This window comes from Cyphomyrmex costatus, unplaced genomic scaffold, assembly GCF_001594065.2.
Source record: "Cyphomyrmex costatus isolate MS0001 unplaced genomic scaffold, Ccosl1.0 scaffold498, whole genome shotgun sequence".
In the NCBI taxonomy this organism is placed as follows: domain Eukaryota; kingdom Metazoa; phylum Arthropoda; class Insecta; order Hymenoptera; family Formicidae; genus Cyphomyrmex; species Cyphomyrmex costatus.
In genome coordinates, this window is record NW_017279252.1 from 680,119 (window position 1) to 752,207 (window position 72,089).

At 34.8% G+C, this 72,089-nt stretch overlaps 3 protein-coding genes across 6 annotated transcripts in view; 2 read left to right on the top strand and 1 right to left on the bottom strand.

Annotated features, from left to right (window-relative positions):
• Lar (tyrosine-protein phosphatase Lar) overlaps positions 1-3,022 on the top strand; it is a 44,401-nt gene extending 41,379 nt beyond the window's left edge. Inside the window, exons 13-16 of the mRNA XM_018545347.1 lie at positions 1-32; positions 119-345; positions 437-2,243; positions 2,332-3,022. The exon at positions 1-32 is cut by the window's left edge and continues 1,329 nt beyond it. Coding sequence (XP_018400849.1) covers positions 1-32; positions 119-345; positions 437-2,243; positions 2,332-2,400 — 2,135 coding nt within the window. The 3' untranslated portion in view covers positions 2,401-3,022. The remainder of the gene's footprint in view (positions 33-118; positions 346-436; positions 2,244-2,331) is intronic.
• A 4,348-nt stretch (positions 3,023-7,370) lies between these two features.
• LOC108778223 (uncharacterized Golgi apparatus membrane protein-like protein CG5021) lies at positions 7,371-9,896 on the bottom strand. Of its 4 annotated transcripts, XM_018545345.1 has the most exons (6): positions 9,563-9,896; positions 9,351-9,494; positions 8,769-8,839; positions 8,451-8,685; positions 7,676-7,930; positions 7,371-7,584 (listed from the first exon to the last, which is right to left on the bottom strand). In XM_018545345.1, the coding sequence occupies exons 3-6, from the start codon at positions 8,825-8,827 to the stop codon at positions 7,519-7,521; spliced, it is 615 nt and encodes a 204-aa protein (XP_018400847.1). In that variant the 5' UTR covers positions 8,828-8,839; positions 9,351-9,494; positions 9,563-9,896; the 3' UTR covers positions 7,371-7,518. The 4 variants fall into 4 exon arrangements, with proteins under 4 accessions (XP_018400847.1, XP_018400845.1, XP_018400844.1 ...); XM_018545343.1 differs by lacking the exon at positions 9,351-9,494 and having other exon boundaries at positions 7,676-7,918; XM_018545342.1 differs by lacking the exon at positions 9,351-9,494.
• Positions 9,897-12,208: 2,312 nt separating this feature from the next.
• Positions 12,209-54,083, top strand: Zip48C (Zinc/iron regulated transporter-related protein 48C). The gene is made up of 6 exons (XM_018545346.1): positions 12,209-12,476; positions 20,367-20,754; positions 25,809-25,960; positions 26,080-26,165; positions 48,972-49,229; positions 54,005-54,083. Exons 1-6 carry the CDS (start codon positions 12,369-12,371, stop codon positions 54,081-54,083), a joined length of 1,071 nt encoding a protein of 356 aa, XP_018400848.1. The 5' UTR covers positions 12,209-12,368.
• Positions 54,084-72,089: the final 18,006 nt, after the last annotated feature.

Here is a 72,089-nt window from a genome sequence, read left to right on the forward strand (position 1 = left end):
TCGTACGGGCCGTAGTCGATACTCCGCGAAAGGTAAGTTACAAGAAATGACTCGAGTAACTCTTATACAAGCGACTTGTGAATATAAGTTAGCAATTATGAAAAAATATTCATTTCAGCATTTATACACGTCGTCACCGTTTTCTGAATATTTATCTCTGGACATGAGGGAAGTACCTCCTGGCGAGCCACCACGTCGGCCGAATCCCAACACGCCTTCGGACGGAAATCCGGAAGTTTCTGTAAAAACTAGTGGTCAAGAACCAGGGATGGTATGGGTAGTTGGTCCTATAATTGCGGCATTGATGGTTAGCGTTTGCCTTGTGCTTCTATTCGTCATTAAAAAGTAAGTTGCATTTTTTTTAGTAAAAAATAAATAAAATAAAGTTTATAAAAAAAATTGAACGCACATCAAATCTATCTTTTAATTATTTCAGACGAAGACAGCCATGTAAAGCGCCGGATCAAGCAGCCGTTACACGACCACTCATGGCAGCAGATATAAGTTCCAATCATGCACCGTCAGACCCGGTGGAAATGCGACGATTAAATTTCCAAACACCTGGCATGATCTCACACCCACCGATTCCTATTAGCGAACTAGGCAATCACATTGAACGCCTGAAAGCGAATGACAATCTGAAGTTCAGTCAAGAATACGAGTCGATAGAACCTGGCCAACAATTCACGTGGGACCATTCCAATATGGAAATCAATGCATCGAAGAATCGTTACGCCAATGTAATTGCATACGATCACTCGCGAGTTATTCTTCAAACGGTTGACGGTATGCCAGGCTCCGATTACATCAACGCCAATTACTGCGACGGTTATAGAAAACAGAATGCATACGTGGCTACCCAAGGACCATTGCAAGAAACATTCGGGGACTTTTGGCGTATGTGTTGGGAATTACGTACCAGCACGATCGTGATGATGACAAAGTTGGAAGAGAGAACAAGGATAAAATGCGATCAATATTGGCCTACCAGGGGATCGGAGACTTATGGACAGATGACCGTGACCATCAGCGATATTCAAGAACTGGCGACTTACTGTATTCGTACATTCCAGGTTTGTCGAGCGGGCTATTCCGAACGACGAGAGATAAAGCAGCTGCAATTCACAGCATGGCCCGATCATGGCGTACCAGAACACCCTGCACCGTTCTTGCAATTCCTGCGCAGAGTCAGATCCCTCAATGTACCCGATAGTGGACCATTGGTGGTACATTGTAGCGCGGGGGTAGGAAGAACTGGCTGTTTCATCGTTATAGACTCGATGTTGGAAAGGATCAAACACGAGAAGATGATCGACATTTATGGTCACGTCACGTGTCTACGTGCTCAAAGGAATTACATGGTACAGACAGAAGATCAATACATCTTCATTCATGACGCTTTGTTAGAAGCCGTGATTTGCGGCAATACGGAAGTACCGGCCAGAAATCTGCATTCTCACATTCAGAAGCTCATGCAACCGGAGATCGATAATATAACTGGAATGGAATTGGAATTCAAGAAGCTTTCCAACATCAAGGCTGACTCAACTAGATTTATATCCGCGAATTTACCGTGTAACAAACATAAAAACCGCCTGGTCCACATTTTGCCTTATGAGTGCACCAGAGTATGCCTACAACCGCAGCGTAATATCGAGGGATCTGATTACATAAATGCGAGTCTGATTGATGGATATCGCTATCGGGGTGCCTACATAGCTACGCAAGGTCCTCTATGCGACACTACTGACGATTTTTGGCGTATGCTTTGGGAGCATAATTCTACAATCGTCGTTATGTTGACAAAACTGAAAGAAATGGGCAGAGAGAAATGCCATCAGTATTGGCCGTCCGATCGATCTATTCGTTATCAATGCTTTGTCGTGGATCCGATCGCAGAGTACAATATGCCGCAGTATATTTTACGAGAGTTCAAGGTGACGGATGCGCGCGACGGGGCGAGTCGCACAGTCAGGCAATTCCAGTTCATCGACTGGCCGGAACAGGGTGTGCCGAAATCCGGCGACGGTTTCATCGACTTTATTGGACAGGTGCACAAAACGAAGGAACAATTTGGTCAAGACGGACCGATCACCGTACATTGTAGCGCCGGTGTAGGAAGAACAGGTGTCTTTATAACACTTAGCATCGTTTTGGAGCGAATGCAGTACGAAGGTGTGGTCGACATATTCCAGACTGTGAGAATATTACGCACGCAACGTCCAGCTATGGTTCAAACTGAGGTTTGTAAATTCTAATTTCAATGCTTTGCAAGTATAATATGTTTATGTATATGTAATCGTGATATCATTTGCAATATTCTTGCCACAGGATCAATATCAGTTCTGCTATCGGGCCAGTTTGGAATATTTAGGCTCCTTCGATCATTACGCCAACTGACAAGCCGACACTCGCGAGCAGAGGGATCTGTCGAGGGATAAACGAGACCGGCAAAGAGGCGAGAGAGATATCGAGAGAGCAAAAATACGACGTGTCTAGTACAATAAAGTCGTATGACATACTCGTACCTTCCAAGGACAAATACAGTAGTAACGCGATTACTAGTGTCGTGGGCAGTTAATATAGAGATAAAATGTTTAGTCAATGGTGTTGCAGCAAATGCGCCGGAAATTTTCACTTCTGATATAGCAAATGCGCGAAATCGTGCTGAAAAGCACTCGGTTTAGTCTAATCTCTTTTTAGAAATTAGATTTGAAAGTTCCCTTGCGATGACGCGAGTTAAAAACTGCCGTTTAGAAATACGTACAATACACATGATTACACAGGCTATCATGTTGTATGATGTCACGTAGATACATTCTCTTTTTATGCTTCTTAATTTCCAAGCATTTACGTCAAAAAATCAATCAGCCAAGTATGATGATATAATCAAAATTATATACCGTCATCGCGTAGGATCATATTCGCGAATTAGTGAATTGGAACATATCTCATTATTAAGTCAATCATTCGCAAAAGCATTTTTTAAGGTCTAGATCTAATTTTAAGATAGACTGAAGATATCGACCATATCTCTCTCTCCTACTCGAAACATAGTGCATCTTCTGTGCATAGTATCTCTTACAAACTGAGACAGAATGAAGATCAAAATCTTTCCTATTTATTGAGGATAAGAGTGCTTCCTTCAATAACGAATTACATAGAGGAACGAGATGATCTCGATATCGACATTCATGTTTGTGAGAGAAACAGAGTATCGAAATGCACGATCAATTGTATGTGCGAAACGCACATTGTAAAAATCAAGAACTTACTTTACGTGGCATATTCCACGAGTACTTACTAAATGTAGAAAGAAAAATGGATCGAAAAAGCAGTGAAGTAACTTTCTTTAGATACAATAAAATAAAGAAAGAGAGAGATGAAAATTTCCGCTCACAAGAAACAAAAAATTGCCATACTGCCAAATTGACAATTATTAATGCTGTACTCACTATGAACAGTAGGGATCTTCTCATTATGATAATGTTAGATAGATTATGAGAAATTGTTTTAAGGATAGATTAAGTGACGCCATTAGGGAAATGAGAATGAAAGAAGGACCCGAGTGAAAGAAGGATGAAAGGAAACGGTGCCTATTCAATGAAAGGTGCGCAAGTAAATTTGCGCATGTTTCTGTAAAAGAAGGAAAAACTAATTTAAATAGAAGCACTGTATGTTGAATTCGTAATACTGTTCTCCCGAACCCTCGATACCCTTATGTACAAAGTTCCAACATAGCTTCTACCTCGAATATATCTAATTGCCTCTCGAATATATTTAAATGGATAATTACAAATTTAATTATCAGTTAAATGTTTTTTTAGCTTACAAGTATCTTATTAAAATTAAATTTACGCTGAGTATTATACTATGTATTAAATTGCACTATGTATTAAATCATCGACATTTGTATTGTATAATATAAAGTTTTTCTTTTTCAAATGCCAGATCAATGCCAAGAACACATAATGAAGACATCGCTACATGATATATTTGTTACGATAAAAATATTTAATTCGGTAATTTTATAAAATTTTTGATAACTACAGAATTATTGGTTGTATCAAGGAATAATACAATCGAATATTTTTTTCTTAAGTAATCAATTGATTTGATCAAAATAAACACATTAATTACCTTAATTTTATATAATCACATGTTTTTTCTTAGTAATCAATTATAATTTAATTAAAATAGACATATTTAATTAAAAGACTTTAATTTTATCGCTAATAAATATTTAATTAATATATTAATGAATGTAACCAATAATTCTATTGAATTATAGATGATTTTATAAAAACGCCAATTAATCACTTTTATCGTGACATTTTATCCATTTTGTATAGTAATAACGACTTCGGATGAATGTATTGCAATTTAAAGTTGCAAGATCTCCAGTTTATGAGGACAATAATCGCTCGATTACATCTTCAAAACCTATACAATACTGTTCGGTATAGTAAATATCTTGTAGCTAACATTTTAGAATAATTTTTAAAAAAGTATATATTCTATATAATAGCGAACATAACATCATCTAAATAAAGTAATTTATTGATCATAAATCTTCTTTGGGGTTTTTGGCATTTTTTTGGCTATAACGATTCTACATTTATTACGAAATACTCTTAATTAAAGTTGAAACGACACAAATAATATTACACGGAATGCTATTTCACAATTTTATACGATTTTGCTCGAATACTCCTTTTACCATTAGTTATTATGGTTCGAGGGTCAGGAATTGTGACTAAATGTACATAAATTCACCGTCTGTCATTAGCAACATTATATAAATATATAAATATATATATATATACATATAAAATGATAAGTAATATATACATAGATATATATATATATATATATATATAAATATCATAAGAGATACAAGTGTGCATAAGGACATGAAGATGTTTAAAAAGATATCGGCATTTTCCAGAGTACCGTGTTAAGTTTTAACACAAAAAATGTGTATCCTACTTAGTACGTTGTATCCACTTGTAATTTTCTCGATATCTGTTATTTCCAATTTTAAATTTGTTTAAATACTTTTTTTACGTAGAATATTTTAAATGTATTTATCACATTGTTTTAACAAATGTACTTCTACAATGGCTTTCAAGCAGTGTTTCTTTACAGATTGGATTATCAAAAAAATTACTTATTCGCTTTAATGTGATATTTTTTTTTAACAAACTGAGGGCCATTATATAATATTTACTATGATAAATTCTTTGTGCTTGAAAAAGTACTTAAAATATTTTATTAATATAATTAAAATATACGTAGTTATATAATACATCAAATTTTTCACTGCCTGTTAAACCATTTACAACCATGGCATTTTTCATAATTTATAATGTAATGGTAATAATTATAATACTACTTGTAATAATAATATGTAATGATAATGCTAGTTGTAAAAATAATTCTATACGAATTTGCCTTACGTCAAAGTTCATTACATAAGTAATACTTTAAATTAACAGCACATTTTAAGTTATCATGTTAAGTATTTCTACAATGTGGCAGCAGATCCTTTATTACGACTTACTATTTGGCCTTCAGAATGTAATCATAAGCAACTATTTAACATGCAGCATTTTATTTTAAAGAAAATATATATTTATACAATATTTTTATAATTACTTTTCTTATAATTTTAATTTTTATCAGAAACATTGCTTTAGCAAAATTTCTTTATATAATGTTCTTCTACTAAACATTTTCAAGCAAATTAAATTACGAATAGCGAATTAAATTAGGATTTTTGATAGCTTTGAATGGCAGAAAATGATTTTGTAATATTTTTATTTCTTTGTGTGCATAATTTCAAAAATTATAATTGGTATTTAAAGACTCACACTTTTTAAGATATTGTTAATGGAATGTTATACATGGTGTATGACTGAATAACGTTTATTAGCTTTCTTACAAACGATTGAAAATGTTAAACACAAAATTGAAAACAACATGTTTTAAGATATTAAGCTATAAAAATGGATATTTGAACAATTTTCATCTGTAAATAACATTAATTTATTTTCGTATTGAAATATTTTTTCTCATTAGTGTATAATTAATCGTTCATCAAAGTTTACAAAGTTAAATTATTTTAACTACTAATTTTGGTAAAGTAGTTCTTGATATGGGAACATTTCTCTCAAGAAAACTAATAGCTCTTAAACTTTAAAAGTCAAACGCCCTGTACACACTGTGGTTTTTATTATAATGTTCTTAAAAAGAGAAAAAGACTTTTGCTAAGAATAACTTTCAAATCATTATGATAAGTATATTCATCTGTAACAAATCATTAAGCGTTTCATCCCATTAAACATTCTTCTGAGAATACTGTAAAGCGTATTAAGTTTTAATAGCATTAAACTTGGCAGAACTTTCGTGAGAAATTTATGAAATTTGAAACTTATAAGTTATAAATTTATGTGATTACATTTCAATGTAATTATTATCAACATATGTACTTTGGTAACTTTCTTAATGGCTTTACGTTTAAAGTCCCGAGCTAAAATTTGTTATCAAAAACAAAATTAAATTATTGTATAAATATACTACTAGGTTATAAGTTGATATATATATCATTAATCTATACTCACTAAAATTTACTGCTACAAGGAAGTCCACAAAATATTCATACATTTATATTATAACATAATTATAATGTTACACTAAGTTTTTTGTATCATTCCCTGAAACTTTCGTGTATGTTGTATTTTAGTACAGTAACCCTTAGTCTTTATAATTTTTTAATGATCTAAAGTGTATAGCAAAACGATATGTGGTTTGTTGTATTCTTCTTCTTAAAAACTTACGACTCGCGCGTGTTTTCGGAGCAGTTTTGATAATATAATAAAATACAATCGGCTACTATAGCTCCGTGCAATATAGCGAGTTTGTTATTGTGTGTAAGATCGCCTCAAATTCATCTGTAGATGAATCAGTAAAGTGACTGCGGTCGCAGATCCGAAGAAGAATATGAATTTAAATGCAAAGAATAAGTCAAATACTAAATATCGTTGAAAGAATGGGAAATTATTTTGTGATACTTTCTTGCCAGAAAGAATACAACAGGCTGAAGTAAAAAACAATGATAAATGCAATGTTACTAATTAACAACTATACAAAATAAATATTGTGTAATAGGAAGAGTCTGTTGACGAGAAAAAAAAAATACCGTGTACATTATGTATTGCCTTGCGGCATTAATAAACTAGTACTAACATATAAAAGATGTTTCCTTTTTTTTTAATATCAATATTCGTTTTAACCTTTCCACAACAGACTAGATAACAAATAAACAAGCATCTCATCAAGTAATAATAATAATAATAATGTAGCACCTGAAGATTGATAACGATTTATTATATGGTACATATAATACTTAAAAGATACTGTCTAACATTACTTGTATATACAAACATTTGCAAATATTAAATTATTATCATGAATATAAATTTTAAATGACACACGCACACATTAATGTTTGATAATTTATATAACATTAGTTCGTTGATTGGAATTATTCGTTGGAGGACTCCTGTTCATCATTGATGTAACCTGTGGTAAAATAAATTTAAATAAGAATGATATCTGAGTATATAAAAGAAAAATATATTATTTGTGGTATATATATTTCGTAAAAATATACGTTTTGAAGCACTTGTTTTCTGAAGAAATCACTTGTGGCAGTTGAAATATTTTGATCATTTCCCATTTTACATTTGATATAGCCATACAGATTTGCACCGTTTAAAACTATGGCAATGCAAACGAGCAGAAGCCATTTGAATTTCAAACCAAATAATGCTGCAATGAATAACATTGACCAAAAAAATGGGCATAAAATCAGGGCTAACCAAAAGATTCGCGCCTCGGCAGCATTAATGCGGTTCTGTTGTGCACCCTGAAACACAGGGCACATAATAGACATTGGACTTACACATGTACAAGAAAATGACATTTAAATAATCTAAATCATTCAAGCTACATATTTTATAAATAACCACAATAATGAGCAGCTGGAATGGAACATAAATTTAGATAACTGCCTACTTTTAATCTGAATAATATATATGTAGTTTTAGAAAGTGCCAAGGGCATATAAAAATATAACAGCTGGTAAACCTTGAATAACCAATCCAATTAAATCAATGCTTGCTGGAACATGACAAATAAAAAAATATATATGCTAATTGAAAGCTATATTTTAATATAATCTCTGTAAATGGAACATGTGATATAAATTATAAAGCAACAACACTGATACAAGCTTCATACTCCAAGTACAGAATCAAATGATTTCCTTGCTACATTGTTAAGCTAAAGGATATATAAAAGAGGCACTTCCTCATTAGAGACTTTTATCGTTATATTGCATGGTGACATAAATATAATATACATACAAATTTATATAATAAGCGAACCTTTTTAGATTCAAAAATCCAATGGCTTTTGCCATCGTCATCCACATAATTCCACCATCTAAGGCCAACCATTAATCTTCCCGTAATATTTTTAACAGTCCAAAAATCCATCGATAAAAGTAGTACCACTGTTACAAAGCTTGCTATAAAACTATTTGAAAACAAACCGCAAAGCAAATAAACTATTATAGCCGCTATTCGGAAGGCCAAGTGAAACAGCGTAACATATGGGTGTCTAAAATACAGAAGACAATATTTTATCTTACAAAAGAATGGCCTACTCGAATTCAAAAGATATATGATCTTCATTATTTGTACTTAAACTTGTTGGAATTCTGGGCATCCTCCTCTCCAAAAGCAATCGTGTCGTCATCCATCAGTAAGGGTACCTATAAATGAGATCATGGAACATATTCAATAAAAGGAGTATCAAGCATACATTTATCTTCATGCAATTTATCATGTATTTATCAACCTTCGAATATTATTATGGGTAGTGTAGGTGAATTTTCACCCATGCACTTTTTAAGTATCGTACAGTTTCAGTTATTGAAATTTTGACAGCTTGAAAATTAATAAGATTATTTAAAGTTCATTCTTTTACATCAAGAAATAATATTCTAACATAGGCTTAGAAAAGTGTAAACAAATCTTAACTATATGGATGAATTTTCACTCAAGTAGAATTAACTTAAGAATAATATGAGTGATATTTCAGTACTAAATCTATTAGGACGTGGATAAACTAGCTCAGACTGTAATCTGCATTTCTCGAGTGAAATAAGAAAAAGAAAGAACGAGACACGAAACTGAACCCCGAGAAATCCCGCATTCGCTTCCGCAAAGGGCGTGATTATCCATGTTACGAACCCTTCATCAGTGTACGCTAGGAATACGTACGGAAATGCGCAAGCGAATGTCAGAGTGACGACCTTCCACCGACTATCGGCGACTAGAATTATTACTCCCAGTCCCCTCCGTAATGAAACGACACTTATTTTCGCTTTACGAGACAATCAGATACCTCGTGGTTAGGCACTACGACTAAAAAAACATTACGTGGCATCAGTATGCGATCGATCGCGCGGAAGAATCGCGGCGTATACACCTACCGTTGCAGACGCCATGTTTGCACGTTCACAGCTCAACGGTGCGATGGATCGTGCGTCGTCTGCTGGACGGCTGGGCCTGCCCGGGCCGGAAAGATGGTGGCCTCGCGATCGATAGCCAGCCAGCAGTCTCGTGAAGTATCGTCCCGTTGTGAAAAAAATTGCGCCTCAAAATGCGTCACGACAATGCTCGCGTTCTGCAGTTTCACCGTCGAACATTGTTAATCAAGGTAAGCACTAAGCACCTTGACATCGTTAATAACCGGTGCAGACGAAACCTTGAGACGTGGCGTCGACACAGACGAAAGTCGCGCCAATCGTACGACTAATTGAACGCGGCGATGACTGGCCGAACGCGGCAGGCGCGGACGCGTTCATTGGCCGCGCATATTCTCTCGCGCATGCGCATTGCGACTCCTTATTGACCAACTCCAATTCATTTAATCAGTAATTATTTTAAGTAATACGAATAAAACTATTAAATTAATCAATAGAATTATGTAATAACGTATTGAAATGGATTAAAAACAACGGACTGTATATTAGAGACTTTAAACAATTCTGCCGGTCAAGTTATCCGCTGATTAAATTAATCGAAGTTTAATCAAAGTCGTCCTTAAGTTACTTGTCGATTGAAACTCAATTTACACATTAAAAATTGATTCCGAATTAGTTATTAAGTTCGTAAATTATTTTATAAATTATTAATTAAAGTTATTTTTTTCAATCAATATCATTATGTATCATAACTTATATAATAATAATAATAATATGATATATATATATATATATATATATATATGTTATAATAAATTAAGCGTGGCGTTTGCAGAATTGAAATATTAAGATATTTTTATTGGTTTATATGTTGTTACAGGCCGCCGGTCTAGATCTTAAAGAAAATTTGGGCGCTGGTGCTGCAGCAGCATGGCCTTATCCCTCGATGTACCATCCTTACGATGCTGCTTTTGCGAATTATCCCTTCAATGGGTAAAATTATGTATCATAACTTATATAATAATAATAATAATATGATATATATATATATATATATATATATATGTTATAATTTCTTACTCAATGGAAAGACTATAATCTACAATGTGTGCTCTTCGCTTTTTCTCTTTCTTGTTTTTGCCTTTTCCTTCTTTGCGCCCATAATTTTATCATGATTCTTATCACTTTTTTTTTTCCTTATTTCTTATTAAGTTCACCAATTTTTATTTCGCATGATAGAAACAGAATAAAAGAAGACAAAAGCCAAGAGATATAAAATAATAAAAAGCAAAAAAATGGAAATTGTAACGGATGATACAAAAAGAGCATACCAAGTAGGTCTAATTGTTAAGATGCGCGATGGAGTGCTTCCTAGTATTTAAGTAACACACAACGTCGCAACACAACTTATCTTTCGTGGAATTCCATGAAAAACAAAATAATACTTATATCACAAAAACGGGAAATATTCATATACACAAGGACATATGGAGTGCCTAGACATGTGTCTTTTCATGCTTTTTCAATCCTTCTCTCCTTCTCATTTCTTCTTATGCATTCTTCGATACGCATACAACTTCAAACGGCTGGACATTTATGTGTCCCAATTACATACAACGTATTTTATATTATATTTATATTGAGTAACAAATTATATTGATGTAATGTTATTATATTTATTGAGAAAATTGATGTGTGAAAAATATTTAGAGACACAGTGAGCATTTCTTTTTATTAAATATTGACAAACAACAAGGATATAATAATTTACTATATTACACTCTGAATCGTCTGTGTCTCTGGCTGGAAAGCATCCATTAATTTGTGTTTAACGGTCAATAATCAGTTACGCAAACATAGACACGATGTGGGCGTTTTGAACACACTTAAAACCGATACGACACACGTGATGATACGGTAAAACCCATATTAGACTAGAGATTGAGAATGCGATCCATTTCATGCTGCAAATACTTCAAAGCTCTCTTTTGTTGATTGGTCAATTCATAAAATTCTTTCTCCTGATTAAGTTAATGAAGCATTTACTCTATCAGTGCGACCCACTTGGTGTTTCGAAGCGTTTGACCGACCAACCAGAAGAAAGAATTCTACTAACTGACCAATAAAAGAGCGCTTTAGTATACTTGTAGCATGAAATGAATCGTAGCCTGAGATTTAATTGAAATTTAAATATTGACCAATCAAAATAAAGTTTATTAAATTTCGTATTGATTTTCTTTCTATTCTAATCTTAGGCCGGTATTCATAGTCGAGTTTATATTTAAGATTGTCTTAAGTACAGTCTGAAAATGTCACAAGCCAATCAGAGGGCTGTATCGGTATCTTAAGACATCACTTAAGACAGGACGGTCTTCAAATTGTATGATACGAGCTTTAGATATGACGTAAAGAAAACGCGTGCGTGTACGCAATGTACGTAATACGCGACATATCATGCGGCCCGCACGCGCCTACGATATTCGGAAGTCGCGATTGACGGCAGGGACGACGCAGAGATGGCATCGTCGCAACACACGCGCATCTCGCACGTCGGCGGTAGTGTAGGCACGGGTAGCGGTGACGTAGTAGTGGTTCCTCGTGCGTCGGTGGTGCGCGCGGTGGTTGAGATAAGCAGCGCGGGGGACTGAAGTGCCGCAAGACCGGGAGATCTCGCGCCGCGCCGTTCGGCTCTCGCGTTCGTTTACGCCCGCTCGCTCCGTTTCATTCGGCCGGCACACACACGGCATTCCGCCACGGTCGACCGATTGTATAGGATCTTGGTCTCTCCCGCCTGATGTGACGGAGGCTCGCGATGCTCAAGGATCACACAGCAATCACCCAGGCGCTCCTCGGAACCCTGCTCACGTGGGCCCTCACCGCGGCCGGTGCCGCGCTCGTCGTCATCATTCGGGGAAAACAAGTGAGTATCGCCGAGCGGAGAATTCCCTTCCGGGACCTTCTCCGTGCCCTGCGCCAGTTCCCTACTTCCCGAACGCCTGTTTGCATGGAATTCGGTCCGGGGAGTCCGTGGGAGAAACTTAACCTTACCGGCGCATCCGCCCGTGCGCGAAACTCACTACGGAGCGCGACATTGGCATGTTTACACTTTTCTGTAACTGACGCGCGTCTCTCAGATGCACTATTTACACCCTTTTCTTCTCTTTGTACACAATACTCGTTTTATAAAGATAGAAGGTACAAAGGGAAATGTGAAAAATAATGACTATACTTACTTAATTTATCTTTTCTAGATTTTTTAGTTAGTCGGATTTTAATTTTGTCATAAACGCAGGAAAATATTGTTTACTCCAACTTAATAATTTTTATTGCTACGATAAACGTGTGTGCTACCGATATTTTTCATTTCTCCTTTTGTAAATTCCACGTAAATAGAAATGCATCTTTTAATTTAATCAAATCAATAACATTCGAAAGTGTGAAATTTCAATGAACAAACATTTGATGTCACGCGCAAATTTTTGAATTTCGATCATCATCGTTAAGGAAAAAGGGCGAAAATTTCTATTTACATAAGCGGGATTATTGCGATTCTTCATCACATTTAAATTTAGATCGTTACTTCGATGAATTCGCCCGCCTGACGGTACACAGCGATTGGCGGGCCCGCGTAATCCGTCGCTTCCTTCATGCAATTTAATTCGCGCGCGTATACAAGTTGAATATATCGTCGCGTTGGAGAGAGTCGCACGTATACATACGCGTCGTACGCTTTCACGTTCTCATCCAGACAAGATTACACGCGACTGTTTACGTCTTATATGAACGGAAAAGTCGAACAATGGGAAAAAAAATCAGAAAACGCTGCGACAGATATTAAAGAGTGACCCCAAAAAACACATAATTTTTAGCCTGTGTATGATATTTTGTAGGCTTTAAATTTTGAATCAACTGTGTCACTGTGTATCAGTATATTGCGTACCATGGAAAAAATATTAGGAACAGTGATAAATATTAAATATTAGAAATAAAAAAATTAGACGTAAAAGTAAATTAAGTAAAAGTAAATATTGGAATAAATATAACAGGAATAGAAATACAAGAATTTTAAGAATAGAGATTAAACGTAATTTACAATGGATATATAAATATTTTTTAAAATGTTTAGCGTGAATTTCATAAATAAGGAAATCTCACTTTTAAAGATCGAAAATTAAACAATTCTTTTTTTAAAATTGGCTCAATTTTTATAAAAATCCAAACAATTTAGAGAGAATTCATTGTGCATTTGTATTACGTTCAATTTCTAATTTTTTTTATTTCTAATATTTAATATTTATTTGTGTTTCCAATATATTTTTATATTATGCGTAGAACTTTGATATTAGATTATAATGCTTTATTGTCCTCCGAGAAATTTCAATTAAAGCTTTACATTAATAAAAATAACACAAAAGTCTGCCAGGTCCAAGATAGCAGTCGAAATAGTTAATAGAAAAATACAATAGGAAAGACCGATAGAAAGAGGCAATTGTCGACTTGCTTAGATAAAATTCACTTAGATAAAATAAATGTGCTATTTTTATTAATATAGAGCTTTAGTTATAATAGCTAATTTTGTTTTTCATTACAAGTGATATCTTACGACTAACTTTACTTTCAATTAACTTATTATTATCTTATCTTATAACTATTTTACTATTATCTTACGTCTATTACTTTTACTTTGCGACGCAATTTATTCTCAAAATTTCCTAACATTAAATTTTTGATTACACTATTCGTGCTGCAACTTTTCAAGAAATAATTTCTTGAATTTTTCACGAAATTGTCTAATAGGATTTACCTTCATTTAATCCGTTTTTTTCAATTATTGATTCTAACCTAATTTTTATCTCTGTTTTTAAAAAATTTAGAATTTTTCATTAAATCAATATTTACTTTTGATGTTAAAATATGCAATTTTATTTAATTATTATTTGAATAAAGTTTAATCAAGAAAATACAATATTATACAATATTTTCCTCAATACTTAAAAATGCATTGCGTCTACATATAACAGTTTACCTTCGATAACTGGTTGATGGCCTCTGATAACTTCACTTATTATTTCACAACAAGCGGTCCCACAATACGCAGAATTTCGCGACTTGGTCTTCCCGTTAAAAAATAGCATTAATTGCATATCTATAATAATGCTCTTGATAACAAATTTCTGTGAACTGAATATTTTCCGCCAAGTATTTAAGAATGATGTTTATTGCGTATTGGTTCAGGTTCTTTTTAGGTTTTTCAACAAAATGTTTGTCAAAATTATACTTAAAACTACGTAATACGTCAAAACGACAACGAATAATGTAGCATATAATTACTTAATATAGCATAATGACTGCATTTTATTGTTGCAGCAACAACGTTTTGTTATAAGCAACTTTCAAACGTGAAAATCGATCCAAATAAAATGTTGCATAAATATTTATTAGAATTTTGTTAGTTTATATGTAAACGATATGATTTAATTTATCACGTTACTTCCTTATCAAAGAACTTAGCACTATTATATGGAAATTGGGTCTTGGTGAAATGAATTAATTTCTAATTGATGTAACTTATAATATAGCAAACAAAAGACATTACTGACACAAAGCTTAATAATAGATAGCTTTTGAGTGATGTATCAAAAGTTTAAAATTTATACTCACAAAACATGTTTGACCATAGTTAAAAAATATCCATTTGAATTTTATGAATCATTATCTATGATATTTTTTGTTCACCATGTTATAAGCTGCAACATATGTGAAACCCAACTCATTTCACTGGAATCCTATTTTTCAGATAATTAATGACGAATCCTTTACAAATTAATAAGCATTAGAAAATGCGATTTTACATAAGAGTTAATGCAAACAGAAAATAATTTTTAAACTAATAATTTGCTCAATTTTTACATAAATATTTAGGCATAATAATAGAGAGAGAGAGAACGAGTTATTAAATTTTTATACTATTTTGATAATGCTTTGAATTAATGTGACATGTTTACATTCTTAACGCATTCCGTTAAGATTTAGTGTAACTATTGTAATTTAAATTGAAATAAGTCTATTTTTGATAAAAATTTTGCTAGAAGAGATTAATTAAAAAAAGTTGAATACAGGGCCATTGAAATAAATTTATTGTGCACAAAAGCGTATTAATAAAGGGAAGCAAGCGCCAAATTAAGTTGTAAGTTTCAATTTCCCATTCCTATCTATAACATCAATTGCATATGTCCGCTTCTGTTAGATTTAATATCTTCGGAAACGTGTACTGTGTATACTATATTAATTTAGAGAAACAACACACACACAACACAAACACAATCTAAAATTATTGATTGGATTATTGTTTACTCTTCACGATGGACGTTATTGAAAAAATCTTTCAATATAGTATATAGGAAACAATATAATTACAAATAGACTCTCAAAATTTAAAATATGAAACAATAATAAATAAAGCTAATGAGAGCCAGAGCGATTAAATCAGTACAAGTTGATTATTATAAAAATGAGTACTCAAGTAGTATTGATTGAATTCTAATATTTATCTTTATCTTGGTGGATACGAGAGCGTGCTATTTTATCATTTATCTTTTTGCTGAGAAAAACTCCAAAGAGATTGGACATGGTAAAAATTTCACTATGAATGCTTTAAAGCATTTTTTTTTATTCATCAATTCGAAGAAAAAGTTTTACGAATTGATCAATCAAAGAATTTATAGCATTACGTTGAAAGTATACGGTATATATTAGCATATATATTAATGAAATTCGTAACTTAGCCTTCCTCGTAGAGCGGTTGAACATAAATGGTTAGACCATAAGCAAGAAGTAGTTCTTCACAATCAAGTGAAGCGAAAACCGTCGAAGAAAAAGTGTTTCTATGATCGGATATATTCATCTTCGCGCTATGACGCGAAATATAATAGTCACATCGTTAGATTTTATAAATTTTTTTAATTAGAGTATTTTATATTTTATCTTTTCTTTATTCTATAATCTAGATACGGATAGTAAGATATCAAAATACATTTTTCTCTTATGGTATCGCGGTATAGCTGCGATGTTGATTATAATTTTCACGGAAATATAACTAGCATTCAATATCCTCCGTCAGTAAATTTGACCTGACATTATCACAATGGTATATAAATCTTGCTTCTAATTTAAAGGAATGTATTCATATTCGATGAACACGATATGATAAGATTCACAAATTTACATTGTTAGATTCAAATCGTGGATCTGTTAAAATAATGAAATAATTGCGGTGTAAACGAATGAATCCTATCTTATGCATATTGATTGTCAAGGTTTGATTTTCTGAACTATATAATAAATTGAGTTAAAGGTCAATACAAACTTACGAACGCAGATGTTTGTGCGATATCACAATTATTAAACATCTGTGTTTGCAGGTTCATGCTGGCCTTTAATTTGTTGTACTTATTATTGGTATTATTATTAAGGTATTATTTGTTAATTTTCTATCTAAATGAGCGAATTATTTTATTTTATTTATCTATATCATTTTAATTTTGTATTGCACCAACATAAAACGACTACTTATTATAAATACAATGTATTAATGGTTATGCACATTATGCATATTTCTTATTACATGAATTTTACAATATACATATAATGAGCAAATGGCTCATGAAGCATAGTTTGTACAGTTTATAGTCAGGGTTAGATAAGTTAACGTTTTTTTTTTTTTTAAAGTAAATTAATAAAGTTAGTGACTTATCAAATTAATTTAGTCATATTAAAAATTGCATAAATAAAAAGACTAACTCATTAAAGTTACGTTAAGACTGAATTAACTTAAGTTATAAAATTAATTTAATTTGATTTTTGATTTTTTTAATTTGAATTAGTTTTGAAAAACATTATTTTTATTAAATCAGAATGTTTTAATAACAAAATAATTACAATATAGGTCTTCAGATAAATTAAATATTTTATTTGTAAATTTTGAAATAAAGTTTTTTTTTTACTAATATATATAGACTTTTATATTTACCTAATAATACATTCGGAAAACAGCGCTATTGCGTAATTCTTTTATCATTCATAATATCCTTGTAAAACAAGGATAGAATAATGCAAAAGTGCTGATAACGCTTTACTAATTGTAGACTTTTTTTTAAATTTGTCAATTTCTTATACATTCATCTTTGGGCGCTGTGAACATTACGTCCATCACATAATCATTGAACTTTTTCTAAACTTTTTTATGATTTGTAATAGTTACGATTTAGAGAGATAAAACAATTTTATCTTAAAACAAAGTTATTAAATTAAAGTTTAAAAATAATTAGATTAAGTGAAAAATTAATTCGTTCAAAATTAACTAAATGTTGTGTGTGTGTTGTTTGAAGTTAAAAGTTATTAACTTCTTATTTTAACTTTTAACTTATTAACTAGTTACTGCTCAAACTTATTTACAGTATATTATAAACAATTGTGCAAGCATCTACATATATTGCAATTCGTATGTCTCAAGTTTCAATTATATACATACATATATATATATACACATACACACACACATATACATATATATATATATAATATATACTATACATACCTGTATCAGTATATTATAAATAGCCTAATATATCTATGTATTAGGACTAGTAATAAGTCAGAGTAATGAATCTAATAATAAATCATAACAATAATAAATCTATAATTTGATAAATATTTCGTTCATCATACGCGCGCGCGCGTGTGTGTGTGTATGTGTGAGTGTGAGACATCTGCCCAGCTGGCCCTCCCACTTAACCAAATTTTAATTTAAAAAATTGTATAAAAATGCAAATTTTGCGCTCATTCCGTTTAGCTAAAAAAAATTTTTTTGTGGTGGGGGGTTGAGTAAGCAGTCAGCTCCTCCACAAAAAATTTTTTTTTAGCTAAACGGAATGAGCGCAAAAATTTTTGTTTGCGGATATGGATAGCGCATAAATAGCGCATTATTATACAATTTTTAAAATTAAGATTTGGTTAAATAAGGGAGTCAGCTAGGCAGATATGTGTACAAAAAATAGGAAACGCTTTTAAAACGCTCCGAAAATTGTGCAATTTTCGGATCACCGTAACTCGCTGAAAAATTATCATAGACAGAAAAATAAAAAGTATATACTTTAAAAAATAAAAAAGCATTTTAAAAGATAAAAAAGAGCATTAAAAGATAAAAAAAAAAGCGTTTATATCTTAATACGCGTTTTTTTATTTACAGTTCTGTATCTTATTAACAAAATCATCTTATTATATTATATTACTTAAAATTATGTACATTTAACACTCTGTAGGTCAATAAAAAATTTTTTATTAAAAAATACAGTTTTATCTATAAAATTCTTTTTTAAAAATTTTCTTGTGATTTTTCTTGATCGAATTATGACGACTTTGAAGTTAAACTTGCATTTCTTATAAGTGTTAAAATTCAACAAAAAGTCATCCCAAAAATTTCTATATTATCTTTCATATATATATATGTATGTTTTATGTATGTATATTATAATACACATAGGAATCAATCTACATTTATTCTGTGCTGTACACATTTAAACTGTGAGATAAATATTGAGAAAGAATTATTTTAAACTTTCTGTTAACGTTTGATAAATATCTTGGCATTATACATATTTGCTTTAGGGATTATTTAATTGGTATCGAATCGATCTGAGAGATTAGACCTTGACACTGCCGATCGCATATGCACGCGTTAATATACATTATACAAGATAAGACATGAGTTATTTGTAAAAAATGTTTACACACATTTTTTTATATTCTCTTGTAAGTCTTATGTGTATATATCTCAAGTAAACACCTACCACACCCCTGATGTCTCGACGGAAGCTAAATCAAAGTTGCTAAATCACCTTGGCCAAAAAAAGCAAATATGATTTGATGAAGCACGTGATTCCAAGAGAAATCTAGATTATTGCTGTAACTGTCAATGCGGTATTTTTACTTCAAGGCACCTAATATCGATCTCTAATAAATATTTTATAATAATAGTATTTTTTAAAATAAATACTAAATAATGAAAAAAAAGAATAAAAAAGATTATGATGTAAAGTCCTACGGGTGTGTGTGATATAATATTATTAAATACTACTGGGTGAATTTTCATTCAAGTGCTTTTTGAGTTTAGTACAATTTGTTTAGTAAAATTTAGCTAACTTAAAATAATATTTATTAGATTGTTTAACATTAAAGTTTATTTTTTACATTAAAATAGTGTTAGTTCATTTATTCTGACACCTGCAATTCATATATGTGTAAGATAAACGTAAATAGTAAATAGCACAAAAAATTTTTTTAATATGTGAATTTTTACGCAGAGTAATGTTGTATAAGAAAAATGTAAGTAGTATTCCAGAGTTAAGACGAACAATTTTAAAGAAATAATTCCGAAATAGATACTCTAACATTTTTGGAGCAGAATCTAACCCTAAAGAATAAAATTGCTCTCAAAATTGACAATTAAGCTCACTTTTTTTTAAGTCTGGCTCAATTATTACTCTTTGTCACGTACTTTTTAAAAATATACTTTACTTTAAAGATTTTTAAGAGTATATACACATGTATTGAAACTATAAGAAATACTAATAAAAACTGCAGAAGAAAAAATGTCGAATGTTTCATCCTAAATTTAAACTTGATAACTCGGAAGAATCGCACGGATTAAATGCAAATGGCAAGATTCGTCCCCTTTCCTTAGTCCCTTCATCCAAATTTTCGAGTAAGGGAGCTGCTTATACGTCTCTATAATGATTCGTTTCCGTTTCAGCGCAAGCTCCTCGATGTCAGCCTGGGGTTCGCCGCTGGCGTGATGACAGCCGCGAGTTACTGGTCATTGCTAGCACCGGCGATCGAAATGGCAGCCGAGAGCAAGATGTACGGAGCGGAGGGCGAGTACGCGTTCGTGCCGGTCGCAGTTGGCTTTCTCGTCGGCGCGGCGTTCGTATACGGGACGGACGTGTTGATATCCACCCTCGGCATTCAGTCCCCCAATGTGCTTTTAGCTATGCAATCAGTCGGTACGAAACAAAGACGCAAGATCATTGCGAAACTAAAGAGTGACGAGGATTTAGACGATGATTATGATCCGTTACTTAACGACGTACAAATACCCGGTGGAAAAATATACACTCGTGTTGAATCGACCTCTATCGATGGTATCTCATTTTCTTCTCGTAAAATCGCAGTTTTTTTTATGTCTCTCTTTCTTTATAGGCTTGAAAAATGAGATCAGTTCGTGAGATGATACGTATATACTGTATATATATCTTTTTATATACCCTTATCAAAATTTATCATCGTTTTTATGCCCTATATGGATCATTTTTAACCCGTTTTTAATCCGTTTTTAGTCCGTTCTTGCCCATTTCTTGCATTCTCCAGCACTCGCAATGATGACGAGTATATACGCGAATATGCGTATTAATATACTTATTATTTTAGTATATTATTCGTTTTTAGTACTAGTTTTTCTGATGAGCGACTATATGTTAATACACGTTTCTCTTTTACTTATAATCAGCTTTGTTCAATACGAAATGAAGCATGTTAAAAAAACATGCATTTACTTATCATAAAATAGAAGCATAAAAGCTAATTTGCAGAATGTACGTGCAACTATGAATTGAACGATTTCTTGTGTATGCGTGCGTGCGTGTACATAAAATAATATATATTACTTTTAAACATAAAAACTGAATATTTCGTATTTTTAATTCTTTTTATAACAGCAGGTAGTGTAACGTTTTTATTAAATTAGTTCATTTATTTTAAATATACAATACATAAAAATCTAAATATATAAGTAATGTCTATATAAGAGCCAACACAGGATGTAAATATGTGAAATAAAATTTATTAAATTAGTATAACGTATACGTTTCGACTCTCGTTTTAGGTTCTCTTCAGTACAAAAAAAAATACCATCAAATCCAATTCACTTTAACTAAATCTTTCCTGAGTTTTATCCAGGATTTCAGTAAAAAACATATACGTTATATATTAATTTAATAAATTATATTTCACACACTTATATCCTGTGTTGGCTCTTATAGGCATTACTTATTATATTTAGATTGTTATCTTTTGAGCCTTTTATTAATAATTAATTTTTAATTAACGCTGCCTAAAATATGCGTCATAACAATTCTAATTCCTTCTTTAATTATACTAATTTTGTATTACACTGTCTTTTACTGAAATCCTGGATAAAATTCAGGAAAGATTTAGTTAAAGTGAATTAGATTTGATGGTGTTTTTTTTGTACTAAAGAGGATCCAAAACGAGGATCGAAACGTATACGTTATATTAATTTAATAAATTGTATTTCACACACTTACATCCTGTGTTTCAACTCTTATAGGCATTACTTCTTATATTTAGATTTTTATTTTTTGAGCCTTGTATTAATAATTACTTTTTTTACAATACGTAATATATGTACAATACTTGATAAATTAAATTCTAGATAATTGCGGTTTTTCAATTACGCTAATCATCACTTATTATTGTAAGTATTATACAAGGTGTCCAGGAAAGAGACAAATGACGCTTAAGGGGAGATTCTTGAGATCATTTTGAGATGAAAATTCTAATACCAAAATGTTAAGACAATAGAATAACTTTTGAATTATAAGCGTTTAAAATTAACGAATCATATCGTCTAAAGTTAGCGCGCTCAGGAGCGGCACAATGCAAAATACTAAACGCGAAAACTTATCACTTCTTTTGTCAATATTGATTTTAGAATTACATATGTGAATATAAAATTTTATTCTATTGATATTTCTACAAATGCATTGTTCAAATACGCTTTAAACATTTTATTAAAATAATCCGGAGAAACTAGGAACTTATATGAATATTATAAAATCATTAATTATGAACAATTGTAATTAATTGTATATCTTTATAATAATTAATTTACAAAATAAATTATGTATATTATAATAAATGTTCGAATTGTACTCCATTCATATCTATGCATAATCTTGCGTGCTTAATAAACTTTGTTGCGCATTGATTATCATATCGGGTGATATGTTTGCAACTGCTTCAACATTGTGTAAATCCTCCCGATTGCGTACTAGCTCCCGATAAATATAATTTTTTAAATGCCCCCAGAGAAAACATTTATTAGAGTAAGTTGTGCGCAGATGTACAAAACAATTTCCGATAAGTCAGCTTTCGCGTTTAGTACTTTGCGTTGTGCCGCTCCTGAGCGCACCAGCTTTAGACGATATGATTCGTTAATTTGAAACTCTTATAATTCAAAAGTTATTATAGTCTCAACATTTTGGTATTAGAATTTTCGTCTCAAATGATCTCAAGAATCTCCCCTTAAGCGTCATTCGTCTCTTTCCCGGACACCCTGTATATGTTACGAGCAAAGTACGCATAGTGGGCAGTGTTGACATTGCCCGAACTATTTGTTGTACAATGTCATCATTTCTTAAACCGTGTCGATATTGCCTAACACAATATATATATGTACACACACACACACAAAACATATATGTGTGCGCGCGCGCGCGCGCGCGTGTGTGTGTGTGTGTACATATATATATATATATATTTGCAAATGGACAGTGTCAAAACCATGTTAATATTGTCCAACGCGATTGGGTTAGGCAATGTCGACACGGTTCAAGAAATACAGCAAACAGTTACACACACACACCCACACATCGTATTATGTGTGTGTAACAACAATATATGTATATACAAGATGTCACGTAAATTTTTTGCCATCGCTTTTGTGTAGATAGAGCGAACTAAACTGTGTCGAAAGATCCTCTACCATTTTGCAATGTTTGTAATGGTTAACGAGATATGAATTTTTAAATATAGGCGAATAAGTACGTTCGCTCGGCTTACTGCTATCAAATGTATACGTCCACCGATCGTTTGGCACATGAAGAGCAGAGACTCCTTAGCAAGCACCCCACTCTACGCACACCGACGCAAGGCTCATTGGACGGCGCGCTTGCAAGTAGACCATCTTTCGCGCGCCAAGCGATCGGTAGGTCGAGCAAACACGTTTATTTGCCTATATTTAAAAATTCATATCTCGTTAACCACTGCAAAAATTGCAAAGTGGTAGAGGACCTTTTAACACAGTTTTGTCCGCTTTATTTACACAAAAACGATGGCAAAAAATTTACGTGACACCCTGTATATAATTCATATATTAAATATAATTACTCTCTAACAAATAAATTCTGTTAAAGATAAGCAAGTATAAAAACTAATATCAACGTTGAAGTTGTGTGAGTCAGTGGCAGGATGGTAGCAAAGAATCGGAGACTAATCGTAAGCTTTGATTCGAATCTCGGTGGGACTGATTTTCTTGTGCTATCGGCTACGCTTTACTCGAATCACAGTAATCACATTATTTCAAAATACAATGTGATTGATTATGAGTGCTGAGCAAGTATTTTGCACCCGTATATATCCATTTTTACATCTCGAATTTTTACGTCACGTTTTTTATCTCACGTTTTTACTACTCAAAAATACTCGTTATATATTGTTACAACGGATATACTCGTATGCACTTTATTTTAACCACTCGTTTTTAAATTCTTGTTTGCGACGTAAAAATGGAGTCATACTTTTTGAGTAAAAATTGGAGTCATATCACTCGAACAAATCGTTTGCGCGGGCTAAAAATGTTTTAAAAGCGGTGAAAAATTTTTATAAGGGTATATGTGTATAAACGTCCACACACGTACACTCGCCCCTCTTTGCTTTATCGCAGATGTATTCGGTTCTTATTCGGGAATAAGCATTCTCTCAAATTATTTTCATGAAAATTATTAGATCGATCTATTTTATATGTACAATCAATGTAAGTTATAATTTTTGCATGTAGCATGATCAAAGTACTTATACAAAAATAATAATATGATAAAATTGATAAAGATACTTGATAAAGATCATGTAGATAAATTAAATTTACAATTTTAATCTGACACATCTTCTTTCTCTCTTTAATTAATTCAAGGATGAAAATATATAGGATGTCCCAAAATTCGCAAATTAAAATACTATAATAAGAAAGTTTTCAATAAATTAAGTAAAAAAAATTATTTGTTTTTTATTTTAAGCAACAGTTTGTGAAATAATATAAGTTAAAATATGACCAATTACAGACTACATTTATAGACTACTTTTAACGTTGAAGTGCACATTTACTTAATATTTCTGCATGTGCGATTCATGGACAAATAACTGTCTAAACGGAATCTGTAATTTGCTGTATGTAAACTCTTATATCTCGGAAACTACTACTTGAAATAAAAATGTACGCATAACTTTTTCACTTAATTGTTTAAAAACTTTCTTGTTGGGATATTTTAATTCGCAAATTTCGGGATGTTGTATATATAGAGCAATAATACGAAAATTATTTTTAAGATAAACATTTTTATTAAGTTATTAATTAAATCAAAATATATAAAATACTGATTTAAAATTTTTTAATATATAAATATTATATAATAAATTTATGCAGAGATCATTGCTTATTCCAATTAAATATGTTGTTTGCATAAATTGCTAGAGTACATTTTCCTGATGAGAAATGATATTCAATAGAAATTTGAATAGTTGATTCATACTTACTCTAAAAACATCCCATGAATTGTATTAGCATGCATATTTGCTAATTGTATATGCATGATATTATTCGTAGTGAAATACGTGGGACTTACACACAGGTCCAATATAAATTCATAAATAAAACCGATCTAATTATATATCTGACCTAATTCAAATAAAAACGGAAGATAAATTGAAATTATAAACTCTATAGATAGAGAGTGCAGAGTGGTGTAATTAAAAATATGAAATAACGAAAAAAAAAAATGGAACTAAAAACACAGTTTAAACTCATCATTAATACAAAGTGCACGTCCGCGTAAAATATTATTTATAATATTATATATTTAAATAAAAAAAATAAAATATAAACTTTGGATCTGTGTGAACAGTTTTACGGAAATTAAAAAAAAACTGATCTTATTAACCCTGCCTAAACGGATTCAATTGTAATAAATTTAATCGAAAGTATTATGTACGTAAAGAATTCCTCTTTTTAAGCCTTGTACAATTTGCATTTGCATGAAGTGATCCTGTGCTCGTGGCTCAGTTTCCGAAAATTGCGCTGGCAAGATGTGGTAAATGTTGTTGTGAATATTTAATTTTTCAGGCTTCTACGAACAGAATAGTAGACGCCGACAAATCCCGAATATAAACCGCTCATCAGAATCAGCAGAAATTGGGACTGTTTACGAAGATCCTAATAACGAAGCGAAGAATAACCAATGGCGGAGGATATTACTGCTAATTGTTGCAATTACGGTATATTTCTACAAGATAATAAATAATCATGCAACTCACGCTTGTTTAGATTTTTCTTATGTGATATAATTATGAAACAAATGATAATATATGTATAATATTTTGATTGTTACAAATAGGTCCACAATATTCCTGAGGGTCTTGCGGTTGGTGTAGGCTTCGGAGCAATAGGTAGTAGTGCATCAGCAACTTTTGAAAATGCAAGGTAAGTTACAGACAGTAGAAACCTGTACTAAACATCATGCGTAATTATAGTTTGCAACAAACAAAACATTATATTGTAAAAATGAATACGCAAGGTATCCGTATATTTATAGAAAATCTGAATAATATCCTCTTTATAATTACATCTCTGATAAATTCGAGATATTGGCTTTCTATCCTATATAGTGTAGATTGTAGTACATTTTTATTAAAGATTAGTTTATTGATATAACATAAAACACCGTAAAAATATTTTAATGTCGAATATTGCCTTAAATGATTTTATATTGATTAAATTTAATTATCAATTAAAGGTATGTTAATTAAAAAAAAATAATGTACTTGTTTACACGATGACGCGATCTACTAATAATGTTTAATAAAGACTGTACTAGTATTATACTAGTTTCGATCAATCTCCTATTTAACTTATTGGACGAGTCAAAAGGGTTAAGAGGATGTTGACGTGACGGACAAACGGAATCGCTGTTTTACCGATTAAGTGCGACTTACATACGATTTACAATACAAACATACGATTTGTAAGATGCGACATATTACTACATTAATAAATATTACGTGCACACATACACGATTTATCGAAAGAGATAATCTTCTACATTAGTTTCTAAATTTAATTCTAACCGATTCATCATTACTCATTTATTTATTTTATATCTGCCTTTGTTTTTACTTTGCATATATAACATGCATATCTTTTTACGAAGTAAACGTCTTGGTAAATTAACAGCTTTACCATATTCCTTTGGTTTATAGTATAATTCGAAAAGCAAAACGATAACATTTTGTTTTGCATTTCGATTACATAGTCATAGTATTTATATCACGTAGTACAGGGATTTAGCTTAGTATTTATATAAATACCAGAATTTATTTTAATCATTAACTAGTTTTATATAATAAAGTGTAGACGTTATTAGAGGAATATCAGATGGATCTAAATGGCACCAATAAAAGTAGTTTTATGCCGTAATAAGAGTCAGTCCTCGTTTTTGTTTTTTTTTTATAAAAGATAAGCAACAGGTTTGTATATCGGTGAATAACCCAAGCTAATCTGACCAGTATGCGCGTTAATAGGAAAGAGGGCATAAAACTTCCATCTAATAAAATCAATGAAATTATTTAATTATTTATCATATTAAATAAAATATCCGATATCTATGGAATGTAAAATGATAAAAAAAAAGATTTAATTCGTTCGAATCAAATCTGTTTTTATGATCTTATAAGATATCTTAATATCTTTCGATCACATCATAAGATTTCTGTTATCGATCGCGAAGATTTCTGTTACCGACTGCGAGTATACTTTCTAGCATCTCGAATTTTACGCCAGATGACAGCAGCATTATAAGTTGCGGAACGCGCGTAAAAATTTAGACGTAGTTCTTTACGAAAAGAAGCTGAAATTCGCGATACGAGTCATAAACTTTCTTGGCTTGTCTCGTTTCAAGTCGCGTTCGGTTTGCGTCCAAAAATGTTCGATGGATCGAAATCTCAATTGGCGGGCGATATAAAGTAGAGGAAAGGAAAAAAAATCGAGGAGCTGCTTGATTTCCATGATTTCCCTGGTTCGGCCCATCTTTTCCCGTCCCGCCCGGCCTCTTTTCGAACTTCTTTAGCGACAATAAGCAGGACGGAGCAAGTAAGTGCAAATTTCGCGTCTGATTTCGATAATCCTTGACTCTCCGACGACGTAATCCACGGTACCATCCGCGTTTTACGGCGTTATGTCGATGCCGTGTCGCGAGGAGCGATTGACGAGAGCCGGCTTGGCCGCGCGGCGCGGCGTGGTAGGAGGTCCCCATGAATGAGCTCTATGGTGGTCGACCGCGGCTGCCAGTTGGAGGCGAAGTTTATTGGCTCCGGTCGGTGCTTGCCTGTGGCGCGCGGGCGCGCAGGGAGTGAAGGGCACGTGTGGCCCTGGAATCCGACGAGCCCTAGGCGCCGCGCATTCCATTCCAGCAGCCCCCTCCCCCTCTCTCTCTCTCTCTGTCGCTCCGCTTACCTACCTACCTACCCCGCGCCTATACGTGTTCCGCTTCTTCTTTCGCGCTGCTCTTCGCTCTCCTTACCCCGCGTCAGCTCACTCCGACTCTCCGTCCTCCGGCCGATGTCTTCGAACTTGCTTTCTTCCCTCGAGTCGCGGTTGCTTTTCGAGAATTTCACCGTGTACGTCGCGATAACCCACGTCCCACGTCGCGTGCGACTTTTTACGGAATCTTCTCGAGGGAAAATTTCCAGAGAGCGAGGTTTATAGAGATCTCTTTTGTTAATTACAGTAGAACCCAGAATAACTAACTTCGTATTATCCGATCCCCTCGATTATTTGCTATCGAGTGCTTTCTTCCTCTTCCTCTTTTCCTCCCTTCCTCCTTCTCTCTCAAGTTTAATTCTTCGGTACATATCTAATGTATGAAAGAATTGTTATGTTTTATTTGATTATAAGATTTTGGAAAAAAAAAAGGTTGATTGTATAGAATTTAAAAATCTAATTAATGTCTATTTAAAATATGTTTTTATAAAATGAAATGCAACCTTTATTTTACCCGATTTAGGTTGATTCACATTAGGTCGGATTATCAAGGTTTTACGAAGTATCCCTTTTGTGAATATTTTGAATTAATAAACTTTAATGTAAGAAATACATTTTAAAATTACTTTTATACTTGATATTTGATTGACAATCTTGTGATTGATTCAAGTGCAGTTATTAAGATCAGTTACGAACATTTGTTCCATTGAATGTCATTTGCATCTAGCTAATGTATACTCATTAAAATTTATTTACGATTATAATATTTCCGTTTTATAAAATCTTATATTAGCTTCACTATTAAAATGGACGATTAATTTATTTTGAGGTATTAATTTCAGTTTTAGTTTATGCGATTGCATTTCGAGTCCAACAAATCTTATCAACGCGTAGTTTATAAAACTAAAATATTATATATGCAAAAATGTGCATTTAATATTATTTAGCATTAAGATCCGCTTTGATTAAAAATAGGATTATTTCTATTAATTAATTTATTCCCGTCGGTTTAATTTTGATTTATAATTAAAGAGTCTACTATATGGAAAATTTGATCCTGATGAAATAAGTTAATTTTTACATATGATGTAATTAATAATATAATGAACTCACAAAATACGTCATAAACATAAGGCTTAATAAGGAATAAAAGATAATTTTTGTGCTGTGGTCTATTATTCTATAGAAAAGAAGACACCTTTAATACACTATTATAGTTTAAAAACTATCCAGTATTGAGTTTTATGTCTATAACATCTTTTGTGTTTACCTTTATAAACTACAATACATTGTATGTGAAAATAAACTTGTTTCACCGACTTAATTGTTCATATAATTAGTGCGGAATCCTTTTGTCGGATTCGACATGATAAATGAAAAATTACGAACCAAAGAATTATATATATATATCCAACATATACATATTCAGCGTGTTCTTAACAACATCTTCATCATGTAACGTGACGTTTATAAAAGCGCCGCACCTTAAGCGGCTTTACGTTCTTCCTAATGAAGCTACAATCGCGCAAGATTAATCTAACGAAAGATCTTAATGCGATATTAAGTAAGAGACCGAAGCTTATCACCGTATCAAGCGAATGCGCGTGCACGTGGCTGTGCACGTGCAACGTGAAGCGTTCATTTCTGATCCGCCCGGTCTCCGGATCATTGTCGTTTGACGCATGAACCCGCCGTGCAATTCGCCTAGCGTCTTCTATACATGGGTATTCGCTGTTTCTGACGACTTATTTACGGTCGTTACGTGATTCGCGCGAACGGATACGTGACACATCGCGCTTATACATATATCGTTCTTACACAACGGCCGACGTTAACTGAACAACCTTTCCCCGTGTTATTTTACATCGAGAATCAAACGCTGATTTATCTCGTATAGAACGTTGACGAGAAAATCGGAAACTTGAGAGACGTGTAGCAAATTTACAAACGCAAAAATCAATGCTTGAGAAACTTCTTTGTTGCTTAGGCGCACACATACACACACTGTATTCTTTATTTGAAGCGAATGATTAACTCGTGTTGTAAATAAGATACAGAAGGAAAGCAGGCAATACGTTTTTGTTAATCTTCCGTAATAAACAAATGATAAAACTACACAATAGCGATAAGCAAGCAGTCAATAGAGGCAAATAGACAGTAAATAATGATGCGCGTTGTCCTCCTCTCGCTGTGCTTCACTTACAAGTGGTCTATTAAAGAATTGGTTAAAATAGATAATGATTGACGCTTATGCTTTATGATTGACTGATAAATTATGTTATTTTTATTTGTATTTAACATAATTATTTTTGTAATACTTCTATTTTGACAAGGAAACCACTAGATTATTCTATACGTTATATTATATTAGAAAGACTACGAGATAATATCATTGATTATACAGTCTCTTTTTTATAACTGAATTAAATGTACTTAAAATGATATAGATATAGGTTTGATGTTTAGCAAAAATAAGAAAGTGCAATCTAACACAGAAATAAAAACCGGCCTAATAAAGGAAAAATCTTAAAAGAAAGAATACTTATTAATTCTTACTTTTAATGTATGTCATGAAATTGTAAAATTTTTTCCGCGTATTCTGTTAGCATATTGTAATACGTATAACCGCTCATGATACGTAACACTAATTGCAAATGAAAATGCAAAAACGTCATTTAGTTATCGCAACCAGAAGTTGCAAACAACGCTCGATTATGAACGGAATTACTGTTCCGCTGACGATATAACGCAAAATTGAGCAACGTCACCTATTTCCGATGCTAATGATGATAAGAGCGTTCTCGGCGACGACGGTTAAAATGTCAATGAGAAACCGGGCAATTAATACCACAACGAGAACGTACGGAATTTTCACGATGATTGCAACCCGACCTGGGAACTTTCGCGTCGCTCTCGGCAAGTAATTAGCGCCGTCACTTTAAAAGCGGTCGAAAAGCGACGGTAGTGAACCGCGTAAGGCGGTAGCCGACATGCATTTCGGAAGTGAAACTTCCCACGGTGTGCGTGCGCCCGTTATTGGCAAGTCCTAATAAGAGAGAAATTCTGACAACGCGGCACGCAACGGCGCTTTGTAACGCTTTTGGCGCTACCGAGCTACCGAGTAGTAGTTGGTCCTGTTTCGACCATGCTGCGAAAGAAAGAGAGAGAAAGAAAGAGAAAGGGACGAGAGAGAGAGGGAGAGAGAGAGAGAGAGAGAGAGAGAGAGGGACATGCTCTCGATGCTCGTTTGGAAAAATCGTTCAGCCTTGGGCGACCCTAGCCCATGCCCTTTTCTGTCTCGACCAGTTCGTAACGAACGACATACCATTCTCACGACGATTGCGATTAACCCCCTTGGTCCTGCATATATTTTCAGCTGCGCTGCAGGTCCGCATCGCAGAATTTGCTGTATATGTACAGGGCGTCCCCGGCTAGCTGCGCTTGCTTTTAACGATGGACCTTGTATGAGTAACTAAAAAGGGCGTTTGAAGAGATGCGAGTTTCTAATTTTGGAGCGAGAGGTGCTCCCGAATTGGTTATTGGAGAGAAGGCCAATCTTCTCTCGTCAATGAGTCCCGCAAGATTAATAATTATTCTGTTATCTTAATTGTATGATTTTTTGTACTTGTGTTGAATTTTGTTTCGAAATTATTCAATCCTCTATAGGAGTGAGTGTATTTGCAATGTTCTCTTTAAAATTAAATTCAGGATAAATTTAGAATAAATTTGAATTTGTGCAAATTAGTTACACTTAAGATAGAAATGTATGTAGCATTGAACATTAGAATTTAATATTTCTTTATTTATTGATTTTTAAGTAAAATCATGAAAGAAATTGTTTTTTAATGATGATAAGACGATGCCGTCCTTGAAGAGTTAATCATTTTCAAACGTTTTTAAGTTGCATATACATTGATATACATTGTTAATAGCGAAATGGCGGTGGATTGAAAAACGGAAACAATAAAAAAAAAAGATGTCATTGATTCTTTTACTTTTTAGATAAATTACTGCGGTAATCTTCTAGCGTATCCGTTACATAAGCATCGCAATCCTATGACTAAACTCGAGTTTCCCGTTCATAAATCGCGCTATCGATTTGCAATATCCGCAATAGGCAAGATAAAAAAAGGCTCGAAGGAGATCGTTGTCACGGCGTCCCGGTTAAGGAGAACGCCGTCGAGACGTCATCGTCATGGAAATGAAATTTTTGCGCAACTTGGGCGACAGGCTTGGCTGATTGATCAGCAACCGACCTACGTTCGCGTCGCGTCCTTTCCAAGGAAACATAACTCCTGCGGTAGCGGAGGTGGCAATAAGTTCCGGTACGCTGCCGCTCTAAAAAGAATCATGAATGAAACGTTTCGCAGTTTCTGTTGCCGCGGCGGCAACGATCGCCGTCGATGAACGACTGACGGAGAGATAGAATAAGAAATTGAAGAAAAGAAAGAGAGAGAAAGAAAAGCGTTATAGTAGGTAGATGGAAAGGCCGAAGCAGATTTGCGTCCGTTGCAAATCGCTCAAGGAGATCCAGTACTGACTCACTACTTACGAGAATGTGGCTCTATCATTCATTTCTTCCTCTAACCCCACTTTTTAAAAAGTTATCGAATTTTTATCGCGTAGGCCGAATTATCCATTTTACATTTTTTTTTTTTGCAAATAACACAAGGTTAAGGTATATGGCTGTACGAAATGCAATTGCCGTACAATTTCTTATCAAAATTTCGTCTTATGCCCATTTCTACCAATGTAGATTAACTTCAACTTCGATTTAATTTACTCTATAACTTTTTTTTAATCTTTAGAACTAGAAGAAGACAACAAATAAATTAATTCTTATATCTAACAATAAGTTTTAAAGCGTCCTATTTGAAGTACAGAATGCAAGTAAATATTTGTCTTGCGACAATTGATAGAGGAAGGTTCAAAGTTTCTTTTACCCACAATTTAGAATCTCATAGTATTGTATATACAAATGACTTCTTGCTGTAGTCGAGGTAAAAGTTAATTTATACTGTTAGACGAAATGAGCATATAAACAATTATATTCAATATAAAAGACACGTTTATGAGTCAGCATATACAAAAGAAGAAAAAATATCGTCTTTTTATTTAATATATTTCATACGTGGCATAATTATATATGCGTTACACTGAAAAGAAAAAAATAGTTGTAATTATAATTGTATTATAATGTATTATCATTTTCGATGTTATACCTATATATTTTTTGGTAAAACTATAAATATAATTAATTATTATTCTTAACATTGTACAGCAATGATAACAGAAATGCCTCCTAATTATAAATCTTTTCGTGCAATTACAATTACAAATTCCAAATGCTTTTCTTTCCAATGTAGAATTAACGTCTAGTTGGTATATTTAATATGCTTTAATTCGGTCGTGGATGATTCGGTGACGGGTAACATCCCTGCTGCTACACGATAAGCAGCAATCCTTTATCATAGTCGCGGGCGTACCTTGGGGTCCAGGAACGCGTTCTTCGAAATTTATTTACGACGCGCCGTAAACGCGGACAGCGTTTCGAATCACCGTAGGCGGAGTACGATCTCACAAAGGGCGCGAGAATCTGATTTGTATACACACTGGCCCTTCCTTCTCCTTCCCGTACTTCTCCTCCGTCGTCCTTCTATTCGTTCTTTTTCGCGGAGCTGCTTCTGAACAAGGAGGAGGTCAGAGAACGACGAGGATAGAAAGAGAAGGAGAGAGAGAGAAAGAAAGAGAGAACATGTGTAAAAACGGAGGAACCGCGGGGTCCCCCGAGTCGCTGCGCCACGTAGATGAGGTGGTGCTATGTTAAACATGGCGCCGGACAAAGCTGCCGACGAAACCATCTCATTTCAGTGCTATCCTCTCCCGGCTGCCTTATTATATACCGGTCGACCGGCGCTCACCGCCGGTTCTTCTTTCTTCTTTTCTGCCTCTTTCTCTTTCTAGTATCTTCCCATCCTTATTCCTCTCTTTTTACATCTTCGCTTGTATTGGCTCTTCTTTCTACCTTCCCCTCCCTCCCTCCCCCAAAATCTACCTCCCTCATCGTTCTTCCTCTCTCCTTTATCTTCATTCTGTTCTCGTTTCTTCTCGATGTTCTGTGCACGTCCAGTCTGAGATACGCCGTAAAGATCGAGATAAAGAGCTTTTGATTTTTTCGATATTGCTATGTTTATCTTCAACGACGCCCCGGGTTTCTTAATTTGTGTCATCGGATTGCGAGAGTGGCGTTTAACTTTCCGATGTCATGTCGCCAGGTATAAATAGAGTGCCCTTTCTTACCACATTAAATATTGATGATAGACTTTTCGATCGACTTTTCTTTAACAAGAATATCGTGCTGCTAATTATTGTGAACAACAAGACATGAGAGAAAGAGACGTTGAACTACTAATGTATTGTAATTAAGTAATAAAATTCTGTCGTTTACATTTAATTTTAAATAGACTCAATTTCATTTTCAAGAATTATCTCTAACTTTCAAGAAGTATAATTATCGAGATATCTAATATAAAACGTTTAAGTATCTCTTTTGATATTATATTGCAACATTATTTGCGTTTTATCAACAATATAATTGACATTAAACTACGGTAAAAAAAGATTAGTACTTCAACAAAGCTGTAGCTTGCTGAGCGAGTTTAACATCTATAACTAAGAAAATTAGATGGTTCAACAAAAAAATTATGTTTGCAACCAATTATCAGTATGCTAATTCAGCTAATTCTTTGCTACAATGAAAATTGCTAACAAGTTTTCTTCATTATACATATAGCAGCAAAAAGTACGCGCCATCTTAGGTAGCGTATTTTGCTAAAAAATTTTATCTTACATATTGAATTAATTTTCACAGGAAGTTATCTTTACTATATTAACAAATGTCATAAATGTATTACGCTCTTACAAACAAATACGATTACCTATAATGGCTAACTTTATTTAAGTGTACAGCTTATTTTAACATAGAGAGAACAGCCTGTTCGTATATTACAGCTGTAGATTTTCATAATTTTAATTGTTTTAACAAATCTTTCCCCATGACTAAATCAATAACTCTCAACTGTCAGCGGACGTTCTCCAATGTTCTGTCGTCTGCGATGCGGCTCGGTTTCTGTATTTACGGTCCTTGTAAAACTCGATGGGCTCGTTTTCTCCATATCTTTAATCGTCGTGGATACTCCGTACCCGGCGGCGTTTATCTCACACGGAAAACTAATTCTGACGCACTAATAGCGACGGAAGTCAAGCACGATATAGCACTTCCCGCTTACCTATATAGGCACGCCGCACTTGTGGATACACGTGCGCGTAGCAGTTAGGAGCAATACAGGCCCGTCGTGTCGTGTTGCAGAGAGCACGGAGGGGCCCGTGCGTGTCGGAGTAATTTCTGTTGTCGGCAATTTTCACGGCAAGAGACAGACCAGTTCCTTGAATACTCGTTCCCGATCTCGTGCTCGTCGACATGTAAATTATGGGAGAGAGAATCGCTTCGTACATTTCCTCCTTTACCGCCGAAACATCGCTTCCGAATTTGTTGCGTAGACGGGATAAAAATAGACTGCGCATTTCTATAAAGTTGTCAGTCTCGGTTTAGTAGTGAGGTTATTTGAAACATATATCGCTCACTCTAAAATATTGAGTTGAAAAGTTAGGAGCACAGAATCTTGCGTAATGCCTGAGAAATTAAACTAATCAAAGTTATGTTTTTCCTTTCCACGAAATGGAATTTTTTGGTTGATTTTTTTATATCTTATGCATTATGTATTATACAAAACTCTATGCTCTCGCTCTTAAGTCTGTTATATATAGAATGACATAAGCAGCAGGAACATAATAAAGAGTCGCTGGACCATTGACCATCCGATGTAAAAAAGCATTTTGATTTACATAAAATGTTCATTAATTCAGCGGCCTTATGCTATGATCGCAGCTTATGTCATTGTATGCGTGATGACCCATAGAACTATAACCATAAAATGCACAAGCATAGCGTAAGACCGCCTGGACCAATGAACGTGCAGCCTAAAGTTGCTATTGACTTTGTTATATAACATGCTCATTGATCCATGCGGTTTTATGGGATAGTCATGTTTATATATACATAACTAATATAGAGTACAGAATGTTAAAATCAGGTAATGCGCAGTCGATTCTTTTACATCTACCGTTGCCATGTTGGATTATCGATAAAATCGCACGCAACGTCGTTTATTTACATGACGCACGTAACGGTTTTTATATAAAAATAGTATTATTTTTCGTAACAAACAACGCAGATGAAAATTATATAATAGTTTCTCACTTCTTGGCATTTTAACATAAAAATATGCTGCACTTCGTAATCGCGATCGAAGCTTAACATGTGCAAAGGTATAAAGTAAGACAAAAAAGTAGTTAGCGATGTCGATAATGTTGATAAGAATTATATTAATGCTCATTAATATACTCGTTCACTGCATGCATTTTATGATATCTGCCAAGATATATGTTTACGTGTATTTAAAAAAAAAAAAAACCTGTCTCAGTCTCTCAGTCTTTATGTCAAGTACGAAGAATAGTTTTTCTCGATTTTAATAAAAGAGTAACTAATCTAATTTCAAATTTCATTAATTATGTTAATTATAAAGAATTTTGAAAAAACCAATATCTTATACGTCCGAGTCTCAGTCCTTACATTCGTAAAGGTATTCCAAATTGGTACATCTGCCATCACATTTCTTTTTTCTTCAGGAACGAAAAGGAATTTACCGAAACGTGAAGGCCTAAAATATGTTGACACGTTGCTCTTGCAATTTAAAGACGCAATCCCCTTATCGAAACTCCTGGGGAATTCTTGAACGATCTGACGACCGAGTGACGGGACTTCTGGGCCTTAAGGACCCGCGTTCGATAGGCCGCGTTCGCGATTACCGTGATCTCGCCTTTCACGGATTCCCCCGATTGCCTCATTATTCCACGAAGCGCGATTACGCCGATAAGCATCTCTTCCCGTTTCGCTGGTGTACTTCATAATCATTCAGGCACGGCCGTTCGCGAGCCGAACGTTTCTGAGAACTGGACTCGCGAGACGTTCTCTAAGCTTAGTGACATTCCACGCCGATACTTCTTTCGTCTCGTATTTCGCGCTCGTGCGTCCCCCCTCTCGTCACCCTTCTCTTCGTCACCCTGCCAATATCTTTTCCTTCACTCCTTCCTCTTTTGCTCCGTCTTCTTCTTCTCCCTGTTTTCTCTTCCAGTAGTTTGTACAACAGCATGAACTGTTAAATCCCTGACTTTTTAGAATTTATATCGGCCTTGTGGCACCTGCTGCACTCTATCGCTCCGGAGATTTCTCAACAATTATGTCACTTACCGTGCTATACACGCACCAACACACAGATTAGCATACGTTAATTTAGCAATCGTTGATTCGTAAAGTATATACTTGCGCAGCAACTTATTCTTAGCCTTTCGCGTTTCTTACAATTAGTCAAGTGTACTATAGTCCTAATGCTTTGAAATCAAGGTACGTGTATATATTCTATTCAGCTTAACTTAAACATAAAAATTATTAAGGATCTGTAAAATTTAATATCGTTGTAAAAATTAATTAGGGTGAAAATTAAATTTACGACACGCTATCTCTCTCACACACATTAATATATTGCACAAATGATTCCATCGCATCTTAAATTTAACGAGAATGAAATATGTATATTATTGATATTACACATTAAACAGATTTCGCGCTTTATAAATGACACAGACTCTCTGTTCTTTATTTAATTGGAATTCAAATTTGCTTTACTAAAATTTAAAGAGCAAACTCTATTATCTTCAAAATCTCATTATCGAGAATAAACATGAAAATAATCCTACACAATTTAAGGCTCTTAAAGGATTGTGTCCATAAACTTCAATATGATTCTTTTTTTATTTGTTTATTTTGCTTATACAAAATTAATTGAAATTATTGTGGCTCTCTCTCTCTCTTTATCGGGCCAATGTAATATTTTCTTTGTAATTCGCTAAAGGGTTAAAAAGTGACAAAGTTTGACCCTCGTCTTTCTGTTTAAAAAAAGAAATAGCAAAAATTAAGTAAATATTGAATAAGGATGCATTACACGTTTTTATAATAAAATTAAAAAATTATAAATTTTTCTATATTATTAATATTTGAAAGTAATATAAAAATTTGAAAAATTTTGATAACGATTTAGAATTTAGATAAAAAATATTTCAATAAAAAGTAAAGATGTTTTTAAACAATAATTGAGATAAAATGAAAAAGTTTTTATTTAAACTGTAAAATTGCATTGTTAAATATATTGATCTTGTTGATCTGTTTCCTAACATTTATATCACAGAAAGTATAAATTCCAATCACTTTTCGCAGAGACTATACACCTAATACGTCCTCAAGTTTCGGTAGTAACGTTTAAAGAACATCTTGCGAAGGAGTCTACCGGTGATCGTTACGTTAACCTTGAACGATTAGCGGAGTCTCGCGAGCTGCATCGAGTTACATTCCTATATACTGATTTCCTTCTTTTCGGCAAGGAGAGCCGCGCCGTGCCGACGACGGCGGTATGTCGAGCGCATCTCCTAGGCGAGCGTCTGACAGCCGATCGGTCGGACGCGCGATGCACTCCTCACGTTCACCGCCTTGGTCTCGCCGTCCCGCTTCTTCCTCGCTCGCTCACTCGTCCGCTCTCTTCATCGCGGGCCGATGCACCGGCACGGCGCGACGTGGTGCAGCGACTTCGCAATGCCTGGAATGCGGCGGCATTACGCATGCGCGCCGCGTACCTTACTCGGAACAGACGAACAGCCGGATCCGTTATGTCCCTCGACGACGACCTCACGATCGTCTGCGGGGACTTAACCGAGACCTGCGGCCCGCGGTCTCTGCTGTCTCTCTTTTTCTTTCTCCCCTCCCCACCTCTCTCTCTCTCTCTCTCTCTCGTCCGCTCTCCCTTGATCTTCTTGTTTCTCCTTTCCGTCACGGAGACATCTAAGTTCCTAATGCGAAGTGTAGGCATCGTAGCTCTGTTGCATTGCCCGAGACACCTGCTTTACCTTACCTTACCCGTAGTTGCTGCTCGCCGGCGATTAATCTTGTTCGCCGCATACCGCGATACGCGAGGAACTCGGATTACCTCTCCTTCTCTCTCCCTCTCTCTCTCTCTCTCTCTCTCTCTCTCTCTCTCTCACTCGCACCCTCGCTCTCTTTCTCTTTCCGATTAGGCACGATCGGTCTAATGCGAGCTAATTGATTCCGGTTGCGAACGCTGACGGTGTATTACTCGGTCGAGAATGATAGAGAAGCGCGCGATAATAAAGCGCTAAATCACGCGGGACGCATTTCGCAGATGAGTAATCGAAAAATGTCACGATCGTTAGTGGTACTTAGTATCCTTATCCGCACAGCTTTCAAATGTATCTCTGAGTGTACACTACAATCTGCGCTCGCGAAGATCCTATAGGGAATAACTTTTCTCGTATTGGCAACTTCGAAGTTCTAACGATCATCGACCGACGAAGAGAGAAAACGAGATGCAAAACAATAAAACTTAAATATGTCACTTTTGAGAATCGCATGGAAATTACGGGTGAAAGAAATCGCAGTAAAGTTGCGGTAGAGTTATCGCTGGTTGTGGAAAGCGTAGGAGGAGGAGGAGGAGGAGGAACATCCCTATGTATAGAGGGGTGCGTAATCACTGCGATCGCGACGCGAGACCGAGATGGATACTACAGCGGCGGCGTCGGCGTCGGGGTTGATCTTACGGTCTTATGGTTTTATGGTGTTAGTCCGTGGCCGGTGGCCCTCTCTCGCTCTCCCTCCCCTTCCCCCCCACCCTCTGGCCCCCCTCGGGACTCACGGAGCTGAAAGAGCCGGAGAGCTCGCCTTGGCGTTGGTGGAATGCGGGACGGGCAAATCGCGGTCGGCCCGCTCTTGCGCCTCGTTCCCATGCATTCCTTCCTGCCCCTCTCGCCCTTCCCCTCGCGTTCTCTCGTCCCTTGGTCTCCCTCTCCCTTTCTCTCTCTTTCTTTCTGTGTCTTCCTCCGCCCCCTCTCCCGAGCTCTCTCTCTCTCTCTCTCTCTCTCTCTCTCTCTCTCTCTCTCTCTCTCACTCTCTCTTCTGTTCTCTCGCACAGACACACTGCTCCGTACCACACGCGCTCGGACGTTTCATCTCGTTTCTCTCCTGTCTCTCTCTCTCTCTCTCTCTCTCTCTCTCTCGTTTTAATACACACGTGTACGTATGACACACATGTACCACAAACGAAGATTTTGCCTCTGCTCTCTCGCCCTCCCCCCCCCTCTCTCCCTCTATCCCACTTGTCCTTTTTTCTTTCTTTTTCAGATTCCTCTCTCTATGTCTCCCGCACGGGGCGCACACGCGAATTCGCAGATCTTTCCCTTTCTTTCTTTTCCTCTGCGCCCCACCCCCTTCCCGCTCCCCGATACTCCGTCTCGCTCGCTTACGCGCGCGTGCACATACGTATGTGCACGCACGCTCGTGCACGCGATAGACATGCATCTTCCTCTCTTTCTCGCACGCGCGGCCGAATCTCTCTGCGCGAACATCCTTGCGCCTCCCTCAAAACCGAACCATCCCGCCTCGTCCTGTTCCTCGACTTCCTTCTGCTTCTCATCGAACACGCTCCTTTAACCGAGCCGTGCCTCGTCGCGGCGGGGAAAGCCTCGTCATGGCATTTTAACCGATCGACTCGTGCCCGACGGGCAACATTGTTGCGAATCGAAGAAATAAATATTGAGATGGAGCAATATCGAGATGCATTATGTGCCTTATTATATTATCCGCCGTTTTATTCGAGCTCTAATTTTTATTTTCTAAATCATGATGCGAAAACCGTCAATTAATCTTCGTACACACGATTTATTTATACGATCATCAAAATTAGTAATTTTTTTGGACTTCTTAGCATTATTATATGAGTTCTCAACTAAAAAGTGAGACACTATATGTAATAATGAGTTAATATTTCTGGCAAAGAAGATTTCTTAAATTTAATAATTGTAATATATAATTTTAGTTTATAAGTTCTTATTCTCAAAAATTTTACTTTGATATATTATTATTTACTTTTAATTTTTATTCGATATAAGCATTTGAATCGACTAACTCGTGTCTAACGGGCAACATTGTTGCGAATCAAGTCGAAGAAATAAATATTGAGATAGAGAAATATCGAGATGCCTTGTTTGTTATTTTATTCAAATTTTTATTTTCTAAGTCACGCGCGATGGTAACTGTCAATTAATTTTTATAAGCATGATTTACTCGAACAATCATCAAAATTAATAATTTTTTTATATTTTATTATTACACTAAATTTGTTAAAAAAACGACTGTAATAATGAGTTAATTCAGAGAATTTCTTTTTTTATGACGTTAATTCGAATATTTTTTAAGTGTAATTAAATAAATAATTTTAGGTTGGTAAATTGATTTCTATTCTCAAAACTTTTACTTTCACGTTCAATTAATATTTAAAATTAATATAAAATTTTAAACTATTCGTTATTAAAAGAGAACTACGTCGTGTGAACTGATCTCTACCTAACATAATAATGGATTGAACAATAAATAATTACTTTGATAGTCGGTTTTTACAAACTACGTTTTCACGCAGTATTAGCTTCTGACGTTCCTCATTCTGCGGCAGAAGCGAGGAGCGGATAGGTGTTGCCACGTAAGGACAACCACGGCTTTATGGAATTCAACATGGCGTCCACGGTGCGTCCGATGGAGTTACAGCGACCGCCATGTTGGTACACACCAACATACTCCTCAGTCAACATGATCTATTATGTACTGTCGCAGTGTCTGACTTGATCTCTAATTTATTATTCGATCATCAGAACTAACAGCGGCACTTAACAATCGAATTATTTGACTTTGCAGTCGAATCCGCTTGTATCCTATCGAGCTTTAATTCGCGATGATAACATTCATTTTTCAAGTCCCGTTTCTTCCTCGCTTTTTTTTTCATTTCATGAAGAAATGGTCGGCAATGATTTCAGACATTTTCGCATTTTTTTTTTTCCCTCGGAGAACCACCTATGTCTCGGCTGTTCGTATAGTTGGCCTGGATTTTAGATATGCGTAGGTAACGGTGCGAAAACGTGGCACGTGTTCAGTCGTGCGTGCGTGCGTGTGCTCAAACTCACACGCGCGCAGCTTTTTTTCGCGGCAGAGATGACCGGCCCAGTCAGATCTCTTTTTTTCTACTAGGAGAAATCCGCGGTTTTCGACACGAGACGGCACGACGCCAGTGTCGTATGCTCGGCGAAACATTTCTCGATTACCGCTTTATAATTTGAACCGACGAATAACGGAGAACAGGATCTACAATTTTTATCATTCAGTTTTTTGAATTATTCGTGAGGCAATGCTGCGTGGTAACTGTATATTTTGAAAAAAATCCTATTTGTACCTACATATAAACGCAATACTGCTCCATGTTGTAGCGACAAACGCACTCGTCGCACATTTTCCTTCACTTGCGCCGTTAGAATAAATTTCGGAGTTAATTTCCGTGTAAATTCAAGCGTAGCGAATCGTTTGAATTATTATGAAAAAAATGTTATGAATGAGCAGCCGCCGTTGCTGCTATATCCTCTTTCTTACATCGTCACATATCTTACATAACAAGATTCAAGCGGATCACTAAACATGATAAATACTTTCTAATCTACGCACAAGCAAAGAAAAGGAGACACTGAGCTAATGGCTTTTCTAAACATCTCGTCGACACACATCGACATAACCGCGATAGCCATCCGCGTGTGTTGTTAATTTCTTTATCAAAGTAATAAATATCAGGTTCCACGATTTTACATGCCGCGCAAGGTTTTAATCGAAAATTTATACTGTAATTCTATGTTAAAACCGTTATGAATAGAACATTGATGTATTTTCTCAATTTGTTACAGAATCTATTTATGTCAACATCAACTCAGGAAATTTATATTGTATAACTCTGAAAGATTTTATAAACTATTGTTTACGGCAGTTTATGTCAGTTTTTAAATTGATAGCAAAAAAGAAATACGAGAAAATAAAAAAAAAAAAACTTTTGACGTGTTAGACACGAAGAAAGTTGAAGCAATTTGAGGAGGCAAAAGTTTACACTTTTCCACGTCGTTCTAATCTAAATTAAGCGATTTTCTTTTAAAAGCTTACCCTCCTCAGTTCCGTCCTATTTTCGACCTGAATACATTATTCATCGTAGCGTCGTCTATTCGTCGGCACGGCGTGAAACCTCAATTAAGACGGTTATACGAAAGGAGCCGGCGGGTTTCTCGCTAGAAATATTCCTTCCTGAAAATTCGCCATGGATTTACGCGCGTGTCAACTTATTCGCCAATTCGCCAGTACTTTCTCCCGGATCCTGAGCATTCCTCGCGCGAAACATTCCTCGGTATCCTCCGCTCTCTACGAGAGAGTTCTCAGCCGCCCCGTTCCTAAGGTTATCTACCCGACTTCTCTCCGTCGTCTTCTTTCGCCCACCGTCCTGCTCGATCTCGGCTGCTGCCTCTCGTACTCGAATTTAATCTTTTGCGGCCGCCGCGAGAGTTAGCGTGCAGCCGCGTTCTGTGCTCTTCGCGCCCGCATGAAAGAATGATAGCTTCGCTAATAGGTAGATTAGCCACGCGTAAATGTTACGGTAATACGATTAGCGTCAGAGAAAGGTCGGCGCTAATTAATATGTTGTGCGTACCTTGCTCTCGGCAAGTCGCACAGAACTTACTTTGAAGACTCTTTAATGTAAGACTTGTTACAGAAAATAAGTGTCTAAAACGGTAAACAAGATGTAAGACCAAAGGCCAGAATAAAGTATAGGCATATAACAAACTGAGAACGAGGTTTCGCTGCTATATATGACATTTCCCTCCGCGAAAACATAAAATTATAATATAATAAGTATACAATGTTATAAATGACATCTGCCTAGTCTTTCACGGTATTATTGACCCTGGTATATAGAAGCTTTCTTCAACATAGAAACAATTTTAAGACTATTCTACTTGCGTGTGTAATACTGATAATTTTTCTTGAGTGAGTCTTTAATTACACACTCACACATAGAAAAAAATTCCATATCTAATACTATTACTCTTCGATTTATTATAAAGTAGAATCGCGTGGTATACATATATGAGAATAATTATATTTATTGTTAAAAAAGGAATATTTTTACTTCTAATTAAAATTCATATATGTTACTTTGTTTCTTGATAATAAAAATTAATTTTATTTAATCTGAAGAAAGAGAATAAAAATGATTTTAATATTGTTTTATATTTATGCTGCATAAGGGGCTACGATAAAATGAAATCAAGAATATATTTGTTTTGTTATCAGAGAGATCCTCTCCAAGAGAATATAAATAAAAAACACTGTGCGCCTCAATTTCGATGTTTTGCGTACCATCGTGAATTAGTGGTTAATATTGCATTTTTGTCTTTAATTTTTATTTATCTGTCAAATATATTTATATCTACAACAATAAGAAGATTACAATATAAAGCGCAACAGTATCAAGGTATGAACGACGACCGTTCCCTCGATCTCGAAACAATTCACCGTCGCCCTAGCCGTCTGGCGAACACGGTAGACGGAGCCGGGAGTAGTCAGGGGCCCCGACCGTGGAAAGCAGAAAGAACTCAGGAAGGAAAAGAAGCCGCGGCACCCGAACCACCGCGACGGTGGTAGTGCGCGTTCGAGGGCCCGCGATGGTAGTGGGGCACCCGCCAAGAGGGAGACCTGCAGTCGCTTTCGCGCCGCAAGGAGAGAGAACGACGATACTCGTGCACACACGTACATATCCGTATACGCGTACCGCGAATATAAGACGGGGAGAGGAGGGGGGGGGGGGGGGGGGAAGACCTCCCCCGGTGCAACTGGCGAACAGCCGGACCCGACGGGTTAACTGTACAACCACTTATATACCTCGACGCCGTAGGAATGCGGCGACGATGATGCCGTCGTCCCATGAAATAACGCGCGACATGCCGCGGCATGACATACCTCTCTCGCCGAGAATCATGCGTGTCCGCGCGAAGAGGGCCCGCGGGTAGAGAGAAACCCACCTTATACTGGATGATCCCATGCGCGGATCACGTCATTCATTCACCTGTGCCGCCTCTACCGTTGACCGTCTCTCTACCAAACCCGTCGTCGTTCTGCTGCCAACTCGCCAACTGATCTATTGTTCCCTGTAAATCCCGGTTGTTTGCGGCTCGACGATTCACCGAGTCGGATCGCGGAAGAGCCTTCTGTATCGCGTCAGAATCGCTCGAGCATCAGCTTTTTCCACCTCGGATTGATTCGCTTGCGTTCACGTGGTGATTATGTCTAATCACATTTTTGCGGACGACGCGGACGCGCTGATTTTTCGCGACATTAACGGCAACATTTTCATACGATTTTGCAATGGAATGGTGAAATTGTAAAGGAATGGGGGAGGGTATAGACTTTTATTATATTATTTCGGTATATAGATGTTTTGCTCTGGACAGGATAATCTTACTTTCGAATAATGTATTATATATCTCTATATGTTTGTAAAATTTTTAGAATGCCTAATTAACTTTTGACTTGCACTCTGAGTAGAAATAATTATGAAGCAAAAACGCAACTACTTTGAAAACGAGATAAAAATTATCAGGATTTGCGAAAATACTGAAATAACAGTAACTAGACATTTCTACGGGTATATTGATTTTTTTGCGACTAATGACATAATTTTTATATGGTTATAATGGAAAGGTATACATAGTATAAGGTTTTTTTATCTTATTATTTGAGTATTTTGCTCTTCGTAGAAATTTTCAAATAATACTGCTGTAAAACTTGTAAAATACCAATTAATTTTTAAACTTTAAATAAAAATAATTGTGAAATGTAACTATATCTTAAGAGTAAAGAGAAATTACCGAGATTTGCGAAAATCGTGAAATAATTGTTTTTGAATATTTATATCTTAATTATTAATTTATCTATTTAAGATTTTGATCTCTCTCTCTCTCTCTCTCTCTCTCTCTCTGAATAGCATCGAAAGAGAGGTACTCGCAAAATGCTGTTTGTCAAGTCGTGAAATATGATTACTAACAACGAATGAGTCTGAAGCCCCTGAACGGCTTGTTCGTTGCAGCGTTCGCCTCGTAAAGTCCGGCGCTCATGAATATCGAATTACGGGAGCTAGATCGCGGAAGATCTTCGTTACCTCGTTCCACGTACCAGAACCGAAGGGTTTTTCTTCGTTTCGGTCGCTTCGCGCGCATGTGGCTCTGTCCGGTTTGGTCGAGTCATTCATTCGAATAGTTAGTCTCCTCTGTGAAGTCCAGTACCGTTTTCTCACTTCTTATGGACCTTAGAATTGGATCATCTCGCTAACCAAACGAGTCTCTCTCGGTCGTTCCCCGTCTTTAATTCACCTCCGAGATCATAGGATTCTTGCGAGACACCACGGTTCTACTTTTATAGGAATACCATTACGTCGATCCTGAGAATTGAAGTTCTACCGATAGAAGGAAAGAAAGAAAAAGAGATAGATTACGATGACGTACTCTCGCAGAGCTGCATTATAATTAATTCGTAATTGCTTTCGAAGAAATATTAACCGTCGAGAAGCAAGTAAACTTTACTTCGCAAAAGTCACGAGGATTGATCTTTGTACTTTAATTAATTTTTACTCTACTGTTATGTAAGTTATATAGGAACTGCAAATACTTAAGAAATTATTTTTTAAATGACTCGCATTTTTACTCGAAATATTTTCATTCTGCGTAACTCAACATAAATAAATAAATAACTCATTTTATAGTACATCCCATGGAAATCAGGTTATTCCAGACGTTAATTCGTTCGCGAGGTTTCCTCTCGAGCTTGCAAAGTTTAACCTCGACTCGCTCGGAGTAGTGAATGGAAGGATTCGTCGCGGGATTGGCAGAACGCGGGGACGAGAACGGTCGGAGAGAGATGATATTCCGAAGTTAAGGAGAATTCCGCGGCAGCGGTGTGCAATATGTGAGATATCCCTTTGGCTTGTGCGCCGTGTTAGATTGTGTACGCGATCCCGTCGTTCATTCACCTGTTACGTCTCTCTCCCGCCGTTCCTTTCCTCCTTCGTTCCATCCTGCTCGTTTGCTCGTCCGTTTGCTCACTCGCTCTCGCTGCCTGGCCTTTCTCCCTCATTCTTCGACGTGATTCTACCATGCTATTACTTGTACCATAGTTCACGCTCGGTGGTCCGCGAGGTCGCGGAAAAGAGAGACAGAGATGAACGGAGGTCGAGGAAAGAGGTCTCGCGAGCTTGCAACCAAGCTAACGTTCTATCTCTTCTCTATATCGATCACGTCACTAATGCGTGATTATTTTTGCGAATATCGTACAAATTGTTTTCTATGCCTCGTACTTTATTCTACATCAATTTCATTTGAAAAATTATGTAAGATTATATCTTAATTATGTAATAATCAGACTTTATTCGTACGTCCTGATTTATATCTAATCTAAAAATTAACATGTTTAACTTCTATCACTTTATGTATATATATAATATATATAAATGTAAATATATGGAAACCTGAATGATCCGTAACGAATGGATATTGCAACAAACAATTAATGTCAAGGATACTTATTACGTATTACGTCAATTTACTTATGATTATTCTGCCAATAATTTTACCTGTTGCCGGGCATTGCAGTCCGCGTAACTGGAAGCGAAACTCGAGGCTTTGTCGTTCATTGACATCTTATTTATGAGCGGCGATTCTGGTCGAGTAAGCTTAGCCGTTCTTCGGTAGGCATGAAAGAGCGAGCGGTATATACGGCTGAATCTAGAGGAAGCCTCGCGGCTCTCCAAGCTCGCTTCGCTCCAATCGCAGAGATGGAAAAATCTGGAGAATGTCGAAGCCGTCGACCAGTTTCAAGAACTCACTGCCACATCGAAGAATGAGAGAAAGAGAGATAGAGAAAGATTGTGTGCCTGTGTGTGTATACGCGCAAGTTGACTCTAGCGCGGAGCCACCTTGTCTCCTTTGGTTTCGTTCTTATCGTGTTGAGTCCTTTTCTCTTTTTCTCCCTTCTTGTCTCTTTTCTTCGCTCTTTCCCTAATCTGGTGGCGGTGGAACGGCCCCTATTTTTGCATACCGCCGTTGCAGTTCATCGGTGCACAACCTTACGGAATTCGCAAACGGATGCTTCTTGCGCTCGGTGCAAGATCGGGAGATCTTGATACGACTGGCACAGAAATGTCACGATACTTATGTACTGGAATGCGATCGCGTGAAAGAATCGTTTATCACCATAGAAAAAATGAGTTATATAGAAAATTTATTACTGATATTATTGAACTTAATTTGTTCCGAAATTTTTTTAGCTAGTAATCGCGGGTGCACTTTAAATGAATGTACCCTTCGTTTAAAATAATGATTTCTTTTTTTATTATGAAGGACAAAATTTGAAGAATAAGATTATGTAACTAAAACTTACGTAAAATTGTAAAAAAAAAATTTGAAAAATTCATAAATAACTTTTTGTTAACGTATGGCGCATAAATATTCAAATCTATTGGATTTGTGAATATCAATTAGGATCAAGTTTTTCTTTAAAAAAAAATTTTAAAGCGAGACCTTACATTTTTAATTCATAATAAATTCATGTAAATATACGCAAATTAAAAGTAGCGTTCGATATTCTGAATTTTGTTACAGAAATCTCGCGATCGGGATCGGGATACAAAACTTCCCTGAAGGATTAGCGGTGGCCTTGCCCCTTCAAGCCGCCGGGATTAGCACGATGAAGAGCTTCTGGTATGGACAGCTCTCGGGGATGGTAGAGCCTATCGCCGGTGTCCTCGGTGCAGCCGGAGTGACGCTCGCTGCACCTGCGCTACCTTATGCACTTGCCTTCGCGGCCGGTGCGATGATCTACGTTGTGATCGACGACATTATCCCGGAAGCGCATCAAAGGTATGTACCGTATAATCCACTTGTCCGGAAAAATTTAAAACTGCAAAACGACTCCTATTTACGCTTTTTACAATGTTCCAAATAACGGACGCTTAACTCGCTCGCAAGATCGCTGCAACACGATAGGAGCCTTTCTCGAAAATGTACAAATGACGTGATCTCAAGTTTACTCGAGCCTTGAAGCTATTCGACAAAAATCATAGATAATAAACCTGAGTGTTACCGATATTGACTGCAACTGCATTTCCGATAAGGAACTTTATGGTCGCGCATCGGAAAATGCACGTGTTATTGAAAAAGCGTGGAAGGTGGTGTTGCATGCAGAAGGGTGAAGCCGGTTTGCGCAAAGGGAGTTGGGCGCAACTTGTTCCCTTAACTGGTTCCGGCTTCTCGTTCTTTCTCCTCTCCCTTCTCCTTCTCTCTCTTTTTCTTCCTCTCTCTCCCTCTCCTCTCCCTCCCTTTCTCTGTCACTCTTTCTCTTCGTTTTTTTTAAACACCGTTTGTACCAGAGGCACCAGTCCACAGTGCACTTGCACCCGTTTCCGTCTCACGTTTCACCCTCTGCCCATTCACGACGAATTAGAAGTCCAAGCCTAGTCTTGGAGTCAGAAGGGCGGAAGACGCTTTTCCCACCGACACAATGGTCCTTTATTTCGGGATTTATTCTCTCATCCTCCGGCGTGAATGCGCGGATAGCCGTTCGATGACGATCTTTTGATAACGCGCGATTCTCCAATCTAATCGTTTCTCTCTTTGACAATGAATATAAGCGTCATTTTCTTCTTCACAATTGTAACCAGCACACAGTTTCATTTATTCTCGCTCTTTGCTTTCTTAAAAATATTATCTACACTGTATGAAATAAATGATACCGATTAATTTGTGGATGAAAATTAAGAAGACAAGTATACGATCAATTTACACAAATCAATTTAGAGATTACCGACTCGTGCAACGCAGTTTGTAAAATTTCATTTTTTTTATGTCTCTTATAAGTTATTAGATTTATGAAGTTTATATCAAATTAACTGATAATAATTTTTATCATCCGTCTTATTTAATATCCATTTATTTAATTTTATCTATCGCGTGATAGGTTATCAGCCTTGCGGCAATCGGTTAATTGCAATTCTTACAACCTAACGTGACGAACTACTCGTGTATGTTGTAATTCATGTATACTTTTTATTCCTTATGTTCTTCATTCGATCCAAAGTCGCTAGAATTCAGCGAGATCGTTCCGGCGACCGCGCGAAACGTCCGGAATCCATTTCGACCGTACAGAGCAGCGAAGCGCATAAATATAAAGAAGAAAAAAAATTCGTGTCGCGTATGTCCTATGAATTTCTACTCGTGTCAAACGGACGCGCACACACGTATACCCATACGTACGTACTCGTACGTATCCAAGTATCTACGATGTCCGTATTCGAGAGCGATTACGGTACAATGGCGCGTGACGGCAGTGCCGTAGTTAGCGCGCCGCTGGCAAAACGGACGTGGCGAATTTCTTTCCCAGGCCTGGCGGCGGCCTAGCTGAAGAAGGTGCATTGTCATTATAATTGGCTCCTTTTGTATTTCGCGTGCGATCTAACCGCCCGGATACTCGAGCGCGAGCGCACGGTACATACGTTTTTTCTCTCTCTTTCTCGTCGCGATTCTCTCGTCAAGGATCCCCTGAGACAGTCGGCTTCAACTCGCTCCCTCGGGAACCCTCCGGGTGGCCGGAAAACACAAAAGTGAAAACAGATCGCTCGTTCTCTCCCGTCTTTCCTCTTCTTCTTCGTGGAAACCGTTGCTCGACCCCCACGAAAGGAGAGTCAAGCGATTCTTTTTCCAAGAGAACCGATCGATCTCCAATTTACATAGATATGTGGTTGTTTTTTACACGAAAAGAATGGTTTTGCCGAAGGGTATCTAAAAATTTAATTATATGATACAGATCTGAAAATAAATATTGTTGGAATATCAAAATAATTATTTTAGACGCTCAAGCTGATTAATAGAGTATCATATTTTTTGCAGCTCATCATGCTTGAGCTTTCTATACAAATACTTTGATGGTCCAATAAAATTATTTTTAGATTTTATCTATTAGGTTAGTCAAAAAGTAGCTTTGTTTTTTTAGCTTAAAATTGTATATTTTTGATAAAATTGAACGAAATGTAAATTTAAAAAAAAGGGTTTAAAGTTCGGAATTTCTACTTTCGAAAGGTTACTAAATTTCTTGAATTTCTATGGGTTAGGTAATTTTTACAATAAAAACTATCAGTTGAGAAAAATAGAAAATTTTTTTTTCATTTTGTGAGCAGGTCACATATCAAAAAAATCTGCAAAAATATTCGACTACCTGTTGTAAAAGCTTGAAAGTTTTCTCTACAAAATTGTTTTTTAAAAATGTTGCTGATTTTTTGTTGCTACGTTGCTAACGATAAAAAATAAAAGAAGCATTCTATTACTCCGTTACAAATCATTATACCATATTCAGAAAACAGATTTTTAAAACTGAAACTTCATCAAATGGTATATAATTGCCAAATTTTAAAAACATGTAGACATGGTATACAATTTTAAGCTTAAAAAGCGAAGCATTTTCTGACCTACCTGATAGCTATATTTTAGATATTTTAACAAAATTGTGCTTTTCGTATAATGCACACAGTAGATAGTACATTTTCAAAATTCTAGCAATCACACACACACACACACACACACATCCGAGAAGTATGATCAAGTCCTTTAGAAGAGAGAATATGAAGTCACCTTTGTGCATATACAAATGCTAATACGCGTATTATTAGCAAATTGTTATTCTTTAAAAAATGGCTATGAATACGCCTGTAAGTGCAGTAAGTGCTCAACTCGCAACCTGCAATATTTATGTTACTGTCGAGCCGTGAGAGTTATATACTTGCTAAATCCACAGTTGCTTCATTTAAACGTGTAAAAAATCATATTGGGTAATTTGCATCAATGACCTTTTGTAGACTAATCTCGATTAGGAAAGGCTTTTTTAGGGTTAACTAATCGAAATTATGTAGAATTATATAAAATGAGAAAAAATTATAAAATTATTTGCCCTTAAAATTGGGCCACAAATACAACATTAATTTAATTCCAAGAAGAGGGGATAGTCGGAATATATGAGAATTCCGTCGAATTCTCTCGAGACTGTGGTACTTTCGTCGAGGAGCACCGGCAAAAATCGACGCGACTCCGCTCGATTCGGAACGATCGTCCCTCGTGCAATTTGCATTTTCTTCTGCTCGGCGAAAAGGAACGTCTGCTTCGCCGATGATACCCGTGTTACACGTTCGATGCAGCCGAGTAACGTAGGAATATTTAAATTTATTACCCTATCTTGAAACTTTCACTTACATATTCGCACTCGGGTGTCAAGTTGGCCGATGTTTCCTTCTGCAACTGTGCAGTTTCGATTATGATTACTAACATGAGAGAAAAGAAAGCACACTCCAAAATTCAAATGCGTAATAAGTACTTTCATGTACGTGCAGATTTATAACAAATTGCACACACTAGTGTGCACTGGTGGTGCATATTACAATCATTTATTATACTTGGATTTGCGCACCTAGTCAATGAGAAGTCGGTGCAATTTAATAAAGTATTCAATAACATCAAAGTATAATGTTCGAACGTGAATAGTTTCAAAGTTCTAAGGAATGAGGAAGTACATGGAGAATATTAAATTTTATCGCGAAGAGAGAACAACGTACCGTTCGCGTCATGCTAAATAAAGGATAAATCGGATCGAGGATCGGTTCTTAGCGGATGCGTTCGTTTAGCGGATGCGGATCGCGACATGACTTGACTCGGCGCCCCAGTTTCGCCGAGCAAGCGACGACGACGACGGACGACGAAGACGACGACGGGGAAGAGAGGAGCGAACATTGTTATCCCGGCTACCATTGCGATGAGACACGATAATAGCCAATAAAAATACAAATTTTCTGACGCACACCGAAAGGAGGTATTTACCGCGCGGATATGATTGATGTGGTAGAACGCCCACCGAAATACAACGGCGCGTTTCGCCGGCCGTTAAAATTGATGGCCGTGTATAATTTACGAAATCAACAAGCCGTGACGTGCAATACCGGGGTATATACGCGCAGCACAGCGCGGCGCGGCGCGGCGCGGCGCGAGTGTGTGCTTTGTATGTGCTTAATCCCTACTTACTTGCCGCGAAAACCCTTTTATTTCTCGCCATCCTGGGGCTCTCTTTCTCCCAGGTCGTTGCCACGGAGCCGTAGGAGCAGAGAAGACGATGACGATAGCGGTGGGCGACGGCGCCAGTGCCGCCTTTTTAATTCCCCGCACCCTTCTTGCCCCTCGGCCTCCACCACGTCTTTTTCTCTCTCTCTTGTGATTTTTACATTCGATCCATGCACCATCCGATTGCACTAATTAAAATTCCCTCCCGCTTCTTTGCTATTCATGCATCACGCCGCCGCTCCCAAATCGCAATATTGCAGAGATTTAGAAAAAAATTGGACACACGTGTGCGATTATCCTATTCTTGTTGGAGTTTTTGGAGGTCAGAAGTACGCAAGCAAGACTGTGGAAACGAATAATGCAGATAAACTGATAAAAACGTTATCCATATATATGTATATGTATATATCGTTGTTATAAATCAAATGGAGTATCTAAATTTTGAACAGTTCTTTCTAATACAATTTTATTATACGAATCTTCTGGATCTTAATGCGTATCCTGGATCTTGATGCACCATGCGCGCTTTCTGTTTACAGCGGAAATGGCAAATTCGCCAGCTGGGCCGCCATCGTTGGTTTCTTGGTGATGATGTCCTTAGACGTTGGCCTAGGTTAAGGACATCGTCACAGCGCGTCCACGTTTTTACAAACGTGTGTAAATTGTGCGGTAACGGTAACAAGTGTTCACAGTTTATGACATCTTAATTTGCGGCATTCACCGAACATTATAATGCGTCTTCTCGCAAAGAAGTCAAAAACTGAGTGCTATCGAGTGTTTTCCAGTGTTTTTATTCACCGGAGAATCGAAGAGAGTAGCGAAATAAGAGAAGTATTTCTAATTAAGAGATGTGCTGTCGTGATTCTTGATAGTCATCGACCGAAACAGAGATATAAAAAATTATATGTTTAAAAAATTGTATTTATATTATGTGAAACTATGTTTTAAGACTTGTCTGTAATTGATCGATGTTCGATTGATGCTACAGTGAAGGCTAAGTTGTGCAATCGCTCAACAATTTTCTAAACCGGTAGATATTTTTCTAGAACGCATTTCACTCCTAGAATGCATTTCACTTCGTAAATGTCTTCCTCGTATCTAATTCTCGTGAATGCAATTCCAGAACTCGAAGATACACGATAGCCTGGTTGACTGAACTTAAAATCGAACATCGAAATCGATATCCGTCAGGAATCACCGAGATAATCACAAGATACGATCGCGAAAATTCTATCGGTAGGTAAAGCAATTAAAACAATATGTGCAGCGTCGAGAAACTGTTAGGAAAAATCAACGTCTCAAACAATTTTTTTATTAGAAATATCAAATACGTAGATTTAGATAGATACTGTGAGAATATATGTATATATTATGTGTGTGTGTGTGTGTGTGTGTGTGTGTGTGTGTGTATGCAGTGGCGTAGCTAAGGGGGGAGTTGTGGGGGCTGCAGCCCTCTCTCCTCCGAAATTCTGAATAATTTTAATAATTTCATAAGAATGTCTAAAAAATTGTTGAGCCGTAAATGTCAATTTGTTTTGAGAGAGGAAATTAAATCCTGTTGGAATAGTTCTCACATATTTAATTTAGTTACATAAATATCGTTTATTATGCATTAAAAATATATTTATTGATTTTTCTTTATATTTGGCACGTAAACAAAAATTTGATAAATTATACGGAAAAAAATGTTGCTCATAGTAACAATCGCAAAAAATGGCGTTAGATTCTGAACGCAGTCCAGCACTTCAACTCGTGAAATCTCAGTCGGATATTAATATTTATTATTCAAATTTTTACACTACAATCTTTGACATATTCTGCAACTTGTAGAATTACTCCGAAATTTTCGAAGCACTTTACAGCAAAATGGCGGATTTTTAATAATATTTTGTCAAGTTTAGTGAATTTTTTTTTAAACGTTAAAGTTGTGTTACAAGTTTTCAAATTAAAAAATTTCATTAATGTTATATTGTAATTGAATATTTAAAGAAGTTTTCTGGAAAACAAGAAGAAGGAAGCCAATAACGGTCAAAGCTGGATCACAGTGCTTATTATAATTGTGTGAATTTTATTATATATACTGCGTATGTAGTCCCCCCCAATCGCGTGCCGAAATTTTTTCTAGACTTACAACACAACTCTAAACAACTACCGCAGTAATATCACTTAGTTAAATTGACAAGCAATCTAACAATTTTTGATGCTTATAGCATCTTATTGGATCTTAATAATATGTTGAAAGACATATTAAAATTTAACGATGTAATGTTAAAGTAATGATAAATCAAAATCTGTGTAAATAAGATTGCAAAGAATATCACAAGTTAGCGTTTCGTCCCGACTTCTACTACTAAACTCATCAGTAAGGCATTGTAGTGGAAGTCTACCTTAGACGTCTGTGTAAGTTATTCGAGATTTTATATAAAGAGATATACGCGTATCTCAGCACTTGCGAGAAATTTTGCGAACATCGATAGACCTCTGATGGCGGGTCGACGTAGTAATATTCTTCGCAATATTTATCTAAAGTAGGAGAATAACGTCTTTTCTCAGGCTGACGTGGTTTAACAAATATACTAGAATCTTTTCACACATAATTATAATAAACATTTGTGATCCAGCTTTGACCGTTATTGGCTTCCTTCTTGTTTATTATTGTTTATCAATTGTACGGTCCTAAAAAGATTCTAGTATTTGTTTTCTGGAAAGTTTTAGATTTTTAAATGTAATAGTAAAAAAATTATGATAATTTATATGCAGCGTCACCGAAACGTCCGACGCGAAAATACTGATTTCTACAGCCCCTCTCGAAACATTTTTCTCACTACGCTACTGTATGTATGTATGTATACCTTTGTAGATATACAAAAGGTTCCAAACGTCAAACTATTCGTTCCTGAAAATATCGTCTGCGATATTTCTTATATATCAAATGGACTTGTGTGAGCGAATTAATAACGCATTCTGAGCATCCAGAAAAGAAAATTCTGCACGATCTATTTTTAAAATAATAATAGAAAAAATTAAATTTTGTTTAATATTGTGTTTTTTTTAATATTATTGAAATTTGGCTGTATGTTTTGGGAAACACTAATGACTAAGTGACATTTGGTTTTAACGTTCCAATTACATAAACAATAAAAAACGTTAGACGAATATGTGAATAAGATCATGATGTAGGAATAAATGTAACATAATAGCATAATAACAGCTGAACACAATTTGAGACAAATTTCTGATTAGTAGCTTAATAGAGACTTAATATTGGCTTATAAAATTCGAAGCTAATTTCTAATTGGTCACAAATATTGTCATAACTTTAAACGACTGTGTATTCTTGAAATTGGTTGACTTGGGTTTCTTAGATCATGAATAACACAACTAAGTATGAAAATACTTTTTTTATAAAATACCTTTTAGGTTTGAACTCTAGATCGTATACCATACTAATAATATTCTGATTATCACAAAGAAAAATTTCTTTTATTAAAATTTAACCTGAATTTACGCTGATAAACGCTGATAGGACAATATAGTAAATTCGAAAAATCTTATGTGATTTTTTCTAATTTATTAATATTTTCATAATAAAATATAAAATATATTCAATTAATTTTACTAAAAAATATAGTAAAGTTTTAGTAATTTAAAAATATTTTAAATAGTTCATGATTCCTTTGTTTTAATAGAATAGGTGCCAAATAATAATATAAATATATAAATATCTTATATAGTACATATAATAATTTAATAACATAATGACTACTATATTAAAATGTAACATGTTAATCTTACAAAGTACATTTTAAATATTTTGCTTTAGAATAATTTATAGGTATATACAATTTACTTGATAATTTTATTACAATTATAAAAAATTTCTTTTGTATATTTCAAAAATTTTTATGATTATCGATAATATTTAATAGATTGTTAAATTGTTCTACATTTATCATTAAACATGATAAAAAATTTGTAGCAAATTTTTTGGTAAAGTAACGAAAAATTCTCTTCGTGGACTTAAAGGAAGTTTCACAACTGTCCGGAACCGATTTGATTCTCCATGAAGTATGTTGTTAAACATGAAAATCTAAAAAGACACGTATTTTTTTATACGTGCGCCAATTCATATGTATAAGGGGTAAAATCTCTTTAAAAAATTATAATATTTTTCTTTCGAGGCGAATATCGTCGGAAATATAAAAGATAGAAAAACAGTTTTTTAATTTTTTTGTGTAACAAAATATCCCCAACATCCACAATTTTTTTCAAATTTTTCAATTTTTTTTAAATTTAACCAAGTGTAATAAAGATATATTATGTCATATTATTTTCAAAAATTAATTATAAACTCTTTCGTATATACGCTATGCTCATGTGCGTAAATAATTATCGTCGAAACAATAAGACATATAATAATATATAAATCGATGAATAAGGAAATTAACATGATTGATATTTCCAGCATCATGAATCCTGATCCAACAGCTACAAGTAAATTTATCGTGTGTGGAGATGTAAAATAATTTTTCTATAATACGATTTCTATCTGAATATAATAGTTCTTCACATCGTCTTAATTGACGTTCAGATTAATAAAACTTTTCTAAATTTATTTTGCACTGATTTTAAAGGACTTCCTTTTCTTGTCGTTATTTTTTTCTTTAATGTCCCAATTCCGCCAGTACTCAATAGTTCGTCTTTTATAAGAACTGTAAAAGTATGCGTGATATCACTTGAACATTCAGGATGAGAAATTGTCTTCACTCCATGCTTTTTCGTCATCTTTAATTATTGCAGAACTATGTAATTTATAAGGTTCTTGATAATCGAGGTAGATAGATTTCCTCTGTTACTTCCAACCCATTATAATAAAGAATGCTACCCAATAATAATTTTTGTATGTTTTCTTTTAATTCAATTTCTGCTTCAGTTACTAGCGTTTCTGTTATACATATATATTGAACTTACAAATATGCTAATAAAAGTCTAACAACATTAAACGGATTCATCATTTTCAAAGATGTTAAACTTATTGTTAGCTTTATATCGCAATATAAAAACAATTTAACAAATTGCACAGATATGATTATAACAAAACGATTATACTGAATGAACGTAAGACTGCAACGTTGAATATACTTATACTGTCCATTTATTATACTTATCTTGAATGTACATGTAATTTTATTATTTTGATTGTGCGGTAATCTTATATAATTACATATGACAAAATCTTCAGACGTGCCATTTTCAAACAATTAAAAATATAATGTATTTTTAAGTGTAACAGCGAATTTTTAATTTACTTTTCAAAGATTTAATTTTATATAATAATTTTATTATAAGAGAGAGAATAGACTTGGAATAAAACTGTCTTTAATTTTTATTCATAAAAGAATTTAAATGTCAAACAAAGAATAACAGAGTTAATAGGTATATATAGTTTTTAAAAATATTACATACTCAAAAAATAATTATATATATGTGTGTATTATTATTTTTTGAATATTTAATGTATAATATATACAGTCATAAAGCATATAAAAAACTATACAAATTTTACTTAAACTCTTTTTATGTATCTTATTCTTTCGACGATAATTACTTATGCACACGATTTCGTATACTAGCCTTTTCCTGCGCGCGCTATGCGCGCGATTCAGAATTATTGGAGATACACAAACAAATCTGGAAAAGACCAAACTGGTTTTTGTTAATCCCCCTAAAATTACAACGTAGGTTCTTTCTTTACTTAATTTTTTAAAAAATTTAAGCATTTATACATCCTTAAAATTTTTTTCCGGATTTGTCTAATTTATGAGATTATTATTTGTTTTTTCCTTTTTTTTCCGTTACAGAACTGCTTTGTGAAGTTGGCACCCCTAAATGCGAATATTGGTAAAATCATTATTGCATTCGTTTGTCCACTGTTTGTCCACGTTTGTCCACCCATTATTTTCATTTGTCCACCCTCCAAAAAAAAGTTATGCATAAAAAAAATTGTAACATCCCCAAATGATTATTTTACATTATTACGAAAAATATAATAAAAATAGGGTGGACAAATGAAAATAACGGGTGGACAAACGTGGACAAACAGTGGACAAACGAATGCAATAATGATATTACCAATATTCGCATTTAAGGGTGCCAACTTCACAGAGCGCTACGCGCGCGATTCTTTTTTTTTTGAACGACCATATAATTTTCTCTTACAAAATTTACACCAAAGCATAGTCGATTAAGCTTTAAATTATAATTACATTTCTTTCCGTCTTATTAAATTCGTCATATTTGGAAAATCTTATTGATTTCCACAACATTTCCGTCTGCCATATTGAATTTAAAAATTTGGAACACAGAATCAAAATCAGCGTTCGCGGTAACCCCCATTTACCTAATTTCGCTTAAATTTTTAAATTTTTATGTATTTCGCAACACTCTCGTCCACCATTTTGGATTAACTATTTGGAATTTCCTAATTTTGATCACAGATTCGAAATCAGCGTCCGCGTAAGCCCCCTTAATTCAAATTTCGCCGAAATCGGAAAACCTTTAAGATTTTCGCATCTTTTCCGTCCGCCATATTGGATAAGTCTTTTTTAATTATCATAATTTTTACCATGTTTTTAAAAGAGCGTCCCCGAAAATTCCTTGTTACCAAAATTCACCATTTTCGGATTACTTTAACTGCCTCAACGAATAGAGGCTTCAAAAAAGCTTGACACGCCAATTTTAAGATATGATGATGATGATGATATACACGGATAGCGTATATACGAAAGCGTTTATAATTAATTCTTGAAAATGATATGTCGTAATATAATTTTATTAACACATGGTTGAATTTAGAAAAAATAATCTTTAATTCGATAAAAAATTGAAAAATTTGAAAAAATTGCGGTTGGTGGGAATATTTTGTTAAATAAAAAAATTTTTTTAATTTTTTTCTCTTACATTTCCAACGATATTCGGCTCGAAAAAGAAATACCGTTATTTTTCAAAAAGGTGTTTCACTACTTAAACATGAGTTAGTGCATGTATAAAAAAATACTTGTCTCTTAGATTTTCATGTTTAACAACATATTTCATGGAGATTTAAATCGGTTCCACAGTTGTGAAACTTCCCTTGGTGATATAAAACTTGAAATTTTTAATTTTCGTATCTTGAATAATGGATTCAAATTGTTTATTACTTTCCCATTCTTTTCACCGTAAGTTTTATATGATGTTTCTATTGTTTTATTGAAAAATGTTATTATCTTATTATAAAATTATATATATAATAATATTTTATTTTTTAATTATATTTTTATCAGCATTAATTGTGTTAACTGATTATATATATCTTGTTATTACTTGTATTTCATTATATTTTATTTTAGATTTTCCATCTTTTCACGTTTATATATATAATTTTATTCGAAATTAAAGTTACAGAATTAAGATTGTCTGTAATAAAATCATTTTAATACAATATTATCAAGTTTTAACGTAAAATTCAATGTTCTCCGAAGACCATCAATTGTTTCATTAAATTAGCTTCAAAAATACCTGTATTATTACTTAACCAACATCTGAATAACTGTTGGTATTCGCGAAATCTAAACCGGTCTGACCACGGAATTAGTTCGTTCTCAAATCAACATTCGCGTGTTTCCGATTCACTGCCGCCTTATTCATTCCCCACTAATGGGAGGCCTACCATCGTATTATGCAAATTCGTTTGCGCCTTTCTGAAACGGAGCTTTCTCGAAAGAGTACGAATTTCGCAACTTGCATGTGTCTCTCGTGCGCGCACGCAATCGCCGACTACGCTCTCGTGCCTGGTAGGCAATAAACATACGTATAGGTAAATCTATACGCATATTTATTGCGTTACAATGTGCCCTTTCTAATCACAGACCGCGCGTACAGTGCAATTTCGTTCTTATAGCGACGTGCCGTTTATCCTAGAGCACATAACGAGGTTGCCACTATACTCGTTGGCGCAAAAATAGATCACCTCGCGGAAACCGATATACGTCTCTCTTGTCTGCGATATTTCTTTTAAAGAAACGTTTAAGCTAAATCATCGAATAATTAGTCATTATGAAAAAAAGGTTGTAATGTTGTTTAAAAAAGTATAAGTGACCTTGAATTTTTGAAAAAAAAAAAAAAGATTCAATTCTTTTGGACCACAAGTTGTAACATGAAATAGGAATATTTCTTTACAATTTTTGTTTTAAACTGTTGTAGAAATTTGTGTACTATTATGAAGAACATCCTGTATATATGTATATAAAAGAGATACACAGAAAATGAGAAAATATTTGAATGGATTATTTGGAATTCTGATTAAAAATGGACGAATCACACATGATTTTACTGTGAATTCTAGTTAAGATAAATGGAATTTTAATTAATATAATCAGAATCTTAATCTGGTTTGTCCATTTTTTCTACCAAATAATTTTCTCTCTGTGTGTATATATACAATTTTTATTTTATCTTCAGAATTTAACTGTTTAGCAAAGAAATTCTTTCAGTGAGTACTTAGTAATTATTTAATATTATCAATTGCTACAGTTATTTCCAACAAAAAATCAAAAACAAGAACCAAAATAAAATTAAGGAATCACTTAACGCTCACTGATCAGTTTTTTTTTTCTGCTAAACGCAATTATTGAGTTTCCTAATTTCGAAATGTATCAGCTCTTCTTTACTCTCAGTACGCATGACAAACTATGTACGTAAATCTTCCGTATTCTGTTTTTATTATTAAGATCGCTGCGAGATCGATATTCCTCGATAGACATATTCGCAGCAATTGAAAGGCACAAATCGATCATTGGTATCCGATTCTCGACGCTGTACGCTTATATAAAGTATAGAGACTATATTTTGATACATGTTGTCGATAAATCATCTTAAAGTATTAGCAATATACGTATGCACATGCACGTATGTATGAAGCCATGATATAAGAAAACAAGATGGAATCAAGAATGACAGCGAGTTCATTGGTGCGATCAGCAGTTGTCTCAAATCCTGAAAAGCAATATGATCGCTTAATGTTAATATCTAGACATTATCTAGACACATCAATATAATTAATTAATTATGTTGGATTGGAGATTAAGTTTTTAATATGATAAGTGTTTTCATTACGCTGTCGCTACTGCGTTACACCTTGTCTTCTTATTTTTCACGTCTAAGAATTGTTTGGAATTGTATTCCTCTATATTAATTTCATTAAATAAACCATCTAGATCTGCGGACGTTGAGAAGTATCTTTCGCGCGATGATTTTAAGTAACATTACTGCGTTGAATCGACGAGAACTGTCCGTTTATTAGCATTTATTGGAACAGATCGATGCTGTTTTTATAATATAGAATCGATACTTTATAAGATTAAGATTGTCAATTCCAAGAGTCAATTGGGCTTTTCTATAAAGAATTTTTCTTGTCGCGTGAACGACCGCTAATTGATCTTCTCGGCGATCCTCAATCTGGACGATCGATACCATTTACAATATTATTCGGAGAAAAGTACTGGCGCTTGGTTTATATTAAACCAGTGCGAATGAGCATCAGCCGTTCAAGCTTCGATGATAGAAGCGAAGGTCTTCTCGATCAACGTCGATCGACGGCGTCACGTTGATTATGACGTGCGCAAGCGGTGCTTTAGCGAAATGTTCTGTAATTAATGATGTAATTACGCGAATTACGTGATTATACAGAGTATCATATTGTATCTAGGAAATTAGCACAGTCAATTGTAAAATGTGCGTAACGTTTATATAAATTGTTACAATTTACCTGCCCGCTCTTAGTTGATTTGGCGATTAGTACTTTATTGATGGCATATGTTTTTGTTAATCAAGATACTTTAACCTTTAAGTACTGAGGTAAAAGATAGTGACACTTTTACTGATATTGGTCTCTGGGACATCGATTCAAATGAAAATTGGAATAAAAATATATCGCGTCGTTGGCTGAACGAAAACTACATAACAAATAAAGCACTTGAAAATATGAGACAAATATAGCGTTTTGTTTTTTTTTTCTTGTGGCTCTATGGACCAACTTCAGTACTTGAGGGTTAATAGCAAATATTATTATCCGAAAGAAACGCGTTTGCACATTGCGCAATTAATTCTTCTTTCTACTAATTTTACTGCCGGAAGGTGCGGTATTAAGAATTTTATTCAAATTAAATTAGGTGCCTTCGTAACTTAATTAGGATTACTTTAAGCAGGACACCAGTATATATTTGGTAAATAGACGGAACGACTGATTCATCATCCGCCTGTTCATTCGTGCATAGTTTAAATTGGTAATTTGTCCTGAAACCTTACACACTGCATATTCCACAGATATTAATTTATCATGAATTTAATGCTGCGGTGTAATGGTTTTTAAAAATGTGCAATAAAAAGGAAGTACAGTAAATCATATATAATAAAATAAAGCACGTGCACCCGCAAAAATCCCATCTTATCCTTAAAACTAATCTACATGAAGAAAAGGATTTTGCAAAAGTATCTAAAAATTTAATTAAACAGAGCTGAAAATAACTCTGTTGAACTATTAAAATAATGTAAGATTCCCAAATATAATGAACAACGCTGCAGAAAGTTTTGATATTCTACTAATTTGGACTATTTTGGATATGTCTTTTTCATATATTAATCCATTATTCCAACAGTTTCAAGGAATAATATGTATCCATTGACAATTCTATTCCTCTTCCTTCATCCGAGACAGTAATAAAATTCTCTTCTATCATGGCATTAACGTTCTACCTACCTACGTTTCTAGAGAAATAAAATTTTGGAGCAACGTCTCATTTGTAAAGTGATTGATACGAATGTAATAGGTGGTGTTACATCGGAAAGGAAGAAGGAGCGTTTGTCGCATGAGCAAATCGTCGACGGTAAGTTGTCCAAGTTCTCTCTCTCTCTCTCTCTCCCCCCCCCCTCCCTCACTCTCTTTCTCTCACTCTCTCTCGGTTCAGGCGCAATAAAGTGACGGTGTGCAATGTCGGCGCGACGCATCCCCTCGCCTCGCGTCTCTCTCCGCGAGTGAGTTGCATAACCCGAGGAGAACCGAGACATGAATGGAGCCGAGCGGCGTGCGACAAGGACAGTTGCATCGCCGACTCGGTTTCCCGGTGCGACGAGTGCGAACGCGCGCTCGCGTGTTGCGGTGGTAGGGCGCACTGACCGAGAAGGATGCCAGTTCGGGTGCAGTGGCGGATTTAGGAATAGACTCGTGGGTGCACTGCGAAGTGCAAAGACACGAAAGCATCTGTTTTCGGCGGCGCTTAATATTACAAGGAATGGGTGCACGATTGACCGAGTATATTGCGCACAGATACCACTCTCCGAGATGAACACTGATTGAAAATTTAATAATAGAATTATGTAGTGTAGAAGTTAAAGTGAATGGAAGTAGAATTCTGTGTAGTTGTATTCCACTTATGCTCGTTTTTACTAATGTAGATTAACTTTAATTTCAATTCAATTTAGGCTACTTTCCTTATCTTAGTCGACACAAATATTGTTCTATCTTTGTTATTTATTGGATGTCAAGAAGGATAGGACGACGTTTGTGTCGACTGTGTTTTCTGAAAGGAAAGATAGAGCCTTACCTTTTATCTTTTTCTAATTCTTAGAACCAGAAAAAGATAAAAGTCGATATTTATAGTTGGTTCTTATATTCAAGACGTTGTATAGTCTTAAGATAGTCACGAACCAATCAGTAGGCCATATTAGTATCCTAAGATATACTTAAAACGTACTTGAAATAAGAATAGTCTATGAATATCGGCTAAAGAATTGAACCGAGATTAAAATTAAACTACACACACACAATGGTAGAAACGAGCATTGTACGAATAAATTTATGCTTTGTTCCAAATATTTTATAACTAAGCTCTTATTAGCCAAACTACAGCGCCGTTCAACTATCAAGAGCTCGATGTGCTGGATTTTCTTAATGTTAGCTCCTGTTATCGGAAATAATAAATATTAGTAGAGGAGAGAGAGTTAGTGAACCTTTATCACCTAAACTATTCCAGTTATCGGAATTGCCTTATCTTCTGACATTCAGAATTCTACTGTATATTAACTACATTTTTAACAAAGAATTTTTCTTAAAACATTTTGAATCAGTCTTCGTGTAGAAAATTAAAAAAGGAAGGTTATATCGATACAATTGAAGAAATAAATAAATTATTCGTTACAAATGTACTTTATTATAATGTTACGTCGGGAAAATCATTTGACTGTTTCTCAATAAGGTATACGATATGCAACATTTATTCGCGAAACAAAATTCCGAGATCGAATGATCGTGTGAAATATTAAATAGTACGAGATACGAATAATAGTATTTTAAACAAGATTATCTGAGCAGCTCGCAGTGTATGGAATATATATAGACTAAACCGACAACTCGTTCTTTTTAGCTGTGTTTTTTCCGCCTCTATTGTCGGCTTTCTCCTTCTTGTCAAGTATAAAAGCGTAAGAAAAAAGCACAGCTAAAAAGGAGCAGACCCAAGAAAGGCGTGGAGGATCTCTACGAGGGGTGGCCTCTAGTTAATGCGCCTAGAGCAGTCTGATGTGTGAATCCACCACTCGGTGCGAGACCGAGAACGAGAGGGACGTAGCGAACAGAAGTGACGCAGTGACCGGCGGAGAGTCCGGCGGTGTAGAGAGAGTGAGAGAGAGAGAGAGAGAGAGAGAGAGAGAGAGAGAGAGGAGGCATTCCGGTGGAACGGCGACGGTACACGTCCGTTTCCACGTAGCGAGAGGGATATAGAAAGAGGTACGTCCGCGCGCATCTGCCGCCGCTGCTCGCTCGCTCGCGGAAGAAACGAACAAAGACAGAAACAGCCGGTCATCGTTAGAGGAACACGAACCGCCGTTCTCCACCACGTGGCGAAAGGGGACGAAAAATCCCGGGAAGCGAAGCACGATCGGAGATGCAGATGCGCCCGCGAACGCGAACTTGGAATGCGAGGTGCGAAAGGAGGAAAAGAGAATTTATTCTATTTAGGGAAGTTAGTCTTGAAAACACACAAATGGAGGTGTAGCGATGAAAGGATCTTGCACTAATTATATGGAAAATAGAGTTCCCGGTGAAATAAATTAGTTTTCACATGTAATGCAGCTTATATAGTAGTGGAACAAAGGATATCAACACTGTTATTCATAATATCGAATTTGATGCTCAATCTGAGTTATTTTCAATTATTTCTATAACAATTACTCCTCAACGTATTCTTAATTTAACTATAATAGAGTTAATAATAGAGTTAAACAATTTAACTTCAAAAAAATGTATTAAACATATTTGACTCAAATTTATACTTTACTAAATGCATACGTTAATATTGTTTATTTTATATAATTAACCATGGAAATTAATTACATTTTGAAAATAAAGATAATAAAATATTATTTAATTCTAGAAATTGGATTACCATTACTCCTTTCATATTTAAGTAGACCTATTCACGTTTGCTTACACTTTTGTGTTCAGCATCTTAGCTTTCTTCCTTTCATACGCCAGAATATACATATATTTATATATTCATTTCATTTTAAGAGCACAAAATTTTGGAAAATTTCAAATAATAGAAAATGCTCAATAATGGACAACTTTTAGCAATGGTGTATCAAAAGTGTTCTGTAAGTTGAAGTTTTATACTTTTAATTCAATAGCTTAAAATTATACATTATCGAGTCTTGCATTTATTAGTTTATAACGTCTTTTGTCCTACATATTATTAATTATATGTGAAAATTAATTCATTTCATCCGGATCTAATTTTTTTCTAATTTTAATACTTAGTGCTAAATCCTGTAAGATACGAGCTCGAGAAACACGAAAATTGTAAAACCGTGAGCGTAATGTACACATATGTATATAAAGAAACAGAAGTTAATTAGTTGCGTCAAACAGAAAATTATAGTAGACGCTATGCAAATCGTGTTACTTTTTAATGATCTTTGTACAATATGAAGTTTAAAAATCTCATAGTGCTCGTGTTAAGAATTGAAAATGGGCGAAAATAAGAGGAGCAACTTACCGAAACGCGAGCTCGAGAGGAACCGGCGAAGGACGAAAAGGAAGCAGTGGATAAAGAAAGATGGAGTGAGAGAAGGAAGGAAGAAAGAGACAGAGGATGTCGTCGGCGGTGCAGTAATCGGCTTAGCTAAAGAGTACGGTCACGTGGTCGGTGCGTCGGCGATGCGCTGCACCATCGTGAAACGGGACGGAGCAGAGAGACGAAGGACGGAAGAAGGGCTGGAGGGTGGGAGGCAGGGTGCAGTGCGTTGCATAGGAAAGCCAGGACATCGGCGCTGCACCCGCCAGCAGTCGCACAATGCACTTTGCCCTGCGCGCCGCCGATATAACCGGTGCACGGCGCACGTGCAACGCTATTCGACGTGATGAATCTCTCTACCTTTCGTTTTTTCCCCGCTGTGTGATGACACTTGCGGTGACGACAGTGTTACTATTGTTCATATACCTGTTGTTGTTCCTGTTGTTGCACGGCGTAGCCTTATCGATTAGCGGATTAGCGGCTTACCTCATCGTTAGTATAGGATCTTCATCTAACGTCGTATTTAATATCGAACGCGGTCGTCGGATTTTCCTAATTAAAGCAAACGTTCCTTAGAATGTTAAATTAATCGCGATAAACATCGCATTTAATCGCGTTTATGCAAGAAGAATTGAGGATAAAAGTAAAATAGCTTAGAACTTTGCGAGAACGTAGACAAGTTTAATTCTAGATTTAACCTACAATCGGCGATGTTGTAATATTATCGGGAAAAGGAAACAGATCGCAAATTATTCCCGAGTTTAATTCGTGTATCCGGATTTTACTGGCGATTTGCATCTCCAGCAACTTCGAGTTGCTTGAGAAATTTGCTACTTGCGGATACGTCGTGCACATCGATTTAGGAAATAGCCAACGAAATCGTGGTTCGCTGCACGTCGATACGCAAGGGTGCGTCCTAAAACGAAACTCGACTCTCGCGAGCATTAAGCATCCCGCCCTAGGACATTGTCCTTTTCCCTTCTCATTCACATTTCGTCCACATTGCTCGTTCCGTCCGTTCATCCAGCGTATCAACGTGAACTGATTATTACGCAATTTGTCGCCACATTTTATACTTCTCATACAATATCCATTACTATGCTCACTATTGCACATTTTTTAAACTTTTCTCAAGACGCGTATTAACGTGTCATTTCAAATAATATATTACATATATTTTTCAATTTTTTTATAATAAAAAAAATATAATTTCACCAATCTTTTTACAAATTTTTTCGGTTATTTTATAAATACATTGATTTAATATGTATTCAAATTAAATCGATAAATATCTATCGATAGAAAAATTAATTTCGCCGAGAATTATTTCTGTCTTCTTCCTTATTTCATCGAATATTATTCTTCCGAATCTGAATTTCTATTCGCTGCGCGCAGCAATTCACCTAATTGGTTGCACCACACAGATAGACGAGAATATATTTCCTTCGAAATTAAATAGGAAATTTTTTCTCTTTCTGTCACACAAGTTTTGCTCAGTAAGCTAATAATTAATTCTTCAATAGTCCGCGATATGGAAAAAATTAAAAGCGATATTTTGAAAACATGTAAAAATTGTCGAATAACCTGAATTGCATTCTGAGACAATTAAAAGTCTTTAGGAGTCGCGATTAACTTGCCGTGACAACGTAATACGACCTTTTAACTCCGGTAACCGCCCCCAACGTTCCCATGTAGCAACGAACTTCCGACAAAAAGTAATCACCGACCTCCACGAGTGCCGGAAGTCGTAGGAAGCCGTCAATTGTACGACAGTATCCTGCGACAAATTGTTATCAATCTAAGCATGCCCAAAATAGGAAAGTCGACGATTCATTCATGATATGTTTTTTTATACACGGAGACGCCCGCAAGGATCAGACAACGCAACGCGTAAGTATATTGCTTCATAAACGTGTATATTTATAGCTTGTTTTTTTTTATTAGAAATTGCTGCTGTTGAGAAACTGAGGAAATCATGTTCTAGATTATACGCGACCAAAGTTATACAAATTGACGCAATTTTATTATAATGGGACGTAATATAGTTCCTGCGAAACAAGATTGCCTCGTAAATATAAAATATGAGACATTCTTAATATGAAATTTCCATAAGTAAAATATATACGTCTAAATACTCTAAATGATGACCTAATTTTTTTTAAAACGTGTCTTTAGACAACTTCAATTTGAATTAAATCTTAATGGTCTTGTTTCGTACAAAATATGCTACACACTTTTTTCTATGCATGCTTTGCGTATTGTATACGTGATGTGTTTACTGTCACAACATTATAATTTCTTCCAAACTTTCTTTTCTCACGAATATTTGCTGTCAAAATGTTGAAAGATCGACCTATGATCGTACCGTTCTCTCTATAGCACTTATTCTTTTCCTATTAAACTTTGTAAACATATTATACTAACAAATAAAGTAAAATAACGTTTGTTTGTTTGCAGAGTAATATATTCCAAATTTAAACGACCAGATAACGAGCAGGTGAGATATTTAAATAAGTAAAATAATTTGAGTTAATTTAGTAAGATATATGTATATTATAATATATAAAACGTTAAAAACGCATGATGATTATCGCTATTTATCAATGGGATAAGAAATAAGTAATTAGTGATAATCAATTGATATATGATATATTTTCAATTAATATAAATTTCTTTGAAAAATTCTCTTAATGATAATAATTATATATATTTAATTAAAGAGAAAATAATCATTTAATTTATTTACCAACTAATAAATTATATTTATTATTATAATTATAAATATTATATAATTAATGTTATTACTTATAAGATGAAAATAAACATTATCATAAATTTTATCGATCATATAACAAAGTATTATAAAAAGAACTTTTATTATCTAGTATCAGTTAATTGTCGAAAGTTAAAATTGTTTCCTTACCTCAAAAACGATACGTCTAAAAAAATGTAATTTTCCAGTTATGAAGGTATATGAAGTGAAATAAATTGTGTGGATAAGATTAGTCTATCAATCACCAAAAGTAAACTATATTATAACTCAGCTCTTCACAGTTTAACCGCCAAGTAGCACTTATGTCCTTTTTAAGGCTTTCAAAGAGATTTCAATATCTTGTGTAATAGTGATATATGTATTTTAAATGCTGGGTTTTTGTAGATATGTAAAAAGAGGAGTCTCCTACAAAAGATATTTAGAGTTAAAACAGTTTTGAAATCCAAAGTTGAAGAAAAAATTGATTTATTTTGAATTTACTCATTTTAGCTGAATAAAATAAATATAACAACTACTGATGATATTTCGAAATGTCATTTTTGTAATTATTCTGATTTGTTATAATTTTTTAGGGTATCTAAATCAACTAAAAAAAGAATAATTTTTTTTAAAGATTGTGAAACGAAAATGACAAAAATAACATTTAATCATATTTCCAAAATTATATTCTTTATAGCGATATTATTTGATTAATCTATAATTTCCTGATGAAAAAGTTTTTTCTCTTGTCTGAAAAACTGATTATTTTGTTGTATCACTTTTGAAGTAAGGGAACGTTATTATCTTCACAACTAAAAAAGCATATATTTCAATTTCCATAAGCCTGACCGAAATATTCACTGTACCGTTTCATTTTCGTAATGTTATTAAATAAGATAAAAAATTAGTTAAAATATATGTACAATCAATAGATCTATGTTATAAAAATTTTTTTAATTCTTTAAAAAAATTGGAAATAGAGGAAAGAATTTTATGAAAAAAAACGTTGCAAAAACTTGTTCTTTAATAAAATCATTTCCTCAAAATTTTCCTTCAATTAAGTGATTGATGCGGAAAATCATTGAGCAATGTGCACGCGGCTTATAAAGTATCTCTTATAACAAAGTTATATCCTTGCTTACGTTGGTGTCCGGCAACATATACACGCTTAAGTCTCCCATACTTGTGCTCTTGCTTTATACCAACGAGCGTGCCGCGTAGGTTTATATATAGAAATAGTAGCAGCGGAACAGCACCGGAAGTAAAGGAGTTCCGCCCAAGCCTGAAAGGGTCACCGTACTTTGAAGAGCGAGATCTAAGACCGCATGTACACTTAATGAGATTCTACGTATTTCATTGAAGGCTATAAGGACTACGTAATATGTTTGTTATGCTAACAAAAACATATTTACAACAAAATGAACATTATATTATATTATATACGGAAAATAAAACTCGATAATAATGGAATAGAAGAAAAAAGAAAAAAGTGTATTAGAAAAACTTTCAAATTAAAAAAAAATTAATATTTAATTGTTCAACACAATCTGTTTATAACTCTAAAATCGAATTACATCTTTTGAAAAAAAAATAACACGAATAATGTACAATTTTTTCAAAAGTGAAGAAGATGTTTGGCATTCTATTCAGACTCTCAAGATTAAAATTCTGGAAAAGATAAAAAAATATTTATACACGTATTTTAGAAATATAGAATATATTGAAAAAGGAAAAGTCATATTCCTCATAATCTTCTATCAAGAAACAACT

Coding starts and splice junctions, on each gene's coding strand:
- LOC108778223 (XM_018545342.1), bottom strand. Junction 8,686..8,768: donor CAGAATTCCAACAAGTTTAA/GTACAAATAATG, acceptor TCTGTATTTTAG/ACACCCATATGTTACGCTGT. Junction 7,931..8,450: donor GGATTTTTGAATCTAAAAAG/GTTCGCTTATTA, acceptor CCTGTGTTTCAG/GGTGCACAACAGAACCGCAT.
- Zip48C (XM_018545346.1), top strand. CDS start 12,369: ATGCTCAAGGATCACACAGCAATCACCCAGGCGCTCCTCGGAACCCTG. Junction 12,477..20,366: donor TCATCATTCGGGGAAAACAA/GTGAGTATCGCC, acceptor TTTCCGTTTCAG/CGCAAGCTCCTCGATGTCAG. Junction 49,230..54,004: donor ATCCCGGAAGCGCATCAAAG/GTATGTACCGTA, acceptor TTCTGTTTACAG/CGGAAATGGCAAATTCGCCA.